General features: G+C 40.2%; 2 protein-coding genes across 3 annotated transcripts; one reads left to right on the top strand and one right to left on the bottom strand.

The window, feature by feature from the left end:
- Nucleotides 1-3876: 3876 nt before the first annotated feature.
- Nucleotides 3877-6408, top strand: LOC143639181 (sperm acrosome-associated protein 5-like). Its single transcript, XM_077107366.1, has 4 exons — nt 3877-4021; nt 4435-4593; nt 6130-6208; nt 6309-6408. Exons 1-4 carry the CDS (start codon nt 3877-3879, stop codon nt 6406-6408), a joined length of 483 nt encoding a protein of 160 aa, XP_076963481.1.
- Nucleotides 6409-7060: 652 nt separating this feature from the next.
- LOC143639178 (uncharacterized) lies at nt 7061-16947 on the bottom strand. Of its 2 annotated transcripts, none has more exons than XM_077107355.1 (5): nt 16859-16947; nt 16309-16367; nt 11187-11313; nt 10844-10936; nt 7061-10248 (listed from the first exon to the last, which is right to left on the bottom strand). In XM_077107355.1, exons 2-5 carry the CDS (start codon nt 16321-16323, stop codon nt 8543-8545), a joined length of 1941 nt encoding a protein of 646 aa, XP_076963470.1. In that variant the 5' UTR covers nt 16324-16367; nt 16859-16947; the 3' UTR covers nt 7061-8542. The 2 variants fall into 2 exon arrangements, with proteins under 2 accessions (XP_076963470.1, XP_076963471.1); XM_077107356.1 differs by having other exon boundaries at nt 7061-10245.
- Nucleotides 16948-61125: the final 44178 nt, after the last annotated feature.

Here is a 61125-nt window from a genome sequence, read left to right as displayed (position 1 = left end):
GAGGCTCCTAGCAATAGGCATAGCAAAGGACCTAACTCATTATCTCTTGTGTGGTGGGCACTGTGTGACGTACATGACATGAACTCAATTATCACAACAGTCCCATGGCCCCCACTTGTGAGATAAGGCAAAGGTCACATAAATTCTCAAAGTCAGATTTATAACCTCCACCTAGTAATATTATTCTTTTGTTTATTCAGTATTTCACAGAACTTATAGAAGGTATCTGAGGAGCTTCACTCTAAAATCAGTAAAACCAGCCTGGAAATGAAGCTTCCTAGCAAACAAGGCAAAGAGGAAGCAGAGGTAAAACTCAGATTTCTTGTTCTCTGAAGTATCAGCACCTCCAGTATAAACATTGTCCACTCTTTAACACATTCAGGGGTGGAAAATAGGAAGGGCTGAAACTTTAGGATCATCATAGTTTGGTCTTTTTCAGCCTTGCACTTTTATCCCTTACCACCTTGCACTCATGAGAGTGCACACACACACACACACACACACACACCTATGCTAGCAGGGAAATCCTTTGGGGTTGGTGGAAATTGAGATGTGCTGATTGTGGGCTCCAGAAATGTTTATGAGCCAGTGATACTGCCCCTCAGAAACTTTCCCAAGGTCCACAGTACACATCCATAAGCTATGTGAGGCCAGATTTCCTGCTGCAGAGCCAGAACTCCCACTCTCTATTCAGGGCATCCTCTACCATCAGTCCCTACAGGTGCAACCTCCTCACACAGTAGTCTAGGCAGCAGGTGGCCAAGTGAAAGGGTATGGGAGATTGACAGGTAAGTGGTCCTACTACAGGCTCTGTATGGTGTGGCACCCCCACCCAAAGACAAGGGGAAAGGCCCCCCACCTGGCTGTTGAGCTCTTAAGATATATCTTATCAAAACCATGAAAGTGTTGTCAATTTTTAAAAATTTTTTGTAGTTGTAGATGGACAGAATACCTTTATTTTATTTGTTTATGTGGTTCTAAGGCTCGAACCCACTACCTCACATATGCTAGGCATGCACTCTGCCTCTGAGCTACAGCTACAGCCTGCTATTGCCAATTTTTAATAGTTGCTTAGGACCAAAAGGAAGCAGGTGAAGTTGGCAGAAAAACAGCACAGAAGGAATCAGGTCTCTGGTGACATTGAAGTCAACACATTAGCATTGAACTGCCTTGCCTCCAAGAAAGTAATCCCCTTACCTCCTCTTAAAGTCAAGGACATTTTTAGTGGTGATGATTCATGCAGCCAAACCTAATCCTGAACAATATATCAGACTTTTCTGTTCAGCTAATGTGAGTCAGTAAACAGGATACATGGCACTGGTGAGCCAATATGAATAATGGTGAATGAAAATCAAATTGGGAGTGAATTGGGTCATCGAGAGAGGCAAAGTGTAATGGAATGAAGGTGAATGAGCAGCAGAGAAGAGTGCATGAGGAGAGATGTGCATGGGCAGAGTAAAGGAATGACCATGCACTAGATTTTGAATTATATTGATATTATGGATGAGACTGAATATGTGATGAAAAATTGAAACACAATCTAATTAAAGAAAGGTAATCATGGATGTAGACTGAGTGAATGGGGCAAAGAAAGTTGGTAAATGCGAATAGAATTGATAGAAATGCTAAGGATTAGAGTGTGACTAAATGGTTTATGAGACACAATATGATTGGAGAGGTGAATTTAGAGGGAAAGTAGGAGAGAATTGGTGTAATGTGGAACTCAGAGAGAAGAGTGGGGTGCACAAATGGAAAAAACAAGAGTGATTAGAGTCCAGTTTGAACAGAGATACTATAAGGGAGAAGGAAAGTGACTAGAGGTGAGTGGGGCAGGCTGAAATTGGATAGGGGTAATGCAGGGTAGTGACCTAGGCAATGTGTATACCTGGATCCCAGTGTGAATCAACAGATGTAAATATACATGAATGGTGGGCAGAATGAGAAGGATTGGAAGCAGAAGGTAAGTAAATGTGGATATTGTGAGGCAAAAAGAGAGGAGATAAGGGCTAGGGTTGTGGCTCAGTGGTAGAGTACTCGCCTGGCATGTATGAGGCACTGGGTTCAATCCTCAGCACAACATATAAATAAATAAATAAATAAATAAATAAATAAACAGATAAATAAATAATAAAGGTATTGCGTCCATCTGCAACTAAAAAAAAAATTTAAAAAAAAGAAGAGGAGATAAAATCACATGGTCCACCCAGGGTAAGTAATCAGTGTAACATCAGGCCCAATATGGGCAAAAAGTGGTGAATTCAAGGCAAAAGTATGACTGAATAGGGTTACTGGGGCAGAGAAGGAGCAACTAGACATGAATCAGGAGCAGAAGTGAGAAGAGGGTAATAGGGGTTACATTGGAAGTGAATTTAAATGAATGAGGCAATTAGGAAAAATTAGAATAAGGGGAGCTAATGAAGAGGAAATTGAAAAACAATGGAGATGACTGAGCATAGAGTGAGTTCATATGGGTAACATGAGCTAGTGTTTGAGAATGATACATCACAGAGTTCCAGGAAAGGGGGCCGATGGGGGCAGCATCTTGGAGTATACAGGTAAAGAAAGGGACTGATTGAGTGGAGGAGATAATAAGGCTGGGAGTCAATGAACAAAGCTGAAGGATGGGGCACCAAAGTGAACAGGAGTCAGTTGGTACAGTGCCAGGAAGTAGAGGTGAAAGTAGGAAATGAATCTGAGAGTGAATGGAGATGAAGAAAGAATGTGATTTGAGAACATTTGGACAATGATAAATAAATGCTCAGGGAATTGTAGTAAAAGGAAGCTCAGTGTGAGTGAACATAGTTAGATGAGAGTATAAGTGAACTGGGAAATAAAAGGTAGACCAAGAATGAAGGTGAAAAAATAGTTGAATGTGAGTGTAAGATATCATTTGTAATATGTGATGTGGGACAGAGTGTGATTATAATTGGAGAAGATTCTAGTAAATTAAGATGGAACCACACAGTAAATACAGAGAGGTATAGGAAGTGCCAAGGATGAGTGTTATGGTTTGAATGTGTCCCCTCCAAAATTCAGGTGTTAGAAACTTAATCCCCAATGCAACAGTGTTGGAAAGGAGATCATTTGAGGAGGTGTTTAGGTCATAAGGGCTTTGCCCTCAAGAATGAATTAATGCAGCTCTGAAAAGGGCTTTCAGAAACTCTTTCTGGAGACTACAGCAAGAAAACCGTCACAAAATATCATTGCCTTGATCTTAGAATTTCCCAGCTGACAGAATTGTGAATTTCAATTCTTTTTAAATTCTCCAGTCTCAGGTATTATGTTATAGCAGCACAAACAGACTAAGACAATGAGTAAATGGAGGTAATGGGGGCAGAGCATGATGGTCATATTCTGTAGAGGATGAGAAATCAGAGGTGGTAATAGGCACAGCGTGATGAATACCACTGGTCAGTCAGCAGACTGGGATATAGTGGTGAATGGGACTAGAGTGGATGGAAATGGAGGTAACCAAGTTCTAATACATAGGTGTTGAGAGTACAGTGGTATAGCATTAAGAAATTTAGGGGAATGTGGGTCCAGTGTGAGGCTTAGTATTCAAGTTAGACTGTCTGTATTTGGTGTGTTGCCAACCCTTCTCTCCCTGCATCTTTCTGACACCACTGGGTTTCTCTTTTTGTCTCCTTCCATCTCTGTCAGTATCTTTATTTTCCTTTGTGTGTCTCTTGGTCTCTAGGAGAATTGGCATTGGGGAAAGTAGTGAGGTGCCCAGACCTCTAACTTCTATGTTCCAGAATATATCACTTAGACCAGTCAGTGCTCATAGAGCTCAGAGTTCCAGAATGCCCCTAGTTCTGAACACCGCAGGGTGAATCTGGAGCAAGGCATCAGCTACAAGGGCTTGCAGGTGTCATAATGTTGGCTTGGGGCACTGTGTTAGTGATCTGGGCCACACTGATCATTGCCAGTGTGGATGCCAAGATTTATGAACGTTGCGAGCTGGCAAAGAAGCTGGAGAAGGCAGGCCTTGATGGCTACAGAGGCTACCAAATTGGAGACTGTGAGACTCTATTTGCCCCAAGTCCCTTCTACACCCCAAGCCATTAACCACACTCAGACCCAGGCTTCTCTTGTCATTTTTCACCTCTCTGGGTCAGGGCCTAACCTCTGGTTACTTTCTAACTGTGATGAGTGATTTAACTCAACTCTAATGTCATCAACTCGGTCTCTACCATCAACACCATTATTACCATATCATCACCACTGTTATCACCATGAATACCATCACTACCACCATCACTGATATCTCACCCAGAATCATCAGCATCAACACCCCACCACCAAACCAAGATCATCAGTCTCACAACTAAGATGACAATCATCCCCATTACCACACCCATCTTAGCCATTCTTATTCCTGGACCCTATGTCTGCCTCCTACTTCTTATCTCTCTCTTTCTCTCTCTGTCCCAGGGTTGTGCATGGCACACTACGAGAGCGGCTTTGACACCTCTTTCGTGGATCACAATCCCGATGGCAGTAGTGAATATGGCATTTTCCAGCTGAACTCCGCCTGGTGGTGTGACAATGGTGTTACACCCACCCAGAACCTCTGCCATATGGATTGTCGTGGTAAGGCAAAAGTATGAATACAAGATCCTTAGTGCCTGGCCCTACATGCCAAACACAAAAAGGCAAGATTATCTAAACTGTAATCTCCTACAAATGTAGAAAAATTATGGGGAAAGGAAGAAAGTTGCCTGTGTTGTTTGAGACACCATCCTAAATACTTAACCAGACTACAATGACATGTTGCCTAGGTCTAGAGAATGCAGAGCCCTTGAATCTGACCCAGAGTGGAGGCTATAGTTTTTTGAGACTCAGGAAACAGACAATTCAGTGTCACGTGAAATAGATGGGGAGACTGTTCTGATTTGGAGTTGAGGTTGTATAGGCCCCAAGGGAAGAAGCAGATGATTGGAAGTAGGAACAAAAACAAACTACCAGGGCTGGGGATGTAGCTCAGTTGGTAGAGTGGTTGCCTCACATGCACAAGGTCCTGAGTTCAATCCCCAGCACTGCAAAAAAAAAAAAAAACTACCTATGTGTAGAAATGAGAGAACTTTCCAGATGAGAGTGTTGTGATGATCGGGACAAAATAGAATAGCAATGAAGTTGTTTGAGGATTGTCCTGAATGATGGATGAGGTTGTCCAAGACAGGCCAAAATGGAGACTAACTTATTTGGAGCCAACCCAAATGGAGGTTTAGATTGTGTAAGTCCTGTCAACATAGCAGAAGAGGTCACCGATGATTGGCCAGATTGAAGGTTGAGATTGTCCAGGACTGGCCACCATAGAACTTGAGGTTGTCTAAGAGTAAATGAATAATGAAATTTTTCAAAGCTGAATAAAATTAAGGTTAAGGCTGCTCAGTATGACAACATGGAAATTGCAATAATCCAGGATAACTAAAAGGGAGGTTGAAGTTATAATAACTAGTCAAAATGGTAGTTGAGATTGTTTAGGATGGTCAACGTGGCAGTTGAGATCATTAACAACTAGCTAAATGACAGTTAAAAGTCATCCTGGTCCAGCCAACATGGAAGTTGAGATTATCTAGGACAAGGTATTATGGCGGCTGTGGTTGAACAGAACTAGCCAGTATGGAGGTTGGGGTCATTCATAACCAGTCAAAATAAGAATTGGATGTATCTAGGACCTGAAAACATACTGTTTGAAGTCACTAGGAATGACCAACATGACAGTTAATTATCTTCCCAATCAGCTGGTTCAGGTGATGCTAGACCAGCCAGTATTACAGTTGAGAACATTGTTAACTGAATATAATGACAGTTGAAGTCATCCAGACTTGGCCAACATGGAATTTGAGGGAGTCTGGGATGAGCCAATAATGGTGACTGAGGTTACTTATAACCTGCCAATGTGATACTTAAAACCAACCAGAGTTAAGGTTGTACAGAACCAGTCAACAGGGCACTTGAGGTAATTTATAACCAGCTAACAAAAGAGTGGAGGTCATCCACAATCAGCCAATGTAGTGGTTGATGTAATTTAGGCCCCTAGGAATCCAGAAACCCTGGGCCCTCCATATGCTGTCACCCTCTGCCAAGTGCACCAGATCATCATGTTCCTCTCTCACCCACTAGACCTGCTCAACCGTCATATTCTGGATGACATCTTGTGTGCCAAGCGGGTTGTGAATGCACCAGGAAGTATGAAGGCCTGGTAAGTTCATGGGATGGTCTGGACCCTGGACAGCCAGAGATAGGGGTATTGCCTCATCAAGTTATCCACTTCATCCTTCCTCCCTCCCTTCATCTCCCAGGGATTCTTGGACCCGGCATTGCTCTGGCCATGATTTATCTGAATGGCTCAAGGGGTGTGAAATATATGTAAAAGCGAACCCAAGGAAACCTGAATCATGACTGGAATTCACAGGGATAGAGATTATCCTTTCCTGTCTTTTTTTTCTTTTGTGGATTTAATAAAGATGATATCTACAAGCAGTGCAAAATCCTTTGCCTGATTCTTCATTTTTCCAATACCTGAAGGTACCACCTTTCAGTCACTTCCCCCATATCGTCACAACTGTAATCAAGAGACACCAGATGACTTGGGGTAGGAGAAAGGATAGTGTAGTGATTAAGAGCATAGGTGCTCCTTGAATCAAATACCATCTCTACCACTTACTGGATATATTGCCTTAAACAAGGCACTTAATTTCTCTGTGTCTCAGTCTTCTGATCTGGAAAATGAGGATGATAATGATATTAGTGACCCTATGAGGTTATTGGGAGGATTAAGTGAATTGACATATGTAAAGCATATAAAGTGCTTGGTGCAAAAGACAGTTACAGGGGCTGTGGTTGTGGCTCAGCAGTAGAGAGCTCGCCTAGCACATGCAAGGCCCTGGGTTCGATCCTCAGCACCACATAAAAAATAAATAAATAAAGGTATTGTGTCCAACTACAACTAAAAAAATAAATATTTTTTTAAAAAGACAATTACAGGTATAGAGATAGAGCCAGGATGGAAATATATGAAAGCTGGTTTCCCCCGAAGAAGTATCAGTCTCAGTTGAGGTCACTACAGGGTCTTTATTTTCGACAGATACAGTCTCATCAGGGGAGAATGGGATTAAACTCAGTTTACACAGGAAGCTCAGTGGGAACTGGGAGTTTAAAATATTCACATTCTCCCACATATCATCATTCTAATTCTCAGCCCCCCATCATCTCTTTCAAAATCAAAACCTAAATTGCAAATGACACACTGGGAATTTAAGAAGGAATTCAATGAGTGCACAGGTAATAATTTCTTTTTACACAATGCCCAGGGTTCAGTCTGTGTCTTCAGCAGAGCATTTAGGAATTTGAACTTACCATTCTTTTCTTTTCATTGGCCAGCCCCACTGGAAGCAGCCACTCCCACGAAGAAGCAGTTAATCATGTCCTTTGTATTCTTTGGTTGGGGATGGATTCTCAACTACTCAAAGCCTTGCTTTCAATATTCACTACATCCAAGAGCAGATGATCATTGAAACAGCTAGTGGCCACTGCATGCCAAAGAAAACTCAAGCTCCCTTCCTTTAAAGGATTTCCCCTGTGCTCAGCCCCAAACAACATAGATAACCAAAGTTCACATTTCCCTGGGTGTCCATAAAAGGTGCTTTTACTCTGGGTACTGACTTCTGAATGTGATAGTTATTCATCAAAAGCAGCAGAAATAAACGCCGGTGAATTTGAGTCAAAAACGGATCTTCTAAAAACCTGTCGTGCAGCTTATAGTCTTTTGGGGAAGGCTGTAGGATAAGTCTCAGAGAAGAGGAAGATCCACACAGAGAAACATAGCCAAAAATCTTACCCAACAGGCTGTGGTGAAAATGCAAGCATTATCAACTGTTGCTACTTCTGGAAACTGGATTTGATGCTGTAGTGTTGTTTTCTTTACATTGTTCTGCTTATATGTCCTTTCTAATATCTGAACATTTATAGAATATTCTTCATTGTTTTTCCTTTTGTGGTTATCTTTAATTATGTAATTTCATATCATTTGGTGAACTCTGTTTTTCTTGGAGATAGCATTTATTACCCATGATGAAAGATGACAAAATGAGTGTTCTTAATAATATCTTTTCTTAATTTTTTTGTGAGAGTTGGATATTAAATTTGGAAACAGGTTTCCCTTATTTCATTTCCAAGGGACTATGATTATTGAAATTAATTAAATTGGGCTTCCCTTGATATCTTTGCCCATATTTATGGTGAGGTTTGGCTTCCTAATGACATCTCTCATAGATTCAAAGCTTCAAAAGATTTTAATGTTGAACAACCTTTTTGGTGTAAGGTCATTCAATATACTTCCATGATATAAGCATGAAAGGCCGAGTTTTTTGCTTCAGGACCTTGGCCCTTGCTATTTCTTCTGCCTGGAATGCTCTTCCCCCAGTATGGCTGGTGCTTTGTTTTCAGATCTAAGATCAAATGTCATGTCCTCAGAAAAGCCATCCCTGATCACCCTAAAGCAGGATTCCCCCACCTCACTTTTTCTTTGACTTTCCTACAAAGGATTTTCCGTTTTCAGTTCTTTGGTCTCTCCTCTCTCAGAGTTCTCTAATCCTTGCTGATCTTTGACTTCTAGAAGGTTTCTCTCATATTCAGGACAGTCATAGGGCTTCTCTCCTATGTGAGTTCTCTGATGTACAGTGAGTTTAGACTTTTCTCTGAAGGCTCTATTACACTTATCACATTTATAGGGTTTCTCTCCTGTATGAGTTCGTTGATGTATAATGAGATATGATTTTTGGGAGAAAGCTTTCTCACATACATTACACTCATAGGGTTTCTCCCCTGTGTGAACTCTCTGGTGAATAATGAGATATGATTTCTGGAAGAATGCTTTATCACATTCATTGCATTCATAGGATTTCTCAAATTTTTCTCCTGTATGAGCTCTCTGATGTAGCATAAGATATGACTTCCGGGAGAAGACTTTTCCACATACAGTACATCCATCAGTTTTTTCTCCTGTATGAATTCTCTGATGAGCACTGAGGCTCAGCTTAAGGGTGAATGCTCTTCCACAGTCTGAACACACATAAGGTTTCTCTCCTGTATGGATTCTTTGATGTCTACGCAGTGTTGATTTCTCTCTGAAAGATTTGCCACATTCATTACATTCAAAAGGTTTCTCACCTGTGTGTGTCCTCTGATGTACACTGAGGTGTGCCTTTTGATTGAAGGCTCTCCCACATTCTAAACATTCATAGGGTTTCTCTCCTGTGTGAGTTCTCTGATGTATGATGAGCTTCGTCTTCTCTCGGAAGGCTTTGCCACATTCATTGCATAAATACGGCTTCTCTCCTGTATGAGTTCTTTGATGTATATTCAGTGTTGATTTCTCTCTGAAGTATTTGCCACAATCACTGCATTCAAAAGGTTTCTCTCCTGTGTGTGTTCTCTGATGAACACTGAGGTGTGCCTTCTGGTTGAAGGTTTTCTCACATTCTGAACATTTATAGGGTTTCTCTCCTTTGTGAGTTCGTCGATGTATGATGAGCTTTGTCTTTTCTTGGAAAGCTTTGCCACACTCAGTGCATACATACGGTTTTTCACCTGTATGAGTTCTTTGATGTATATGCAGGGTTGATTCCTCTCTGAAGGATTTGCCACATTCATTACACTCAAAAAGTTTGTCTCCTGTGTGCATGGTCTGATGTATACTGAGGTGTGCAGTCTTGTTGAATACCTCTCTGCATTCTGTATATTCATAAGGTTTCTCTCCTATGTGAGTGATCTGATGAACAATAAGGAGTGAATTCGTGCTGAGGGGTATTCTACACTCAGGACATTCATAGGTTGGTTCTGCAACTTGAGTCAGATTATGCTGAACAAAGTTAAGACTATGACCTTTCTCATATGTATTATAGTCAAGGGGTATCATTCCATTATTTTTTTCATGCCTGCCATGAATTAATAATTTCCCACATCGATTACATTCATAACATTTCTGAGCTGTCAAGCTCAGACTATTAGGACTGAGTAAGCCAAAATTATCTTTAAAACTTTTCCCATATGAGTCAGTTATATAGGGTGTGTGTCCTGAAGAAACTACCCATGTGCTCTGAGGAAGTGGGTTTACAAAGCCATCAAATTCATGAGCTCTTTCCTTAGACACATTTTTCTCATCAATGGATATAGCTTGCCTCAGGTGTCTGTTTTGGTTTTCCTGGTGGTTCTCCAGCTGGTCTTCAGCTTTCTCATCTTCTAGAAAGAATAATAAACCATACTCTGTGAATACACTTTTGAAAGATGCAGGCCTCTGATGGGGTTGAATTTTAATTTCTTTTAAGACTAGATATCAGTCAGAAAGAAATTCCAAGTATATGTCTGTGCTACACTCAGAGCTCAAGGAGTAAAAAAAAAAAAAGAAAAACAAGTTGATCCAATAGACATTGAGACAGAAGTAACAATAAGTGACAAGATTGTTTAAGAAAATAGCTTAAAACTGGGAAGAGAATGTAAAAATAGGCTAGGGAGTCATGAATACGAAAATGGATATTGGAAGGTAACAGATCCAGGATTTTGGGGGAAAAGACTCTAATTGCAAAGGGCTTTTCAGAAAGGCTAAAAACAATTGAGGTTATTGAGAGAAGCAGAAGGACTAAGCTAGAGTATAATCCAGCTCCTTGCCATTTTATTCCAAAATTATTTTGAGACAATATCTCACAAGACTAATAATATGGAATAAGCAACAATAGTGTATATTCTTTAGGAAGATATTTCAGAGCATTCAAAAATGGTCAGCATTCAGAGATCCTAAAGAGTATTATCTCACAATATCTTATCTCTCACTTCTTACCTGTACAACTGGAACTTGGGATTTCTCTCTTTATGATCTCAAGAACACCATTCTCCAAAGAGGCAATCACATCTGGTTTGGTAATAGGATACCCTGTAATGGGAAATGATACAAGATTTGGGAGCCTCTGTGTGGCTTTCAGAGCTTCAAAAAATTAGGAAGGTACATTTTAATGAGGGTAAACTTCACATGGGAGATGAAAATACAAACACCTTGATCAGTTTAAAGGGAATAAGAACCTTTAACCCCTACCACTTGAGTTCAAAGAATTGAAGTACTTCATTCAGAGATGGAAAGTTATTCTGCTAGGGACACTGTGATTACTAAGGGAAGCCATCCTCACCCAGAGAAACAAGATGGCTATAATTCTCTAGCATCACATCTCTGTATAGGGTCCTCTGAGTAGGGTCCAGTCGATTCCATTCTTCCTGGGTGAAGTCCACAGCCACATCCTCGAATGACACTGATCCCTGTAATTGCATACTTTTGTTCAATCAGTTTGATAAAAATTAAAGTGATGGTACTTTCCCAAAATATCATTAAATCTATTTTTAATATTTTTAATTGACACATATTAATTGTACATATTTATGGGGTACAGTATGATATATCAATATATGTATACAATATGTAGTGATCAGACCAGGGTGATTGGAGTGATGGTTTTTTAAGGTAAGGGGAATATTCTTCAGAGACAAGCTACTGTTTAAAATTTAATCATTTCAAAAAAGCCTTCTTGGGGTCTGACCATATAGATCAGTGGTAAAACATTTGCCTAGTATCTGAAAAGACCTGAATTCAATCCCTAGCACTGCAAAAAAAAAAATCTTATGCAAGATATCTGCAATACCTAAGGACTTTTATACTATACGAACTATAAACAACTCCTATTAATCAATAAGACAACAGAAAAACTAGAGAAAAAAATATTTGAATAGATACTTCATAAAAGAGGCTCTCCCAAATGATCAAAACACAAATGAAAAGGTGGTCAATATCATTAATCATCAGAGAAATGCAAACTTAAACCACAAGGAGATACAAATGTATACAAACAGAATGGATAAAGTAAAGACTAACAACCCAAATGGTGGCAGGGATGTAGAGCAACTGAAACTCTCATACATTGTTGGTGGGAGTAAAGTGGTATAGCCACTTTGGAAAACAACTTGATAGAATATGGTAAAGCTACTAATTAGAACAAATAAAAAAGTTTAAAAAAGAAGAAAAAGATGTAGTAAAGCTAAAAATAACCCTAGCCTAGGACCTAGCAACCCCACTCTCAAATATATATATCCAGTGGAAATGCACATATATTCACCAAGACATGTATAAAAATATTCATACAAGTATTATTTGTAAGTATCTAAAATATTATTTATAGAATCCAAAATGGTCATATCCATTAGCAGTAGAATAGATGAACAATTGTGATCTATTTATACAATGGAATAGTACACAGTAACAGAAAGAGAACACACTTCTGATAAAATAACAAGGGTTAATCTTAAAAATATTATAATGGGATTGGGGTATACCTCAGTGTCAGAAACACTTGCCTAACATGTGTAAGGCCCTGGGTTTGATCCTTTGAACTACAAAAATAAAACAATAAATTAAAAAAAACAAAAACATTACGATGAATGAAAGAAGTTGGGCCCAAAAGAGTAATAATGTATGATTCCATTTATATGACATCCAAGAACAGGCCAAAATAATCTAGAGTGATACAAATCAGCAAGTGATTACCAGTAAGTCAAGAGACCATGACTGGAAGTAGAATGGAGGCTAATGGGAGGCCTGTCATTCCCTCCTTTTTGTTACAGGTACTGGTTCCACAGGGGTTTTCAATTTGCAGACATTTTTTTTAAAAAAAGTGTATGATATATATCTCCTCTAAATATTGTGCTTTAATAAATCTACCCCAAAAGATTTTTTCTGGGTCATATTTCCATAAAATGTTTTAAAAATAGTAAGACAGGGCCAGGGATATGTAGCTCTGTGATAGAGGTTTTGCCTAGCATGCATGAGGCCCTGTAAAAAATAAAAATAAAAAATATAAGACAAAAGTACTAGGGTTGTAGCTCAGTGGTAGAGTGCATGCCTAGCACATTTGAAGCACTGGGTTTGATCCTCAGTACCACATAAAAATAAATTAAAATAAAGGTATAATTTTTTTAAAAAAATGTAAGACAAAGATTCAAAAACTCCAAAGGAAAAAGAGCAGTGTATATAAAGGAACAATTCACAGAAGAAATGTAAAAAAGAGAAAAAATTATTAAAATATGCTCAAAAACATTGATAATTAATTAAACAAATGAAAAAATAGAGACTTTCAACTGTCAAATGGCAAGGCTTAAAATTATGACAAGAGAATTCAAAAGGGTATTTTCATTCATTGTTAGTAGAGGTATCAACTTGTACTAACATTTCAAAAGGCAACTTGGCAATGTCTATGCAAGTTCAAAACGTGCCCACCTTTTGAACCAGACATTCTAGAAATGGTCATCACTGAATACAAAGATAGATGACAAGAGAGATCACTGCCACACTGAAACAGAAATTACACAGAAGTCCTTCAATATGGAGCTGATTAATAAATCATGGTACATGCATTCAAGAGAAAAATGCAGCTGTTAAAAATATCTCTGTGACCTGGGGTGATAGCTCAGTGGTAGAGCACTTGCCTAGCATGCACAAAGCCCTGGGTTCTATCCCCAGCACTGCAAAAAACACAAAACAACAACACCAAAAACATCCTCTACCAACAAGGCACTATCCCAGCTGTAGCAGTAATCAGCTGTGCCAGTGATCAACTGTGCAATCCCATGCCACTTGTTTATCCACTCTGGTACTCAGTTCCCCATCTGTAGGATGTGAATAATAATGGTACCTACTTCATACAGTTATTGTGAATTAAAGATGGCCATGCCATTTATACACAATGGAGTATTACTCTGCATTAAAAAATGACAAAATCATAGAATTTTCAGGGAAATGGATGGCATTAGAGCAGATTATGCTAAGTGAAGCTAGCCAATCCCTTAAAAACAAATGCCAAATGTCTTCTTTGATATAAGGAGAGTAACTAAGAACAGAGTAGGGAGGAAGAGCATGAGAAGAAGATTAACATTAAACAGGGATGAGAAGTGGGAGGGAAAGGGAGAAAGAAAGGAAATTGCATGGAAATGGAAGGAGACCCTCAGGGGTATATAAAATTACATACAAGAGGAAGTGAGGGGAAAGGGAAAAAAATACAAGGGGGAGAAATGCATTACAGTAGAGGGGATAGAGAGAGAAGAGGGGAGGGGAGGGGGAGGGGGGATAGTAGAGGATAGGAAAGGCAGCAGAATACAACAGGCACTAGTATGGCAATATGTAAATCAATGGATGTGTAACCGATGTGATTCTGCAATCTCTGTATACGGGGTAAAAATGGAAGTTCATAACCCACTTGAATCAAAGTGTGAAATATGATATATCAAGAACTATGTAATGTTTTGAACAACCAACAATAAAAATTTTAAAAAAGAGTTAATTGGTAAGAAGAATACCCAATTATAATTTACAGAAATGTTTTAATAATTAAAATGGTTCTTGTTATTATGTATGTAAAAAGAAATTTCTAAGTAAAAAAAAAAGATGGCCATGCATATAAAGTGCTTAGTACAGTATCATGCATAGTGTAAGCTCACTACAAATTGGCTCTTGTTTTAAGATATTTTAGAGATGAGATCCAAGTCTAAACACAAAATCCATTTATGTTTCATATAATACCCTATAATCATACCCTGGATGCAATTTTATGCAATATTTTTACTGTGCCTGCATTTTGACTGTGACCCATCACACAAGATCAGGTGTGGAATTTTTCACTTGTGACATTATACCTCTAACACAAAAAGTTTCATATTTTAGAGCTTTGTGGATCTCAAGATTTTCAGAGTAGGGATGTTCAACTTGCATTATATCATTCTGTAAAGGGAAAGCAGAAAGTTGCAAAACAGTATTACCTAATGAGCAAATTGCAGCAAAAGAATATATGTGCCAGGTGCAGTGGCACAAGCCTATAATCTCATCAACTCAGGAGACTAAGGCAGGAGGATTGAAAGTTTGAGGCCAACCTCAGCAATTTAATGAGACCCTGTATCAAAATAAAAATTAAAAAGGGCTGGGGATGTAGTTCAGTGGTAAAGTGCCACTGGGTTCAATCCCCACTACCAAAAATAAATAAATAAAAAGAAGACATACCTTAACTATATGTTTTAAATGTATGTAAATATAGAGAACAAGAACAAGGAAGAGAGGGGGGTATATAGGCACAAATTAACCAAATTCATCATAGAATTGTTATCTGAAATGAATGGTGATATGAGATCATGAGATAGTTCCCCTTTTGGGATTGTACCTTCCTCAAGAGTTTGAATTTGGGGTGCCATTCCTATCTCACTTCTGTAGGAAGAGGAAAAAAATGACAAAATTATTTCAGATTTTCAGACTTTTAAAGAAGGGCAGAAAGGAAAGAACTGAAAATGGTCAGGGACATTATGATTTCTGAGCCTAAAAAGGGAAAGGACAAGGATTCTCAGGCTGTACTGAAATCACAGATGAGAGAAAATGTATTCGAAAAGAATTTGAAGGGCATGAGGTTTATTGATTGTTCTTAACCATCAAAGTTTTAATCCAGTGTTGATCCAGAACATAAGAGAGTTCATTGTGCAGAGATGGCTTTGGTTTCCTGAAGAATTGCATTCCTTACTTCTGTTCTGGCAGGACACATTTGGCTAACATGAGGATATATTCTAAGTCACAGCAGAGCAATCCCAACCCTGTATTTATCAAAAGATTGCTGATGGGGACTTGGATGATTGATCAGAGAACTATCTGATCAACATCAGGAAAACTTTACTTCTCAGGAAGTAGCTCACTTTCTCTGATGGGTGAGATAAATAAAGCAAGTGCGTTTTCTTCCCTCTGTGTTGTGGCTTCTAGGAAGCTAGAAAGGTAACTGTAGCTTAACATAAATGTGTAGAATCCTATGATCTATGCATACACATTTCAACCTTGCCTTGGACTTGCTCTACTTCTCTAACCCTAACTGTATATTTTTATACATATCCATTTTATGGTATAAATATTAATACAATAATTAACATCAAGCTCATATATAATGCATACTATGTATATACCAGGAATTGTTCTAAACACATGTTAATTCAATTGATCTTCACAACAACCATACAAGGTAAGTATTATTATTGTTATTGTTAGCATCATCATCACCCCCATTTTATACTTAGGAAAATTAAGGCACAGAGAGGTTAAATGGCTTGCCTAAGCTCATAAAGCTGTTAAGAGGAGTTTAATCTCAAAGTCTTTAGTCTTAACCACTGTACAATAGTGCTTCCTTGCTTCTAAGTATCCTAACAAGGGGAGGGGGAGGGGAGAAGCAAGTAAGAACTTACCCGGAACTTAGTCATGTCTGACTGTTGTGGAGAGAAGGCAAAGGCCTAAAAAGGCAGAGCTGTTGAGAGGGAGGAGAAGAAAAGAAAAGAGTTGCGGATGGCAAGGAACACCCAGATTGAAAGTTCACCAAATCACCAGATCAGAAATACACAATTGCCAGCTGGTAAAATGGCCACGAAATGGCTAAGAAAAAAAAAAGGGAAAGGACATTTGTTTTCCCCACGGATCCCCATCACTGAACAACACATCCCTATCATGGATCTCATAGGTCATCCAACACTCACTACCACAAATTCCCCAGCGCTGACCCGAGACCCTCATCACACATTTCACAGTACCCCCCCCCCAACATTTACACTACAATTCTCATCACTCGTTATACAGATCCCCTCATCTCACACCCCAAATACACCCATCATTCACCCCACAGTCCCTCCGTCACCGACTCCACAGACTCCATCACTCATTCCACAGACTCCCATCACTCCGTTTACAGCTCCCTCCCCAGACACTCATCTCTCATCTCAGAGCCCCTCCCCAAGTACTCACCGAGTAAATCGCGGCTTTAGAGAGTCCACACTCGCTGGTGTCACTCCGCCTGCAGACTATCAGCCTTTTCACTTCCGCTCTGAGTGAACTCTGCCCTCCTTCATCCCCTGCTCTGATCTTAAAATTCGAATTCTTATTCTGATAAAGTCCCCTTGATGTTTCTAAAATCAGTCATAACTTCCTCCGACAGCCACTTTTTAGTCCTTTACCCCGCCTTGGTTACTGTCAGTCACTCTACTTGCTCATGCGCAGTAGCCTTTCCTGAAGCCATCGGCGCTAGTAGCCAAAATTATTTTGGTTACCACAATGATCATTATTTGGCTGGCAAAAAAAAAATGGCCGCGCCAATGAGCCGGTTTGCCAAGGGAGCAGACATCTTTACAACGTTTATGGTTCCGTACAGCGGGGAAAATGATCCTCTTAAAGTTTGGAAGAGATGGAATTTCGGGAGGAATATGGAAACTTGGCGATAAGAGTGGGGCCCTTTGTGCAAAAGCAGGCTAATGATGAGTGAATCATATGCATGTTTTTTACAAATTTAGAGCTGAGAACCACAGCCCCCGCCGCTACCGCGCCTCCGCGGGGAGATACCACTGCTAAAAAGGGGTAGGGCCTGGAATAGTACAGTTCTCCCTGGGAACTATTGCCGGTCAGAAGAGAATCGAAGCAGAGAACGATACATTCCTCTACAGTGTGGAAATACGGAATAAGTTTGGAGGAGACTTCTAGAGGAAATAACACTAGGGGAATAGGTACTGTTGGACTAGCTATGAAGAAGACACGAGTTGGTATAGTCCTCTGTGGAAGATACCAAAGTGCAAATGCGGGGAAGACTAGGGGTGGTACAATTCTGGTCCCAGAAAAAAAGACTTTTGAAAAAAGTGACACCGATAAACACGGGTACAGGGAGAGATGGAGACAGAAGCGTAGGGAGAGGTGAGACTGGGCAAGAAGGGATATTAGTTGGAGACTAGAGGAGAATTCACACAGCCCTGACGGTAACCCCGCCCTGCCCACATTCCTGGGAACCTGCCACAGAGATTTGAGGAGGCCGAGATGCCAAGGTCCCACTCCTATCAGGCCCTGCTCAGAATCTCTTTGAGGTGTGGAGGAACCAACAGGAGACGGAAAGTGCTCAGGTTCTGGACTTCCAAACACCCTACGCCATTAGTCACACTCTATCACTTGATGATGTGAAAGACAAAATGCACAGGACAACTAAGGAGATGCTTCTTTTCAGGCTATTGCAATTGGGAAAACTTTCATTAATAAGAAACATCCCTAAGACAAGGAAGGGGACCAGGATATTATAGAGGCAATTCAACAAGTAATCATTCCCCATTCCCTTCTGTTCTGAAGTGCTGGCCACCACTTAATATGCTGTCACTGTGGATTTGGGGTTGGGGGAGACTTCTTTTTTATTGTAGTAAAACACATGTAGTATGAAAGTTACTATTTTAACCATTTTAAAGTTACAATTCAGTGTCATCTACTACATTCACAATGTTGTGCAACTATTACCACTATGTAGTTCCAGACCATTTTCATCACCTTAAAAAGGAAACTACATAGCCATTAAGTAATCATTCCACATTCCCTTCTGTTCTGAAGTGCTGGCCACCACTTAATATGCTGTCACTGTGGATTTGCCTATTGGGGATATTTCACATAAATAGAATCAAACACTGTGTGGCTTTGGGGCTAGGGATGTAGTTCAATGGTACTATGCTTTCCCAGTATTCACAAAGCCCTGTGTTCTATCCCCAATATCACCAAAAAAAAAAAAAAAAAAAAAACACCTGAAAAATATTATGTGACGTTTTAGGTCTAGCTTCATTTACTTATCACCTTGTTTTAATCCTTGTTGTGCTGCTATAACAGAATACCACACACTGGATAATTTTTTTATTTTTTTTTTATGAAGAGTGACACTTTTTTGAGAGAGAGAGAGAGAATTTTTTTAATATTTATTTTTTAGTTTTCGGTGGACACAACATCAAACCCAGGCGAGTGCGCTACCGCTTGAGCCACATCCCCAACCCGTGGATAATTTTTAAACAATAGAATTTTATTTGGCTTACAGTTGTGGAGACTGGAAACCCCCAGAATCTTTCCAGGGCCTTCATGCTGCATTATAACATGGCAAGAAGACAAGCAAGCATGCTCAATTCAGAGCTAGAGAAATTAGAAAAATGCATCCTTTTTGTAAAATCAGGAACTCATTCCCAAGAATAATCCATTTCCTCAATAATGGCACTAATCCATTGACAGAGCCCTTCTGACCTAATCACCCCTTAAAAGATCCACAAACACCACACCTCTCTATCTCTATCGCTATCTATATATCTCTATCTCTATCTCTATCTCTCTCCACCAGTGCTAAGGATGGAATCCAAAGCCCTCAGCATGCCAGGCAGATGCTCCACCACCAACCTACACACCCAACTCCTGAAAGTCCCATCTCTTAATATGGTCATGATAGCAATTAAATTTCAGAGAGGACATTCAAACCACAGCAGTCTTTAAGGATCATTCATGTGGTATTAATATTTCCTTCCTTTCATGACTGAATAAAACTCCATTATATGAATATACCACATTTGGCTTATGCATTCTTCAGTTACTAGATTAGATGTGGATTGGGTTGTTTCTACCCATTTTTTTTTTTTTTTTTGGAACAAGGAATTTAACTCAGGGGCACTCAGCCACTGAGCCACATCCTTGGCCGTACTTTGCATTTTATTTAGAGACAGGGTCTCACCAAGTGGCTTAGTGCCTCGCCATTGCTGAGGCTGACTTTGAACTTGCAATCCTCCTGCCTCAGCCTCCCGAGCCGTTGGGATTACAGGCATGTGCCACCGCGCCAGGCTGTTTCTACCTTTTTTGTCCACTGTAAATAGTGCTGCTAATACTCAATTTTTTGTTTGAACCCTTGTTTTCAATTTTATTGGGTCTAAACCTAGGAGTGGAATTGCCAGCTCATATGGTATTTCTGTGTTTGACTTTTTGAGGAACCACCAAACTGTTTTCTATGGGGACTGCACCATTCTACTTCCCCAGAGTAATGTGTGAGTGTTTTCACTGCTGCACATATTCAACATTTGTTATTTTCTGTTTGTTTTTATGGTGGCCATCAAGTAGATATGAAGTGAGATCTCATTGTGTTTTTTGTTTTGGTTTTGGTACCAGGGATTGAAACCAGTGGAGTTTAACCACTGAACCACATCCCCAGCCCTTTTATTTATTCATTCATTTATTTTGAGGCAGGGTCTTGCTAAGTTACTGTGGCTGGTTTTGAACTTGCTATCTCCTGTCTCAGCCTCCCAAGCTGCTAGGATTAAAGGTGTGTGCCACAGCACCCAACACTCATTGTGATTTTGAATGCATTTCTCTGATGACTAATAACGTGAGACTCTCTTCACATGCTTATTAGCATGTATCTATCTTCTTTGAAGAAATGTCTATTCAAGTCCTTTGCCCATTATTACATGGGATTTTGTCTTTTTTGTTGTTAGGTTGTAAGAGTTCTTTATATATTTTGGATACAAAACCCTTATTAGATATGTAATTACTAAACCTTAATCAGATTATGATTTTCCCATTCTCCAGGTGGTCTTTTCATTCTCCTAATAATGTCTTTTAATGAACAAAAGTTTTCAGTTTTGATGAAGTCCAATTTTGATGAAGTCTAATCAATTTTTTCTTTTGGTCTTTATGCTTTTGGCATCATATCTAAGATACCATTGCCAAATGAAGTCCTAACAGGGATTTCAGTTTGATCTGGAAGATAGAAGGATGCAATAGTTAATACAGTAGTCCTGGGACCAGGATACAACAGCAGGTGCCAGAAGTAGAGATGATCCATACAGAATGACAGTGACCATACCTTCAATCCTTTATGCATAATTCCTAAGAAAAAGATAGAATGAATTCTCCCTTCATTTGTTATAAATGTCAGCCAAAAATAGCCTCCACTTGTTTATTTCTTCACTACAGGATAAACCCCCTTAACTTAAAAGCCTAACACCAAGTAAATTCTTATACATCCAATTATTTTATAAATAGCAAAGATAATCAGATTCATAGCCTCTTTTAGAGTCTGCCTGATTTGCATACCCTATAAAACTTGAGCCTACATCTTTTTGGTGATAGATGAAGTCCTCCCCAAGCCATAAACTGCTACCTATGGAAACTCTCTGATCCAGAAACTCCATACTTTGCTGATGAGTGACATCACCTAGACAAAAGAGCCTCCTCTCTGTTCCCCCTGCAGTTCCCTTGTGCTTCACCTCTTCTGAATAGCTGGTACTTGGCGTTGTTCAGACTCCACTGTGAGGGACATCCCCTCTGCCTGAAAACCTGTCAAAACATCACCAATAAGGCCTCTTGTGCTGCCACCTTGTGGTCAAGTTTTTTTTTTCCCATGGGCTTGCAAATCATTCAAGTGGCAACAACAAAAAAGTGGAGGATATCTGGAAATGTTCCTGAAATAGAAAGAGGACCAACAAATCAGTAGGACAATAAATTACCAAAACAATCTTGGCAAGCCTTGAGTGGTGAGATTCAGAATCTAGAATCCCACTGTGACAGTTTGACATGGTATTGCTTTCTTCTGTGTTGCATTCTAATTTTGTGGTCTCCAGCTAAGCATCACCAACCTGGACAAGCAGTAACTCTAGAATTTGAGTGACTCCACTTCATTAGGACTGACTTTTGGGGGTTCAGAGGTTACCAACTTCCTGAAGAAAGAAGCCAACATTTACCTGTGTACAAAGGTGGGCTACCCTGACCCCTGAAAAGACTATAGTTGGAAGAGCTCCATGCATAGGCCACTAATTTGGGAGACCCTAAGACAATATGGCAGATAAAATTATAAGGAAGAGACAATTGGAAGAGGTGCTTTTGTAAATAGCTAGCATGGCTCTGTTGTAAATCTGCTGTGACAGATGGCATCTTTCTAAAAGTCCCTTCTCAGAGACATATCCAGATCTCAGATTTGGGCTGGAATGGATAAATCATTACTTAAAGTGACTAAATAAAAACAAGGAAGCTGGGCTTAGGGCATAGCTCAGTGGTAGAGCACTTGTCCAGCATGTGTGAGGCTCGGGGTTCCATTCCTAGTCCCACACCAAAAAATAGGAAGTTTATGTTCCTGCTTCTCCCAGGACCCTAAAGGAGATGGCTTCCCTATTGGGAGACCAATCCAAGAGACCCAAATTTGGGACTAGCTCACCCTTGCCTCTTAACCATGAGGCCATCCAGAAACCAGATGGAGGAAGAGGATTCTGGGGAAGATGGTGCCCTCTAGAGGAAGAGTGAAAGCAGCACAGTAGGACCCTGAAACTGGCCAAGGTAATTTACCTACTCCTTTGCTGGTAACCACGAGCAAAGTCAAAAAGACAAAAGTAGAGGGTCACAAAGAAGGGGCAATTTCTGATCTGGAGGAGGAGATGCCCTCTCTCTTGCACTGAAGTCCAGTGTCTCCTTAAGAACCTAGTCCAGGAGCCAAATGAAAAATGGAGCTTGCTAGCTAGGGAGCCCATATCTAAAAATATATGACAAGCTCTACCTGACAGATACTGAAACTATACCTTTGGCTATCACAGTATGGAACAGTGACATCCCCACTGAAACATTCAGTATGGAAAGTGGGCACAGCACTCCACCCCAGGAGGCTTTGGACTGAAGTCTGCCTGCATTTCCCTCACTGGTGCAGATCCCTATGGCTTTCAGAGCACCCACAATCCATGAGGCCTCATTACCTCCTGGGCAGACTGTCCACAGGAAATGCTACCTGACAACAAAGATTTCCTCCATCACCAGGGATATCCAGGTGGCCCTATCAGGTGACAGATGGCAGGTGGCATAATGACTTGGAGAGTCTAAGTGGGCCAAGTGAATCCAGAGTCAGCACATTTGATTTTCAGCATCCGTCCTGGTTACTGTCCATGGTGGCTAATGCTGAAACATTTTCAGAGGCAAGAGCTGCCTGGAAATTCACAGAAACACAGGAAAGATAAATGCACAGCCAAGTGTTGCCTGGAAATCTGTGAACCATGCCCCATGGGGCCTGAATCAAAATCACTAGCAAGAGCTGGTCCACCTGCCTGCTCGTCCAGACAAATTGGCCACAGTCAGCCCCTGCTTCAGCATGAGCCCTTAGAGGAAAAACAGGTGAATTATTAGGCACCAGTCTCCGGGGCAACAACCAACAGGGTGGAGACATAGGGCTTAAAGATCTACATGATTTCCTGTAAGGAATTGGTGCAAGCTGTGACAGAGGTGGACAAGTCCCAAAACCTGCAGGTGGAGACCCTTGTCATCTTGGGTTCATGCTTCAGAAGGGCCTGGCTGGAGATGGTTGATGTGTTGATGGCTCACTTCCAGTCAGAAGGCCAGCAGCCTGGGGACCCAGGCACTGGTCTTGCTTTAGTTTGAGTTCTGAGGCCATAAAAAGCAACATGCTGGCTCAAGCAGAGAGGCAGGAGGAGTCCCTTTGCTCAAGGCAGGGTCAGCCTTCTGTCCTAGTCAGCCTGAGACTGACTTAGTGACCCCCACATGAGAGAGCCAGATTCTTTCTTCCATTTCAAATGCCATCCACACACCCTCACAGACACACACACCCAGAATAGGGTTTGACCAAATGTGTGGGCACCTCATGGCCCAGGCACGTGGTATGTAAAATTAACCATCCCGGGTTATATTGAATCCTAAGGAGCAGGAGGGTCCAAAACTGGATGTTCTCTGGTAAATCACTGGTACAGCACAATACTTTGTAGCATTGGGTCACAGCCCTGGCAGGCTCCCTCTTCAGAGGCAGCCTCACCTTCAACACCTGACCCTGACCACTGCCAGTGACAAGGACCAGCCCCCATGGAGGGACCCTGTAGCCACAGAGGCAGGCACCCTCCCTCTCCCCATAGTAAGTGTGGTTTGAGTTCCAGAAAATAAATCACACTGGCTGTTCTGTTGGTCACAGGTGTTGAGATCTCATCCCAGCAAGTGTTCATGAATTAAAGGGACCTCTCTGGGGGTGACCAGATTAGGAGGAGGTTTGGGGGGGTAGTTACCCACTTAAGTATTAAACTTGACTCCATTTTGCTAAAAGATATTTTCTGTCCTAGTTGTTGTCTCCAATGATCCTTTTCTCATCAATGGAACAGACCTACTCAGTCAGCAGGTCACTTCTGGAACAAACCTGAGGCTTCAACACTATTGGGGACACTTATCAGCATGGGGGTAAATGCAGGCAGCACCAGCTAGGCACAGCCTGTCACAGATGATTTATTCAAAGAAGGAGGACATTTCCTAGCATGTCACCTTGCAGTTCTCTAGTGTGGTCTGTGCCTAAAGCCCCTGAGGAGAGGGGGCAAAATACAGGTGATGGCAGGTGAAACACGAATTCCCTTCACTGCCAGACCTTGTCATCGTACGTGTGAAATGCAAGATGACCTGAGGAGATGGAGATCAGATACGGCTGACCTGTTCTGTTCAGTGACAGATTTACAGGAGGGCCACCACAACCTCGTTCCCCTTGGAGGGTCAACAGCTCACTCTTTTCAGTCACCTGTGTGGTAGGGACCTCCACAGCACGTGGGCTCTGCTATAGGCTGGCTGCTGGCCCCCCCCCCACCAGGAACTTGACTGTCTCCTAAGGTACACAGCCCCACCAGCTCTGTTAACTCAGGGGCTTCATGTGGAACTCAGTGGGCAACCTGTTCAGATCCTGCCAAAGACAGGCTCTCTGGGCTCCAACTCCCACGTGGCTAAGGAGGCCACCAGGTGGCAATGATGTTGAATTTGGGCCAAAACTTCCTCTGACCACTTCCCACCCGCAAACCTGTTAACCCCATCCACTGAGTCACCATTAGTCTTGCACTTTACAGTGGGGACATGAACAACAGGCACTACACACACTAAAGGAGGTTATCACTCCTTGCTCCTGCTAGCTCCCCAAGAGCACGACTTTAATCCGAACCTTCCACCCCCCCAAAGTTTGCTTCCTGGAACCTCTAGAGGAAAGGACAGAGCCTATCCATGGACTTCACCTTATGCAGCTCTCAGGCTCCACCCACAGGTACTCACCCCTAGACAGGTGCCCCCTGGTGGTATGCTGGGCACTAATAGAAACTGAAGGCACTCCTTGGAGGAGCTAGTTGCCCCTACATGCCAAGATTCCTCTTACACCTTGTGCTACGGAAGAGTGCACCCCCCACACATGCCCCAGTATCAGCTCATCCACAGAGGGCCCCTCATTAAAAGAAATGTTACCCCAGGATCCAGCTATGGGTAACATTTGGCTCTACGGGAGTATCACAAACCCCAGAGGAGAAGCCGCATACTCTGCCAGTGGAGCTAATTCCCCAAGAACTACAGAAATGCCTCTACCCGGTGCAATGGGCCAAAGGGAGGGTGGTCAGCACCCCAAAATAAGAGAAGCGATGGCCTTTCTTTAGGCACTCAGTAAATTCCAGGCACATGGGGGCCAGTGAATGGACAACGCGGCCTGTCACTCTGAATCAGACAGTGCAATTTCGATATGGGGGACCGAACAAAGTGACCAATGGGCTGAACCATTCTCCTCCTAGAAATAGAATATGCCCCTGACAGACATTTTCTCACAGTCTTGTACTGACTCCTGGTCAGTGACTAATAGGTAACTACTCGGCTGGGGCTTGGTGAAAACAGGCCTGGAAAATACAAGGCTCAGGTATATGGGGAAAAAATCACCAAATCCCATGAGAAAAAAAATCAGCAAACTGGACCCTGCTCTGCCCATCCTGGAGCACCACATATCTGCTGACATGAAGGTGGGAGTATACAACACTAAAAATGAACTAACCAAACTCCCAAGGTAAGGAAACTTTGAAGGAGAGGGAGTCACCAGACCAGGGGAGAGTACTTTACCCCTCCTATCACTTGAGAAGTGAGGGCATTTGGGCATCATGGGGCTTTCACAGTGGATCTCTATTAGAGGAGTTGACCCAGCAGAGAGACACTTACACAAAGCCATTAGAGGCTGTACCGGGTGCTAGACATCTCAACACTAGGGCCACCACATGGGAGGGAAACTTGAGAGGGGGGGGGCTCAGAACTGGCAACTCAATCTCACTGGGCTTCTTCCTGCAGCAGCAGGAGCCATTAAGCAGCCTTAACAGAGGCCTCTCAGCTTGTCCTCTTCTAATATCAGCAAGGGGTTCCCACAGATGGTCTTTGCATGTGCCCCAAGGTCTCATCACATCCAAGCTCCTGATGAACCTCAATGCAAATGCAGCAATGGGCATCACAAAATCCCTTGGCTTGGGTTTCACACCTAGGCTGCTGTAATATAGCAGCAAGTATCATAGAAAGTAAGTTACCCTCTTTCAAAACAAGGGTTATTTGAGAATCTTGCAGAACGGCCATTGTAGTGGTCAAAAATTCCTTTATAATATTGATTACAGTAATTCAAATCCCTATGGAATGAATGCACCATACTGAGATTCACAACAAACGAGGAGACAACAGACATGCAGTGACACCCCACAGCAGACACACACCACTGCCATTCTTCATAGACAGGGGAACCCTGACTTTGGCATCCAAGGCAAAGGAACTTCCACCTGTGACTTTCACCTTTCCCTCCTCCCTCACAGACACTCCAGAGCCTAGCCACTTCTCCTTGATCCTGAAGGAGACTTGACATGGACCACCCATTCTGCGACCATCCCCAGCCTGGGCGCAATGATTTTTCAGCACAGGCCAAGAAACCACCCAACCATTTCTGCAGAGAGGCGTCCTGACTGCCACCCACATGCTGTGCACCACCAAAGGCTCTGAGCAACCAAGGTGGACCTGCTCCTGACACCCAGGACTTGGAGCTGTTACCCCTGCACCAGGTGACACCATCTGTCCCTGATTATCAGGACATTGCTCTGTTTTAGTGGGGATCATAAGCTCCATTGCAGAATGGCCACTCTAATGGTCTAAAGTGGGGTCTGTAGTTTGATAACAGTAATTCAAATCCCTATGGAATGAATGCACCATATTGAGATTCACAACAAGTGAGGAGACGAACAGACATGCTGTGACGTACCCACAGCAGACACACACCACTGCCATTTTTCATAGCATGGGAACTATCATCCCTTGCTCTTGAGCACAGATGATCTGCAACTTTAAGCCTCCTCTGTGGCTGTGCCCGACCTCACCTGAGAGACTCCTTTCCTCATCAGTGAGGACTACATGTGCATTGGTGAGTCACCCTACCCTGGTGGTCCACATCCTAATGCTGACTGGGAGTTTCTTGGAACACTGTGCCACATCTACACCCACAGAGAGACACAGGACGTGGGCCAGAGCAGGACAGCAGGAACCATACTGCAGACCCTGGTTGGTCATTCCTACTTACACGATCAGACACCAACACTGAGGCCTGCTCTCCTCCTCTATCTCTGCTACCACAGCCAGCTCGCATCCGGGCTCAGCCCCAGCCCTACTCTAGGATACAGCCTGTGACACGCAGGGCCTTTGAGGTCCTGTGGGCCAACTCTGACCACACGTCAGAGAAAACTGATTACTGTAAATCAACCAGTGCCATCAAACAGAGAAATAGGCCACACCCATGGAGTCCCATTTAAGGCATGCCCAGAGTGCCCACAGGCAGGATATGCCCAGCATTGCAATCAGGATGCTCTTGATTGGTACAATTAAAATAAGAACCCTGCAATCCAGAGTCAATCCCAGCAAATCTGTGGGATTACAGAGATAACATTATAGCTCTTAGGAGTCCCTGTGGTGATGGTAAGTGTGAACCCTAACAATATACACCCTTAGGATGACTGGCCTCACTTCCTGTTTATTAGAATGCTGTCTCCCCCTCCAGTTCAACCCCAGTTATTGAGGCAGAAAGAAACCACAGTAGCCAAGTGGCCAGAGGCTGCTTTCCATCAACCTCCTGACCTCCTCAATATATCCAGGGAAAGCAATGGCACGTCATATCATGTGGACCAAGGCATATGCGAAACATCAGGGGTTACAACCAGCTCGGGAATTCTTCCTTAACCCACCCCTGCCACAGCAAGGGTGGCTCTTACATCATGCTCCCTGGAAGTGAGATCTATATTCTCAGTTATGGTTGCCCACAGGAAGCCAAGCTCTTAGGTGCTTATCATAAGCTTCCTATCATTCAAAACTGGAAATATTTCCTACATTGAGTTGACTCAAAATTATTTTCTTTCTTTCCCTCTCTTTTTCTTTTTGTACTGGGGATTGAACCCAAGGGCACTTTAACACTGAGCTACATCCTTAGCCTTTTTATTTAATTTGTTTATTTTTGAGATAGGGTCTCAATAAGTTGCTTAGGGCCTCACTAAATTTCTGAGTTTGGCCTCAAATTTGCAATCCTCCTGCCTCAGCCTCCCAAGTCTCTGGGATAATAAGTGTGCATTCTGTGCCCTGCTAGGACCTTTTTATTATCCCTACTCACATGGCTGGCTCAACATTCTAGTAGATTTTCACTTAGTAGCAGAATCCCCCAAGGACTTTCCCTTTAAACCAAACTAGCCATAACTCTAATGACACAAACAAACTTTCCAGACATCTCCCTGGTACTAATCACATTAGAATCACAAATTGAGATAAGAGAGCAAGCAGTGGGAACAGCATATATTCAGGACACCACACAGCAATTTATAAAGAATTGCAGGAGCTGGGGGTATAGCTCAGCGGTAGAGCTCTTGCTTAGCATGAGCAAATGTTAAGACCTGGGTTCCATTCCCAGCAACACAAAATAATAATAATAATAATAATGGAAAAGAAAAGAAATGCAGATAACCATGTTGAAACAGTTATCTACACAAATTAAACAAAAAGCCCAATACTGGAAATGTTGGCCAAATCTCAACAAACTTTAGGGCCATGATGTTAGGTACCAGTATAGCCCTAATTTACATACTGGCTGCCAGGGTAGAGGCGTCTGTGCATTTGTGAACATATCCTGCTGCATGAGAGTTATTCAAGACCAACAAATCATGACTTAGAAGAAACTTTATTTTTTTGGTACTGGGGACTGAACCCAGGGGCAATTTATGACTGAATTATATCGCCAGTCCTTTTTTTTCTTTTTTTTTTTTTTAGATAGAGTCTCACTAAGTTGCTGAGGCTAGCCTTGGACTTGAAATCTTCCCCCCACCTCACCTTTCCAAGTCTCTGAGATTACAGGCATGCACCACCACATCCAGCATGGTGAAACTTTCATGTAAAAGATCATTGTAAGCCTGGTGCCATGACACACACCTGTAATCCCAGCAACTCAGGAGGTTGAGGCAGGAGAATCACAAATTTGAGACTAGCCTCAGCAACTTAGAGGGGCCCAGAGCAATTTAGTGAAACCTTGTCTCAAAATTTAAAAAAAAAATAAAACAAAAAGAGTTGGGGATATAGTTCAATGGTAAAGGGCCCCTGGGTTAAATCCCCAGTGCCAAAAGGAAAAAGAAAACCAAAAAATATCACTGTAAGACAAGGGTGATTGCAATGAGAATGCTCTGATTATAAGGTCTTCAAGGGTCTCAAAATCTAATAGAAAAAAAGGCATTTCTTTTATATAGTAAATAAGAGGAAAGCAGAGATCAACAAAATCTTCAGAAAGGAAGCTGGACAAGTAAGGAGAAATAACCAGTGGCATCTGACAGGACGGCATCCCATTGTGGTCAACTGATTCGCAGGAGAATCTGGGAGCAGGACATGTTTCACTTGTTGGTGTGTTTTCTCAGGCTTCAGAGGCAAGCAGGCCCAGAGGCCTATAAGAAAGAAAGAAACCTGGCTCATGTTTGGCTAAAACCAAGCAGAGGGTGTGTAATGAGCAACTGTGAGTATTTGGTCTGTTTTCCCTGTTTTTACTTTTGTTTGGGGCAGTTAATTTTTTTTTCACTTAAAATTTTAATTAGCATATCTAGCATATACCTTAAAATTTGGAGGGTTCTTTTGTGATGCTGGGATGGAACCCAAGGCCTGGCACATGCTATGCAAGTGCTCTGCCACAGCCCCATCCTCTATTGTTTAAGACACATGATGTCTGCCCTGACACACTGTTAGGTGTGGAATCGAAGTAACTACAAGGTTGAACTTGCTTTAAATCATTTTCATGGGCATGTTAGGCTTCATGTTCTAGTATCTAAAAGAGCACTGTGCCAGCCGTTGAGCATGCTGCCAGACTGATAGCAGTCAGTGACCCTCAGAGATTACATGTTTTTCCAGATATATATATATATATATATATATATATATATATATATATATATATATATATGAATCAAATAAAAATAATAGTTATTAAAGATTGAATAAGGGGGTAAAACCAAGATTTGAGGTTTGGAAAGAGCCAGCCAAGATGATATTGGCCTGATGCATATACAGATAGTGGAATAAGGTAACAGTGGCAATCTGAAGGATTTCCTAGTTTACAGTCTGAATTTTAGTGATGACATTGACATCAGGGAGGTTTCTAGGAACTTATGCATAGCAGTCACTTCTAACTGTTCCACAAGTACCCCCATCAAGAATGTAGGATCAGGCCAGGTGCAGTGGTGCATGCCTCTAATCCCAGCAGTTTGGGAGGCTGAGGCAAGAGGATCACAAGTTCAAAGCTAGCCTCAGCAACAATGAGGCAGTAAGCAACTTGATAAGACCCTGTCTCTTAATAAAATACAAAATAGGGCTGGAGATGTGGCTCAATGGTCAAGTGCCCCTGAATTCAATCCCCGTTACCCCTCCCCACCAAAAAAGAAGTTAGGATCAAGGTTTGGGATGATGTAGCTCAGTGGTAGAGCACTTGCCTAGCATGATCCCTGCATTCAATCCCCGGTATTCCTCACCTCCAACCCCCCAAAAAGAAGCTCAGAAGCTAGGATTATGTCCTATAGTAGATGATATTGAAGGACTGCTAGCAGGAGTTCCTGTAGTCCTCTGGCAATGATGTTGGTGGTTTTGATGAAATTTGTCCAAAGTCATGGTTATTTCCTGTACCGGAACGAGGAAAATGTAGGAGTTGCAGTGACCTTCTGAATGGCCCACACAGCAGCAGCTCAGTCAAGAAGATTGCTATGGGCTGGGGCTGCAGATCAGTGGTAGAGTGCTTGCCTCGCATGTGTGAAGCACTGGGTTCGATCCTCAGTAGCACATTAAAAATCAACAAATAAATAAAGGAAAAAAAGATTGTTACATGTGATCTGCTGCAGCAGTCAAGTTGTTTAGGTTTATTCCCAATCTGTTAGCCTTTTGTCCTAAGGATTCTTGAAAGCCTGATGAGAAGGGAATGTCAGTCTTCCTCTAGGGCTGGAATTTGTCCTAAACTTGTAGTTGTACCATGTTTTTGTTGACCTTTTGGGTCATTTAGAGTCTGTAAATTTTAAATCAGAGTTATTGAAAGTAAATAAGATTTTATAAAAGAAAGCAGTGTATGTAAGCATATATTGTCATTTTTGAAAGGTTTTGAACTTGAAGGAGATTCCTTTTGAAGTCTAGGGAGAAAAGCTAGAGTCCCTGTGCAATAACAAAAGGATGCCTTTACATCTCAAACAGGTACAGAAATTTTGCCAAAACCAGAGGCCTCCAAATGAAATGGAGGATATAACCAGCATTGAAAGTAGGACTGTGGGCTGGGGGTGTAGCTCAGGAGTATGGCACTTGACCGGCATGTACAAGTTCCTGGGTTCAACCCCCAGCTCCCAGAACCACAGACAAACACAGAAAACTAGCTTTGAGAGACTGAGATTGTATGTGAGTTGAATTCAATGAAGAAATGCTATAAATTGGACTGAGCTATAAATATAGCTCAGTTGCTAGAGTGCTTGCCTCACATGCATAAAGCCCTGGGTTCAATCCCCAGCACCACAAAAGAAATGCCATAAATTCTGGGGTCCTTGCAAAGATGGTAGAATTGTTAAGAGAAAGAACAATTTGAATCAAAGAAAGAAGAGATGATACAAAGCAATGCTTATTATGGAAAACTTTGGTTATGTGAACAGCATTGATGATGCTGAATGGGAGACAGAAAAGGAGGACCCAGTAAAGGACAGCAAAATTTGTGAGAATTAGGGCCAGGCATGGTGGCACACACCTGTAATCCCAGTGGATCAGGAGGCATGAGTTCAAAACCAGCCTCACAACTTAGTGAGGCCCTAAGCAACTCAGTGAGACTCTGTCTCTAAATAAAATACAAAAAAAGGGCTGGGGATGTGGCTCAGTGGTTAATTGCCCCTGGCTTCCATCCTCAGTGCGGGGGAAAAAAAAATTATGTGAGAATAGGAAGCATGCAAGGGAATCCTATAAGTAATGTTTCAGCATCACCTCATGATGTCATCTTCTTGGTCTGAAGTTCCTGGGAAAGCTGTCTACCTAGTGCACTGTTTGTTTCCAAGGACTCTTGAGATACCAACAGTTGGAAGTCTCCAGTTGGGACAGACTTCTGCTTAGAGTAGCTCTTAATATTTTTTCAGTTGAGAAACATCAATCTAGGGTTGGATCCTCTGGAGTTTGACCGCAATGGTAGTGAGATAAAGAGGAACATGCAGAGGCCTTTTAACAGGATTCAACATTAGTTTTCTTGTGATGTTGCCTTTAGAGAATTAATTCTCCAGTGTTCAGGTTGTACTGTGGTTTGGATGACAGAACTAGAGGAATGTCAATCTTGACCCGTAAAAGGTAATTAGGGTATAATTAATAATTCCCTTGCAGTATTTTAGAATGTTTGCATTGACAGAGTTAGAAGTTTTGAGAGCCCAGTCAGAATAGAGAATTTTCTTGGGCTGGCCAGGTATTATTTATATAGGCACATTTCGTGTGACCTAGCACGAGAGAATCAGAAAATATTCAGGACTGTGAGTAAAATCTTAGGCTCTGGGACACTGAGTCCTGATATCAGTTTATCAAGCTTTGACTTTAATAACCATTAGCTCTATCATTTTAAATGAGTAAAGGGATGTTAAGGACAATGTATCATTTTCAAGATAAATTCAAAAGGTATATTATTAAAAATGCTGTAGGGAAATGGCTGAGAATAATACATAAACAAATTTTAAGAAAAAAAATCCAGTACATTGATATCTATTCGACCGATGAAAATAAAATCCTATTCATTTCTCTTAATGGAGCTTCAGCAATAACAAATCCCAGAATTTTCTTCTTTTTTAGAAATCACTGAAATTTAAGCATAAGGCAGTCTCCCTTCCAAGACATATGGCTCACAAAAAAAATTTTTTTTTTTTGGTGTTGTTGGTGATGGAACCCAGGGCCTCACACGTGTTAAGCATGCATTCTACCACTGAACTACACCCCCAGCTCTTGTGCAACAAATTTTGACATTTAAATGTTAACATTCAGAGGGAGCTGTTTGATTTAGACAAAAATTATATTAAAATATCCTCTCCTCCAAGGCACAATAAGAAACAAATGGTTCACATTAACTAAGAGAGACAAAAGATGGCTTCATTTTAATGGTGAAAGTATGCATGAACAAAACACTCCCAAAAGTACACATCAGTAGAAAATTCCAGACATTTCAGAGTTGGGAATCACTTTGTATTCATTATGTACAACCAACTCTAGTGAAGAACTTGCAAAGCTACATACAATTTTTTTTATAAAATACAAGACCCTAATTTTAAGAGCCCAAATGACAGCTTAGTATCATTTAGCAAGTGGGGAATGTTCTCACTCCAAAAAAGTTAATTTTTAAAATATAAGTATCAAAAGTTGCAATGTGTAAACAGCAATTTCATGGGATGTGAAAAGATTATAGTTACTTTCCTTAAAAATAGTACATTTCAGGGCTGGGGATGTGGCTCAAGCGGTAGCGCGCTCGCCTGGCATGCGTGTGGCCCGGGTTCGATCCTCAGCACCACATACAAACAAAGATGTTGTGTCTGCCGATAACTAAAGAAAATAAATATTGAAATTCTTTCTCTCTCTCTCCCTCTCTCACTCTCTCTTTAAAAAAAAAATAGTACATTTCAGAAAAAAATGGATTGAAGCCTGTACAAAAATTCAATTTAACCCTAAATACAATAAAAACAAAATCCTATGAGTTTATTCACAAATATCAAAGCAACACTTAAAGATTTCCTAAGTACAATGTATTGTTTTGTGATAAAGGTAGAATTAGTTAGATTTCTAGGATGGCTTTGCTGGTGAAATGGATCCCTCAGTCACTTAAAATTGCCAATACAATTCTCCACGTGCCAAACACTTGTCCTGAAAAAGTGAAACAACAATAGTGGCAGCAGCCCTCTTACAGAAGGAAGTTTTAAGCTGGAGAGCGAATATGTATGTGATAGTAAGAAAAATATTTATGCCAGGTGAGGTGGTGCACATCTGTACTCCCAGAGGCTAAATAAGCTGAGATAGGAGGATCACAAGTTCAAGGCCAGCCTTGGCAACTTAGCGAGACCCTGTCTCAAAATAAAAAGTATTGGACATGTGGCTCAGTGATTAAGCACCCCTGGGTTCAATCCCCAGTACCTCCCACTGAAAAAGTACATATTTATGACCATGAGAATTCAGACCTGAAGAAAAAGTTCATTTATATATTAATAAAACTCTATAGGTAAGTAATGTGAATTTCCATCTAGAAACCAGTGATGCAGAATATGCTAGATTTTTAAAAATGTGACCTAATTAACATTTTTTAAATAATTTAAATTACAACTGAAAACATTTTATATTATTTTTGTTTAATGTAATAAAAGGTAACATGAGAACTCAAATAAAAACACATCATAGACAGTGAGGGCAATGACAAATCTGTATGAATGCTAGATAATTTTTAAACGTTTATATTAAAAACATTTTACCCAAACAACTTTTTATTTTTTGGTACTGGGGATTGAAACCAGGCATGCCTTACCACTAAGCTACATCCCAGCCCTTTTTTTAAAATTTCATTTTGAGAAAAGGTCTCACTAAATTGCTGAGGCTGACCTTGAACTTGCTATCCTCCTGCCTCAGCCTCAAAAGTCACTGGGATTAGATGTGTGCCCCTGCTATCAGTTTACCTGAACAACCCTTATCTAGGGAAGTCTAAGGAGTTTTTAAGAACACTTCCCATATAATTTATATGTTATTTAATAAACCTAATTATTTTAGTACCTCTTTTTACAAGGTGAAAGAACAAATCCTCTAATGATTTTTCTGAAGACCCTCCCAGGAATTTAAAGTTAGTTTTAGGTACAGAAGGTATCATTTAGGAGCCTGAGGATATAGCTCAGTGGTAGAGCTCTAACATAGCTTGCTTAAGGCCCTGGATTCGTCCCTAATACTGAAAAAAAAAAAAGAGGTCATTTAGGATTAGATTGGGGGAGAGCTAAATGTCATGAGTTATCAGGACGTTTGAACAATAGGTTTAATAGGATCATAGGTTACTGGGAAATAATACTTGGCTATCCAGAGGTAGAGTGCTCACCTAGCATGTGTGGAACACTCAGTTCGATCCTCAGCACCATACCAAAAAAAGAGATAAAATAAAAGATATTGTGTCGACCTATAACTAAAAAAGTAAATATGTTTAAAAAGTAAATACGAACAGCAATATGATATTTTTTAAAAATCTAGCTACTTAAAAAGTAGAAAAATTTGGTTCTCTGAAATAATTCAGGATATTTTAAAGTTAACATAAAGCTCAGGTATAAAGAAATAGAAAGATCCTGTTGCAATGGGCACATGTGTAGTCCCAACAGCTCAGGAGGCTGAGGCAGGAGGATCACAAGTTCAAAGCCAGCCTCAGAAACTTAGTGAGACCTTGACTCAAAATAAAATAAAAATAGCTGGGGATATGGCTCAGCAGTGGAGCACCCTTGAGTTCAATCACCAGTACCAAAACAAACAAACAAACAAACAAACAAAAGGAAAATGTTTTTTTCTCTTCTCTCACACACTCAACATTCAATATTTCACCTCTGGTCACCAAAATGTGTGTGCACATTTTCCCCACCAGTAACCAATGCTCCATCAGATTTTCCAGCCGACACCATGGGTGACCTCCAATTCCATTCAGTTCTGACTCTATCAATCTGGAGATAGTATCAGACCCCACAGGTTGAGGGTCAATTCCATAAAACTGCCCCCCTCCCCACTTCAGATGCCAGTGGCCAGTATCAGTCATCACCTTTGCTTCTGACCTACAAGCAATTAATAAATTGGAGTTCCCACCACTTTCTCCTTAGGTTCCCATAATTTGCTAGAGCACCTCACAAAACTCAAGGAAACACTTCACTTGCTTTACTGGTTTATTAATATAGACCAAAAACCAGATGGAAGAGACATACAGGGCAAGCAGGTGGGGAGGGGCGCAGAGCTTCCAAGCCCTGGCCACCCTCCAGGAACCTCTATGGGTCAGCTATCCAGAAACTCTCTGAACTCTGTCCTTTTGTGTCTTTGTGGAAGCTTCATTAGTAGGCATGATTGATTACATCTTTGGTCGCTGTTGATCAATTTAACCTTTAGCCCTCTCCCCTCTCTTGGAGGTTGGGGAGAGGGTGGAACTGAAAGCCCCAAACCTCTAATCACAGGCTTGACTCCCCTGGCAACCAGCCCTCACCCTGAGGCTATCCAGGAATCTGACAAGGATCACTTGATTAGAACAAAAGATGTCCCTGTCACCCAGGAGATTCCAAGGGATTTTAGAACTCTGTGTTAGACACTCCTATCATTCAGGAAATTACAGAGTTCTTAAGAACTCTGTCAGGAACTGGGGGCAGAGACCAAATAAAAGAAAAGATTCTCCTAGCACCTCTATCTACAAAGGTTTTAGGAGCTCTGTGCTAGGAACCCAGGAGCAGAGACCAAACATGTGTTTCTTATTATATCACAATATCACAACTGGAAACTCAGATATGACACAAATCTTGAATTTTAAGCAAATTACTCAGAAGGTAAATTTAAACCTTTGAGACCTGTTTTTTTTTTAATCTTATAAATGAACTTATCTAATTTTACCCAGAATTGACCACAAATAACAAAATTCTTTCCTATAAATCTATAACTTCCCATATTCATTCAGGTTTTGTTCTAAACTTTCCTCTTTCTCATTTTGGAATAAATTGTCATTTTCCTTTAAGAAAAAAATTACTCTTTTTCCTTAACTACCATAGTGTGGATGAGTGTCCCCCAAGATTCATGTCTAAAAGACTTGGTTCCCAGCTCATGGCACTATTGGGAAGTTGTAGAAACTTTAACAGGTAGGACCTGTTAAAGGAGGTCTTCCAGTCATTGCTGGCATGCCCTTCAAGGGGATATTAGGGCCCAAGCCCTTTCCTCTTTTCATTTATGACCATGATATGAAGGATCCCTCTACCATTCTCTCACCGTGATGTTCTACCTCACCACTGGAAGAAAAGCAACAGACCAATTAACCATAGACAGAAACCTCCAAAACTGTGAGCCAAAATAAACCTTTTGTCTTTTTAAGTTGATTACATCAGGTATTCTGTTACAGTAATGAAAAGTTGACTAATACATTAACAAAAACATTTGGCTACAGGAAGGGGAAGAGTCCACCACTGCTAGGTAGGCTTGAGGTTGTGCTATCAGAAGTCAGATGACCTATGGAGGAGACAAAACTCAGGGAGACTGAGGTGGAGGGCAGAAAGGATGCTGGCAGCCACAGAATGAGGGCTGATATCAGAAAATGAGATAGAAGTCAGGCCTCACAAAGAAAGGTAGAGTTGCAGGTGGCCCTAAAGGCCAAAGGTCAGCTCGCCCACGTTTCCTAAGACCTTGTACCTGCAAGTAAAAGCATTATGCTCCAGGGGAGTGCTTGGTACAGTGATCAGAGACAGGCCTTACAGCTGCATGAATGGCTCAGATCCTGAATTAGTAAGTAGCCTGACCTCTCCAAGTTACTACTTCACCATCAGTAAAACTGGCCCAGTAAAATTGGGCCAGTGCTTCCTTCTCCTGAGATTCAGGATTCTTATGAGGACCAAGTGGGACTGTGCTAGAAGCCATCAGAACAAAGCATTTCTATCTGCAGAAAAATGTGGATCAGCCTTGAGGTCCAAAGCCCTGGGTTGCTGTTGCTCATGTACTGGCACACACGCAACAACTGGCTCCTGCAAACTGAGACCAGCCTGCTCAGAATGACTGTATTTATGTGAAGTTTCTACAGCTAGTTAAAATAATGGCAGCAACAAGGAAGGGACATAAGGAAACTATCTGGAGTCATTGTAATATTTGATGTCTTTTAAAAAAAATCTTTTTGTACCAGGGATTGAACCCAGGGGCATTTCACTACTAAGCCACATCCCCAGCCCTTTTTATTTTTTATTTCAAGGCAGACTTGCTAAGTTGCTTAGGGCCTTGTTAAGTTGCTGAGCCTGGTTTCAAACTTGTGATCCTCCTGAGTCACTGGGATTACAGGCGTGCACCAGCACACCCAACTTGTTTGGTGTCTTGATTGGGGTTTGCACTTGACAAAATTCTCTGAATGAAGGTCTGGGGATGTAGCTCAGTGGTAGAGTGCTTGCCTAGCTTGTAAGAGTCCCTGGGTTCAACCCCCAATCCTACAAAAAATATTTGAAAGACATACTTGAGACTTACACATCTCACTATGTGCAAACTTAAGACTATAAACAAATATTGAACTCTAATAATATACATGCAGAATTATTTAGGGATTAAGTGTACTGAAGTGAGTTTTATATTTATTACTTTGAATTCCACCAAAAACTAAGATGGATTGATGGACAGAGGGATGAATAGATGAACAGATATAGGATAAATTAAAGTTTGCAACATGTAAGAGTCTGGAGGAGGATATATAAGTGCTTACTGAACGATTCTTTCTTTTATTCTGTATGCTTGAAAAATTCACAATACGATATTGAAAACAAATATTTGACATACCTTACATACAAAGTTGTTTTCCTTTGCCATTATTTCTTCTAGTGTTTTCATTTACTTATAATGATTCTAATTTTTAGTCACTATTTTCATTTTGCAGAGAAAACTAGGAAGTAGATTGTGAACTCTGTAATATATAACAGCATTTTGTAGCAGGTTATCAAATCTTACGAATATACACCTTATAATTTTTATTTACTTTTAATTTTTTGTGTGATATCACTAAGCTACATCCCCAGCTCTTTTTATTTTTTTTTTTAATTTCAACACTGGTCTTGCTAAGTGGCCCAGGCTGGCCTCAAGCTTGGCTCCTCTTGCTTCAGCCTCCCAAATCAGGTGGGATTACAGGTGGCACCAGTGCACCCAGCATGTATCACATTTTGGGGGGTTCTAAGACCCCCCCTTAAGATGCTCAAATTTCGCAGAAATAAGCATTTGACAAAATACAGCACCCCTTTATGTTCAAAACACTAGGAAAAACTAGGGATAACAGGAACGTATCTCAACATTATAAAGGCTATCTATGCTAAGCCTCAGGCCAACATCATTCTAAACAGAGAAAAACTGAAGGCATTCCCTCTAAAATCTAAAGACAGGGATGCCCTCTCTCACCACTTCTATTCAACATAGTTCTTGAAACACTGGCCAGAGCAATTAGACAGATGAAAGAAATTAAAGGGATAAATATAGGAAAGGAAGAACTTAAACTAGCACTATTTGCTGATGATATGATTCTACATCTAGGAGACCCCCCCAAAAAAAAAACTCCACCAGGAAACTTCTAGATCTAGTAAATGAATTCAGCAAAGTAGCAGGATATAAAATCAACACCCATAAATCAAAGGCATTTCTGTATATCAGTGACAAATCCTCTGAGAAGGAAATGAGGAAAACTACCCCATTCACAATATCCTCAAAAAAATAAGATACTTGGGAATCAACTTAACAAAAGAGGTGAAAGATCTATGCAATGAAAACTACAGAACTCTAAAGAGAGAAATCAAAGAAGACCTTAGAAGATGGAAAGATCTACCTTGCTCATGGATAGGCAGAATTAATATTATCAAAATGACCATACTACCAAAAGCACTATACAGATTTAATGTAATTCCAATCAAAATCCCAATGGCATTCTTCATAGAAATAGAAAAAGCAATCATGAAATTCATCTGGAAAAATAAGAGACCCAGAATAGCTAAAGCAATCCTTAGCAGGAAGATTGAAGCAGGTGGCATTACTATACCAGACCTTAAACTATACTACAGAGCAATAAGGAAGGGACATAAGGAAACTATCTGGAGTCATTGTAATATTTGTAACAAAAACAGCATGATATTGGCACCAAAACAGGCCAGTAGACCAATGGTACGGAATAGAGGACACAGAGACTAACCCACAAAACTATAACTATCTTATATTAGACAAAGGTGCCAAAAACATATATTGGAGAAAAGATAGCCTCTTCAACAAATGGTGCTGGGGAAACTGGAAATCCATATGCAACAAAATGAAATTAAACCCCTATCTCTCCCTACGCACAAAACTTAACTCAAAATGGATCAAAGACCTAGGAATTAAACCAGAGACTCTGGGTCTAATAGAAGAAAAAGTAGGCCCTAAACTTCATCATGTGGGATTAGGCCCCAATTTCCTTAATAAGACTCCTATAGCACAAGAATTAAAACCAAGAATCAGTAAATGGGATGGATTCAACTAAAAAGTTTTTCTCAGCAAAAGAAACAATCTGTGGGGTGAACAGAGAGCCTACATCCTAGGAGCAAACTTTTACCCCTCACACATCAGATAGAGCACTAATCTCTAGGGTATATAAAGAACTCAAGAAGCTAAGTACCAAAAAAAACAAATAACCCAAACAATAATTGGGCCAAGGACCTGAACAGACAATTCTCAGAAGAGGATATAAAATCAATCAACAAATATATGAAAAAATGCTCATCATCTCTAGCAATCAGAGAAATGCAAATCAAAACTACTCTAAGATATCATCTCACTCCACTCAGAATGGCAGCTATTATGAAGACAAACAACAACAAGTGTTGGCCAGGATGTGGGGGGGAAAGGTACACTCATACATTGCTGGTGGGATTGCAAATTGGGTCAACCAATATGGAAATCAGTAAGGAGATTCCTTGGAAATCTGGGAATGAAACCACCATTTGATCCAGCTATTCCTCTTCTTGGACTATACCCAAAGGACTTAAAAACATCATACTACAGGCACACAGCCACATCAATGTTTATAGCAGCACAATTCACAATAGGTAAACTGTGGAGCCAACTTAGATGAATAGATTTTAAAAATGTGGCATTTATACACTATGGAATTTTATTCAGCAATTAAAGAGAATAAAATCATGGCATTTGCAGGTAAATGGATGGTGATGGAGAAGATAATGCTAAGTGAAGTTAGCCAATCCCCCCCAAAAACATGTCGAATGTTTTCTCTGATATAAGGGGGGTGACTCATAGTGGGGTAGAGAGGGAGAGCATGGGAGGATTAGATTAATTCTAGATAGGGCAGAGGAATGGGAGGGAAAGGGAGGGGGAAAGGGATTAGCAAGGATGGTAGAATGTGATGGTCATCATTATACAAAGTACATGTATGAAGACTTGAATTGGGTGTCAACATACCTTATATACAAACAGAGGTATGAAAAATTGAGATATATATGTGTATTAGGAATTGCAATGCAAAAAAGTACATGTATATGGCATAAATTGACGTGAAAATACTTTATATACAGAGATATGAAAAATGGTTCTCTATATGTGTAATAAGGATTGTAATGCATTCCACTGTTGTCGTGTATTTAAAAATGATAATAAAATCAATTAAAAAAGGATGCTCAAATTTGTGGATGCTCAAGTCTCTTATATGAAATGTTGTAGACTGTGCACATTCTCCAGGATAATTTAAACCATCTGTATATTACTTCTGATACCTCATATCATGTAAATGCTATGTAATTGTTGTATAGTTTAGGGAATAATGACAAGAAAAAACAAAAACAGATGCAATTGTCTCCTTATATTTTCAATCCTCAGATGAATCCTCAGATGCAGAGCCCCAGATCATACATTTCAATATGAAAAGATCACCTTTTCAATATGACAAACAAAACAAACATGGTTATTAACAAACTCAAATGTATTTAGCTTCTCTGAGACATATAAAAATAAGAAACAAAAAATATGTAAATTTAAACTTCTGCATAGGAATTAATGTTTCAGTATTTTATGTTAATTAGAAATGATCTAGATATATAATGACTATCTATTACTTACTTTATCATAAATCCAAGGCTTTAAGTTACCAAAACAACTTTTTTATATTTTTTTAGTTGTAGGTGGACACAATACCTTCATCTCACTTTTATGTGGTGCTGAGAATCGAACCCAGTGCCCCACGCATGCTAGGCAAGCATTCTACCACTGAGCTACAACCCCAGCCCAACCAAAACAATTTTTAAAACAATTTTTAAAGACATTAAAAATATATAATATGTATACTTTTTGATACTAGAATTTGAACACAGGGACAACTCTATCATTGAGCTACATCCCCAGTCCTTATTATTTTTTATTTTGAAACAGGGTTTCACTAAGTTGCTTAGGCCCTCACTAAGTTGCCCAGGTTAGTTAGCTCTGTATTTGTGATTCTCCTTCCTCAGCCTCCAAGTTGCTAGAATTACAATCATGGTCCTCCATAACCAACTAAAATATAATTTTAAAAATAAATAAATTTTGTCAGAATAATGATTCAATTTGACCAAACTCAAATTTGTTTTTCATAATATTAAACATCTAGTAGATATAAATATTAACTTATTTGACTAGTAAACCTGTAATATGCTTAGGAAGAATATACCAAAGTAGAATAAAAATGCATGCTTGTATTATACTCAATGCTGATAACTCAGAAGACATAGCTGTTTATAATAAACCAATAATATTGAGCTAGCTTTACTTGCCAAAGATTTAACTAAACTATGTAACTTGAATTTTTTAAACATTTGTGTTAGGTTTTGGAGAATACATTTTTTTCTCTCACATTGAAAGGTTTTCATTTTCATTTCTAAGGGTTTTAGGAATATTTAATTTGTACAAGTGCTTACTTGTCTCTAAGCCAATTAGAATAGAGTTCTTTTAAGGAATTTTAAAAATTAATTTGGTAATACCATTCAGAAGCAGAAAATATCACACATATATAACAAAATATACATAAACAAATAGATGCAAATAAAGATCTTCTAGTTCTAATTTCAAGATTTTAGCAGAAAGACAGACATAAACACATAAATAAAAGACTCAATTCCTTTTTTATTGTTTATTTTTACTTATTATTATCATTATTATTGTTACCGGAGATTGAACTCAGAGGCATTTCACTACTGAGCCACATCCCCAGCCCTATTTTGTATTTTATTTAAAGACAGGGTCTCACTGAGTTGCTTACAGCCTTGTTTTTGCTGAGGCTGGGTTTGAACTCGCGATCCTCCTGCCTCAGCCTCCAAGCCCCTGGGATTACAGGCGTGTGCCACCATGCCCCGCATAAGACTCAATTCTTGACATATCAGAAATGGCTGTTGTCTCTGCCCCATTTTTAATTTTTTCAGGGTTGTTTTTGGCAGCCGGGACAAGTTGAGGTCACCAATATAAGGATTAAATATCTGTGGAGGAGACTTAAGATTTTTCTTATGTCTTGATGCGTAATTTCATGGAGGCTATGAACTACATTTTTGGTGATGAACTGAAGACACACAAGCAACCATTTGAATATCTCCAAAGTCCACTTGGGTGGATAAATATCTAGTCTGTTTCCAGTTAGCTTTTTCAGCCTTAAGTAGTTGCTTTTGTGTTCCCTGAACCCCTTGAAAGTCCCCATTGGGTCAGATGAAGTGGTGCATGCCTGTAATCCCAGCAATTTAGGAAGCTGAGGCAAAATGATCACAAGTTTAGGATAGCCTTGGCAACTTGGTGAGACCTCATCTCAAAATAAAATTTTTTAAAAAGGCCTGGGGATATAGTTAAATGGTAGAGCACCCCTGGGTTCAATCCCCAGTACTGCAAAAAGAAGGGGGGAAAAAAGCAAAGAAAGTCCCCTATCATTGGCAAGGGGACTACGGCTGTAATGACTATAGGTGGTGGAGTGGTTGGAATGAGAAACAAAGAGCCTGGTGGACTGGACAGAGGGATGAGTCAGTAGGGGCTCAAAGGGACATATCAAAGGATTCAAGAGAGTTGAAGGAAAGATGAAAGATGGTAAGAGAAGGAAGAAGGAGCAAAGTGAATGGGAAGAAAAAAGCCTTAGAGGAATAGTTTACATAAATCTCAAGTTTGGGGGCTGGGACTGTAGCTCAGTGGTAGAGTGCTTGCCTAGCATGCATGAGGCACTGGGTTCAATCCTCAGCACCACATAAATGTAAAATAAAGATATTGTGTTCACCTAAAACTAAAAAATAAATATCAAAAATTAAAAAAAAATCTCAAGTTTGTCAAAAAGGCCACTGAAGTTCCAAATTGCCTTTGGAATTTTTTTTTCCTTTTTTTGAACATTTTAAACTGCATCAGTGCCATAATGGCAAAGAACGTAGGAAGCAGGGAAAAAGAAAAGGGAAGGTGCCTGATAGAATGAGTTCCCCATAGAAATCACAGATGCTTAAGCCAAGACCAGAAAGCAGAAGGAAAGCTTCTTACAATCTCTAGGGCAGAGAGCTTGTGAGCCTGCATTCTTAGTGAGCACTTCAGATGAGTTTTCTAGTTTACTAATTCTCATTTCAGCAAGGCCCATCTGCTATTAAACTTATCTATGAAGATTTTATTTCCAGTTACTACATTTTTTCATTTTTATAAGTTCTGTTAGAGATTTTTTTACAATCTCCTTGATCATTTTGTATTCTCTTGCTCTTTGCTTATATGTTCTATTACTTATGATATAGGTCAAATTGTTTCCCCAAACATTCATATGTTAAAATCCTAACCTTAAGAATTGTAATTTAAATTTAATTTAAAAAATTTAATTTAATTTAATTGTAATTTAATTTAAAAAAAAATCCTAACCTTCCCAGTACCTGAGAATGTGATATTATTTGAAGAAAAAATCTTTACAGAGGTAATCAAATTCTTTTTTACAGAGGTTGTCAAGTTAAAATGAGGTATTAGTTTGGAAACTAATCCAACACGACTGGTGCTCTTATAAAAGGAGGAAAAGTTTTACATAGAGATATGCATGAAGGGAAGACTATATTAGGAGACATTGGGAGAAGATGGCCATCCACAAGCAAAGGATAGAGAGGCCTGTAACAGATATTTCCCCAACAGTCTCCTAACAGACCCAACCCTGCCAATATCTTGATTTAGGACTCCTCATTTCTAGAACTGTGAGACAATGCACTTCTGTTATTTAAACCACCCAGCCTGAAGCACTTTATTAAAGCAGTCTGAATTACTATATCTTCTTGTTACTCTAAATGTATACTTACTTTACAGTTTAGATCTGATAATTTCAATATCTAAAGTATTTTTGGGGGTGGGGGTACTGGGGATTGAACTCAGGAGTACTCAACCACTGAGCCACATCCCTAGCCCTATTTTTTGTATTTTATTTAGAGACAGGGTCTCACTGAGTTGCTTAGGGCCTCACCATTGCTGAGGCTGACTTTGAACTGAAACCCTCCTCTCTTAGCCTCCTGAGCCTCTGGGATTACAGGTGTGGGCCACTGGGTCAATATATAAAGTTTTATATATTTGTTGCTTCTTATAAATCATGTTTTGTGTTTTCTTTTCTTTGTGTGCTTTCCATTTTTTTCCACTGTGGACTCTTATATCTTTGAATATCATCTGAATGGTGGAAAATACAATTAGATTTATGTTCACTTCTCTCAAGCATCTGGGGACACTATAAACTGGGACCAATTAAGGTAAATCCTTGAGGTGTTTTTGGACTACATTGGAGATGTGACCTGAAACTGCAAGGAAGCATGATGGCAGATATTCCTCTCCCTTGAGGCCTTTATACTTGATGCTCCCTCTGCCTGCCTTGTCTTTCCTTCAAACAATCCCTGACTTCCTTTATTTTTTTTTAATATTTATTTTTTAGTTTTATTTTTTGGCAGACACAACATCTTTGTTTGTATGTGGTGCTGAGGATCGAACCCGGGCCGCACGCACACCAGGCGAGCGCGCTACGGCTTGAGCCACATCCCCAGCCCCCTGACTTCCTTTAGATCTCTGCTAAAATGGCACCCTATCATTGAGGTCTTCCCTGCCTACCGCACATTCACATATCCCTTGTTCCCCTATCTTGCTTTTTTATCCATAGCACCTAAGTGTTTATCATCAAAGGACTAGAATGTATATATGTTGGGAGAGGGAAAAATTATGACATATGCAGTCGAGGGGGAGAAATAAAGAATGTCCATGTGCATCTGCCCTTTTCAATGCTTTATTCACTCAATACAATTTCACTCTATAGGTTCTTAATCAAGAAAATGACAATCCTTAATGCTAGACACTGCAATAGATATAATCAATGCACAGCAAAGCATTCTAGATTAATTAATTCACAGCAAACAATTCTAGATTAATTCTAAACACTGCAAAACACACTTAATCATGACAAGTAATGACAGACATTCCTTCTGTGTGCTAAATTCAAAAGTCTTAAGCCTTAGGCTTTATGTCCAGCAGATGCACACTCACTCAGACCACGGTGATCAAGTCCAGAGCCAAGGCAGGGTTTTCCTGGCATGGAGTAGACGACCAGTTGATGAGGGAGTGGTAGGTATAAGTTGCGGCTCTCACCAAGGTCCAGACCAGGCGGTAGAGTTTGAGAGCGGTGAGAATCATGCAGAGGATCAGGAACAATGACTAGAGTTTGAGAGCGGTGAGAATCATGCAGAGGATCAGGAACAATGACAAGTGATGGCATGTCAGGTCCTCATCAGGCTCTCCAGCTCGAGTGCATCCTTGTTTTGGCTGGCTGAATCCCTGTTCATTGGCTCTATTCTTTATACTACATTTTGAGGCTTTTGATTCCCCTTTCAATCCTTATCAACCACCATTGGATTTCTCCATGACATCATTTGCCCTGGGGTAAGAAACACCTGGTCTGGTGGTCTCCACCCTGATCTTCTCCCCCTTCCCTCTTATCAGGCCAGGACAGCCTGCCAGAGGCTTCACTCTGTTTATCAGGGTGAGGGGAAGCAATTTGTCTGAGGCCATAATGGAGGGCTCTGTTAGATATGCTTAATGAGACTAAAGTTTTCAAACTGGAGTTTTTAAAATGGAGTTGCCTAAGGCCATCCTCACAATGTATCTATTTATCACCTTTTTACCATCTCCACTAGGCAGTGATGTTTTTGTCTGTTTTGTTCATTGCAGAATCCTCAAAATTGTGTGTGCCATGAAGTACGTGCTCAATAAAAAATTCTAAACATGAAGAAACAATGTTAATCCACACTCTAGCACATTTTTTAGGAAATTTCTCAATGTTGCTGTGGCCTGCTACAAGGTACTGAATTCGCAGGAAACCAGACCTCAGACCCTGGCCATAGCAACCTCAGCAATTACAGAAACTCCACACTCTTAGTCCTCTCAGGATGCTATAACAAAAAATACCATAAACTTGGGAACATATAAGCAACGAAAAATTTATTTCTCATAGTTCCAATGACTATCCAAGACCAAGGTTCAGACAGATTCAGTGTCTGGTGAGGAAATGTTCCCATAGTCGGCACTTTATTTCTGCTTCCTCACATGGTTGAAGACACAAACATGATTCCTTGAGCTTATTTGGGGAGGGGAGAGTGCTATAATTGAACTCAGGGGCACTCAACCACTGAGCCATATCCCCAGCCATATTCTGTATTTTATTTAGAGACAGGGTCTCACTGAGTTGCTTAGCACTTTGCTGTTGCTGAGGCTGGCTTTGAACTCATGATCCTCCTGCCTCAGCCTCCCCAGCTGCTGGGATTGCAGGCATGTGCCACTGCATCTGACCTTTGGCTTCTTTTATAAGGGTACTAATACTGTTCATAAGGGAAGAACCTTCATGATTAGATTTTAGCATATGAATTATAGGGTTTTACACATATGCTGACCAGCTGGACAAGATGGCCCACCCATGTAATCCAGCTACTCAGGAGATTGAGGCAGGAGGATTCCAAGTTTGAGGTCAGCCTAGACAACTTAGTGAGACCTGATTCAAAATAAACACTAAAAGGACTGAGGACTCAGTGGTGTAGCACCCCTGGGTTCCATCCTGAGTAGCACAAAAATAAATAAAATAAAATAAAAACATACAGACCATAGCATCTAGTATGGACTCCTCTATACTTTGAGAGCATCTGCCAAATCAAGGTTGCTTAAGCTGTAGTTTTCAAGAACATGATCTCTTCAAGGTAGACAAAGACCCCCAAGAAAAATCTGCAAATACAAAAATCTTCATTTTCTGTGAAATAAGCTAAAAACAAAACCATTTCTGTCCAAGGGACTGTGCTATGGTTTAAATGTGTCTCCTCCAAAATTCAGGTGTTGCCAAAGTGATAGTATTAAGAGAAGGGTCCTTAAGAGGTGATTAGACCAGGCACAGTGGCACACACCTGTAATCCCAGTGGCTCAGGAAGCTGAGACAGGAGGATTGTGAGTTCAAAGCCAGCCTCAGCAACTTAGCAAGGTGCTAAGCTAAGGTCTTTAGTAAGACCCTGTCTCTAAGCAAAATATTTTAAAAGGTGATGATGTGGCTTAATGTGAAAGTGCCCCTAGGTTCAATCCCTGGTACCAAAAATAAAGGAGATGATTAGGCTGGATAACAGGTACACAAATATGGCCAGATAGTATACATAGTTCCAGTGTCCTATAGAGCACAGTGGGGGTACAATCATTCACAAAAACCTATTATGTATCTTATGAACAAGTAGAAGAGAGGAGTTCAAAGGCTTCAAACAAAGTAATGATAAGGAGATAGAAATGTTGATTACCCTGATTTTATCAGTGTGTACTATATACATGTACCTACATAAATCACTATACCCCATTAATACATAAATTATTGTGTGAGTCAAATTTTTTTAATTGTTTAAGGAAATGGAAATGTTAGCTCCCCTGATTTGATTGTTACACATTTTAATGAATGATCACATTATACCCTGCAAATTTGTACTATTCAAATAACATAAAATAATTTTTAAAGGTGGGGCTAGGGGTATAGCTCAGTGGTACAGCAATTGCCTAGCATGTGCAAGGCCCTGTATCCCATTCTTAGGACTGCAAAAATAGAGGTGATTAGGTCTTAAGGGCTGCTTCCTCACCAATGGATTAAAGCCCATTTACAAGAGATTTTTACACTGAGTTGGCTAACTTCCTAGCTTGTTAGCGAGTCCATCTAACTTCTATAATGGAAATACTCCAAAAAAAAAAGAACTTCCCAGGGGTTGAGGCTGTGGCTCAGTGGTAAAGCACTTGCCCAGCTTGTGTGAGGTACTGGGTTCGATTCTCAGCACCACATATAAACAAATAGATAGATAGATAGATAGATAGATAGATAGATAGATAGATAGTCTATCAACAACGACAACAAAAATAAAATAAAATAATACAGACCTTCCCAGGCCTGAGGGTGTGGCTCAGTAGTAGAGCCCTTGTCTAGCATGTGCATAAATCTCTGCATTCAATCTCCAATAAAGGGGGAGGGTGGTCTTCACCAGACCAAGTGCTGGCCCTTTGATCTAAGACTTCCTATAGACTTCCTAGTCGCTAGAACTGTGTGAAGTAAATGTTTCTTCTTCATAAATTACCCAGTCTCAGGCATTCTGTTGTCAGAGCTAATATAGACTAAGACAATAAGGGAAATTGTTTATCTAAAATCTTGGCATAGGGTAAAGAGATAAGATAAGCCTCTAAATATTTAGAGCCACAACCTTGCCATCACACTTCTTTGCAGCCTCAAATCCCATGTCCTAGGTTTGTCATCCATGAATGGATGAGCAAGGAAAGGACAATCAAGTTGGGTATGGTGGCACATGCCTGTAACCCCAGCAACTTAGGAGGCTGAGGCAGGAGGATCATAAGTTCAAAGCCAGCCTCAGCAAATTAATGAAGCCCTAAGCAACTAGGCAAGACCAAACAAAAGGGGCTATGGATATGGCTCAGTGGTTAAGTGCCCCTGGGTTCAATCCCTGGTACAAAAGAAAACTGGGCTCAGGAGTAGAATTTATAAACTAAAAAATAGAATCTTCTCAGATCGAATCAGAAAATGGCTAAAGCCGTCCTCAGATTAACTAACATAGGTACCATGAAACATACCTGTAATAAACCAGAAAAGGTGAATTTAATCAAATTACACATTCAATGAAAGAAGCGTAAAGAAAAGGAAAAGAAAGAAAAGCAGGTTTCATTGAAAAAAAGTACAAGTGAGTGAATTTGAAAAATAACTAAAAATTTTTTAAAAACCCAAAATAAATGCACATATAAACAGAAAAATATAATGCAAAAAATATGATAAAGTGATACACTTCAAATAATGTACCATGTTCAGATAACATCACAGAGTTCTATAAAACAGACGAGTCTTACAAGCTTGCCACAAAATCCAGATACCACAAAGAAAAATACTGGTAGATGTGACTCCTTTATTTATTTCATGGCAAAATATACTATAAATAATAGGTAAAATAAGATTGAGCATCAGCTGATAATCTTTATAGCTATGTAAGTACAAAAGGCTTCACTAAAATCTCTACTTTTTTGTATGCTCAAAATTGAAATTTCCACCAGTTGTGATGCCTACCAGCAACCTGGTAGGCTGAGGCAGGAGGACCAAGCATCAAGCAACTTAGCAAGGCCCTAAGCATTTTAGCAAGATCTTGTCTCAAAATAATAAAAAATTAAAAGGACTAGGGATGTGGCTCAGAAGTAAAGTGCCCCTGCTTCATTAGTATGCTTGAGGCCCTGGATTGGATCTCCAGCCTCAAAACAAAACAAAATAAAACAAACAAGAAAAAAAAAAAAAAAAAAAAACGGGCTGGGATTGTGGCTCAGCGGTAGAGCGCTCGCCTAGCATGTGGGAGGCTCTGGGTTAGATCCTCAGCACCACATTAAAAAAAAAAAAAAAAAAAAAAAAAAAGATATTGTGTCCAACTACAACTAAAAAAATAAATATTAAAAAAAAAGAAAGAAAAAACCCACACATTGCTGAAAATGTGATTCAGTGGAAAAGCACTTGCCTCTAATAATTTAAAAAGTGACTCAGGAAAGGCTGGGCATGATGGCACATGTCTGTAGTTCCAGCTACTAGAAGGCTAAAGTAGAAGGACAGCATGAGCCCAGGAATTCAAGGACAGCCTGGGTAACAGAGCAGGACCCTGTTTCTAAAATTAAAAAAAAAAAAAAAGAAAGAAAGAAAAGAAAGCAAGCTCAAAACATAGCAACCAAATATAAAGTATGGATCTTCTTAGGGTCTTAATTTGAATGGACAAAAATATCTGAAATAATCATGATAATTTGAACCCTGAGTAGATATTTGATAACGTTATAGAATTTTATCACTAATGATGTAAAGATATTATTGTTAATTATTTTACTTTGGGCAGCAGTAATGACCTTTAAAAAGTTCTCATCTCCCCTCCCATAGCAGTGCTAAGGATTAAACCCAGGAACCCACACATGCTAGGCAAGCACCTTACCACTGAGCAACATCCTCAGCCCCAAATGTTCTTATCTCCTACAGATTCTTAATATAGTATTTATGAATGAAATGATGTTGACTAATAAGGACTACATATGTAAAAATTCATTGAGCTATACACTTAATATTTGCACATTTTTAAATCGATAAAAAAGAAAAAGAAAAAACACTGGGAGGAAATGAGTAGGTGGTCTAGACAAGGCATTGGCAAATTTTGACTGTAATGGTCCAGAGAGTAACTGTTTTAGACTTTGTGATGTCTGTGAGTTTTGTTGCATCTAGATTGAATACCCCTATCCAAAATGTATGGGAACAGAGTGTTTCAGATTTCACTCTTTTTGGATTTTGGAATATTTGCATAGACTTCACCAGTTAAGCATCCCTAATTCAAATATCCCAAATCCAAAGTGCTTTAAAATCCAAAACTCTGTGAGCATCATGACAGTGTTCAGTTTCAGATTTTGGAACATTTCAGATTTTGGATTTTCATATTAGGAACATTCAACTTGCGTTTAGTTCTGTCACTACAGGTTGAAAGTAGCCATAGAGGGGAATAAAAGAAAGAAAGCACCTCTAGCCAATACATAAACTAATGGTGCTCCTTGGCTATATTTCAAGAAAACATTATTTACGAATACTGAAATTTGAATTTTATGTCACTTTCATGTGTCACAAAATATTATTATTTTTATTTTTCCTAACCAATAATGAATATGAAAATGATTCTTATCTCATGGCTGTATTTCAAAAGCAGCAAACCACATTTGGCTCACCGCTCATAGTTTCCCAACCTCTGGTCTAGATGAAACAAAATTGGACATGATTGATGATTGATGAGAGTGATGGGCCTCTTAGGGATCCATTCATCCATACCCTCTATTTTTGTGGATGTTTGAAAATTTCCAGAAGAGACAGGTTTGTAGTTAAATAGTATCATAGAAATAAATTAAGTAGCACTATAGAAATAAACTTAATGTCATAGAAATGTAGCTGCAAAATGAAAAAGAGGCAGATCACAAGAACATGATCCCAACTGTTTAATAACAGACAAACATAGTACAGATCATGCATTCTTTTTTAAACTTTCAAGAAATTTTTTTAACCTTTTTAATTGTCAATAGACCTTTATTTCATTTATTTATATGTGGTGCTGAGACTCGAACCCAGTGCCTCACACATGCTAGGTAAGTGCTCAACCATTGAGCTACAACTCCTGCCCCTATCATTAATTCTTAATGGGGGTAATATTGCCCCCAAGGGGACAAAAGTTAGTTCTTGGAAAAAAATAAATCATACATTACAATGGTTTGAGGCCCTGTGAAGCTCAGCCCTACCTTTACAAAACCTTATTCATTGCTATGGAATTTCTTTCTCTGGATTTTCTTGGATGTCACAGAAGCAGCAGTAAGGTTGAGTTCATGGAAAATCTATGTACTATATACAAGATCAATGCTACGAAACCACAGTAAATAGATAATAATCAGATATTAATTAATTTAATTCTCATCCCAAGTCTCACAGGGTTGGTCCTGTTATCATCTTCATTTCAGAGTGAAGAAACTGAAACCTAGAAAAATTGTGGCATATCCAAAATCACAAAGCCAATGATGATAAAAGGGTGATGTGGCTGATGAATAAAAAGCAGAGAACTCCTCTCTAGCTCTACTGGCATCCAAAACAAAATTTTTAAAAATTTTGGTACTGGGAATTGAACCCAGGGGCACTTTACCACTGAGCCACATCCCCAGCCCTTTTTTTATTTTGAGACAGGGTCTCACTAAGTTGCTAAGGCCTCGATAAATTGGTGAGTCTAGCCTTGAACTTGTGATCCTCCTGCCTCATCCTCCCTAGCTGCTGGGATTACAGAAATGTGCCACCACCCCCAGCCTGCATCCAGCATTTCTAGAGATGCAATTTGGCTTGATTCTGGATGTCCTACAAAATTAATTCTCCAACACAGGGTATCATCCGTTTTTAAACAATTTATATTGTGTTTTACAGTTTTAAATTAACCTAAAACTTTTTTTTCCTTGCTGTGCCAAGGATCAAATCAAGGATCTCTCCCATGCTATGCAAGCACTCTACCACTGAGGTACACTCCCACCCCCTAACTTAAAATCTTCAAGTTCAAAGCCACGGCTGGGGGTGGTGCTCAGAGATAGAACACTTGCCTAGCATGCCTGAAGTCCTGAGTTCAATTCCCAGACACACACACACACACACACACACACACACACACACACGCAAACTGTGGATTCTTTTCCTCCTCATCATCCTCCCCCTTCCTCTTCCCCTCCCTCAGTGGTAGAGCTTTTGCCCAGCAAGGCCCTAGGTTCAATCTCCAGTACTACACTCACACAAAAAAGACATGATTGGTGGCCAATCCAGAATGGAATTACAGAAGTTTAACAAAGGTTAAGATTCTGTATCTACAAAATGGAGGAGCTCCAATGGTGCAATAGTTTAAATATATATATATATATATCTTAGGATTCAAGATTTCTACCAGAGTACATGGAAGAAGAAAAAATTAACAAAAAAAAAAACCTTTTTGAAGGTAAAATGGGGGTTCACTGTTATGCAATAGTGGTCAAGTGCCAAAGTCATTCCAGAGAGGTTTGTTTTTTTTATTTATTTTTGTTTGTTTGTTTGTTTGATTTTAGCTCGAATTGAGCCCAGGAACACTTAACGACTGAGGACTGAGCCACATCCCCAGTCCTTTTTTTTTTTTTTTTTTTTTTTTTTGAGACAGGGTCTCACTAAGTGCTGAGGGCCTCGCTAAATTGCTGAAGCTGGCTTTGAACTTGCTTCAGTCTCCTAAGCTTCCAGGATTACAGGAGTGTGCCACCCAGCCCAGAGAGGCTTTGAATGTAATGAAATTATACTCAAACCTGAGTTACAGACTAGAAAAAGCATTAAAGATGGTGTAATTAACAAAGGCCCACAATTCACAATATATATATCAAAGAGACAATGATGGTAGAAGAGTTAAATATCCGAGTTGACTTCAAGATCAAACCAAACGGGCATTCATGGGAAAAGCCTTAACTGAAGACTGGGGTTGGTACATGCAGGGGAAGGGACACAGATGGTGGAAGCATTAACACAGGTTTGATTTTTCTGCACACAGAAAAGAACATAGATAGGGAGAATTTAACTAAGGCCTGCAGTCAATATATAGACCTGAGGGGCAATGATGGGGAAAGAGTTAACAAATGTGGCACAATATTCACACCTAAATTGTCCTGATGGTTGAAAAGTGAACAGATGTTCAAGTTTAATATACAGACTCAGAGCCACTAGATCAGAATCCACTAACACCAGAACAGATAACAGAAATTCAGTTCAAGATAAAATCAGAGGGCTGGGTTGTGGCTCAGTGGTAGAGCGCTTGCCTAGGATGTATGAGGCACTGGATTCGATTCTCAGCACCATATAAAAGTAAATGAATAAAATAAAGGTCCATCAACATCTAAAAAATTTTTTTAAAAGATAAAAATCAAAAAGCTGGGCCCAGTGGTAGCAGATACCTGTAGTTTCAACTACCCAGGAAGCTGAAGCAGGAGGATTACTTGAACTGAATAGTTTGTGGCTAATCTGGGCAACAAAACAAAAGTATATCTCAAAAAAAGATAAAATTAGGGCTGGGTTTGTGGCTCAGTGGTAGAGTGCTTGCCTAGCACACATGAGGCATTGGGTTTGATCCTTAGCAACACATAAATAAATAAATAAATAAAAGGTATTTTAAAAAGATAAAATTAGAAGTTGATATGAGTTGTTAAAGTTATTAGAAGCCCAGGTTTGAAAGTACAGATAAGGGATTTTCATAGGGGAATTGTTAACAATGTTTGGAGTCTGCAGTCAGATCCAAGGACATGGATAATGGAAGAGTTAACAAGGCCATGGTTTAAGTATAAACTAGATGGGCATTGATGGTGGAATATTTTAAAGATGTCTGTATTTGTTTGCTATTGCTGCTCTCTAACAAATCACCACAAACTTACTAGTTGAAAATAACAAATAAAATATTATTTTAATAGTCTGGAAATCAGAAATCCAGCAGGGCTGCATGTCCTCTGGAAGCAGTACGGGGGGATTCCATTTCCTTGGTGTTTTTTTTTTTTCCCCAGCTTCTAGAGGTCACCTGTATTCTTAGCTTATGGTCCCTTCCTCCATCTTCAAAGCCAGGGGTACAGCATTTTCAAATCTCTCTCTGTGACCTTCGATTTCCATCATCACATGTCCTCTCTCACTCTGACCTTTCTTCTCTCCTTCTTATAAGGATCCTTGATTGTATTGGGCCCATCTGAATAATCTGGAAAAAATATTCCCATCTCAAGACTCTTAATCAATCTGAAAAGATCCTTTTTTCCATGTAAGGTAACATAGTCACAGATTCCAAAGATTGGGATGTGTACATTTGGGGGACCATAATTCTACCTGCCACAATACCCAAATTTGAAGAAAATCAGTGGTGGTGAAAGATTCAATTGAGGCTCAGTGTATTAACAAGACTATTAGGTCTGAATTGAAACCAGATGGGCACCAACCAAAGGACTGGGCTGCTACATCAGAATTTTTTCAAAGGTCTAGGTTCAAGGTCAGAACAAAGAAAATTGATGGAATCTCAGCAGATATCCCGGACCCTGTATTGAAGTTACAGGAGCATTAATAGTGGAAAAGTTAATGGAGGCCAAGGTTTAAGATCTAGATTAGCCTGGTATGGTGGTGCGTACCTGCAATCTCAGCAACTTGGAGGCTGAGACACAGGAGGATCGCAGGTTCAAAGCTAACCTTAGCAAAAGTGAGGCCCTAAGCAACTCAGTGAGACTCTGTCTCTAAATAAAATACAAAACAGGGCTGGGAATGTGATTCAGTGGTTGAGTGTTCCTGAGATCAATCCCTGGTACCCTCTCTCTGCCAAAAAAATAAAAGATCTAGAATAGATCCATTCATGGTACAATCTTAACATTGCCCTGGATTTATTTTCAAAGCTGAGAGTCACTGATTAAAGACTTAACTGATAGCCAGATTCAAGATCAAAAATGAACATGAATGCCTTGCAATCTGGGTTTAATATATAGATAAGAGGGAGAAACTAATAGTGTTAAGATATCTGGATTTGATTCACAGGTCAGAAGAGGCATTGATGTAGCAAGAAATAAAAGAGATCAGGTTTAGCCAGGCGCTACAGCACATGCCTGTAATCCCAGCGGCTCTGGAGGCTGAGGCAGGAGGATCACTGAAAGGCGAATGACTCACCCGAGACAGAGATTCAACCAAGAGATTTTATTGGGGGGCTGTCCAAAGGGGAAGAAAGGGAGAGGCAAGGAGAAAGAGAAAGAGAGCAGAGAGAAAGAGAAAGGTAGAGAGAGAGGAAAGAAAGAAGAGGAAGAGGGCAGAGGACAGAGAGAAGAGAGAAGAGAGTGTGTGCTTACAAGTTTTGGCTTAAGAAGGGTTGTGTAGGTGCTGATTGGCAGGGTGACTCAGGAACAGCAAGCAGACACTGTGTCCTATGGGGATTGGTCGAGGAAACCTTTGAATTTGGCATTCTTTGGAGAGGAGGGGGAGGGGTAAGGGATTCCATGATGATCTCTGAAAAGGGGGAGTCTCCCACACTCCCAACAATCACAAGTTTAAAAACCTGACTCAGCAATGTAGGGAGGCTCTAAGCAACTTATTGAGACTCTATCTCTAAATAAAATACAAAAAGGGCTGGGGATGTGGATCAGTGCTTAAGTGCCCCTGGGTTCAATCCCCAGTACCCCCCCAAAAAAATCACGTTTAGTTTTCATGCCAAAAATGAATTGATAATGAAATAATTATTTAACAGAACCCTAAGGTAGATGCCCCGACAAGTGAGACATTGGTGGCTGAAGCATTCATAGAAGCTAGGTTCAAGGTCAGACTTGAGTGTCAATGAAGGTAGAAGATTACACAGAAAGATTTAAGAAAGATTTAATAGGATTAAGTTTCAACCCTCGTGAAAAAGGAAGATATACACCTGCAACTTCTGTCTATCCACCGTGTAAGAACACAGTAAGAACGAGGCTATCAGCAAGCCAGAAAGAGAGCCCTTACTACAAAACAACCCTGGTGACATCTTGATCTTGGACTTTCCAGCTTCCAGAACTGTGAGAAAATAAATGTCTGCCTATGGTATTTTGTAATGGCAGTGTGAGCTGGCTAACACAATAGCTATGTACATCTTTATGAATTCTCTTAAGCCAGGTGCAGTGGTGCATGCCTGTAACCCCAGCAACTCAGAAGGTTGACTCAAGAAGATCACAAGTTAGAGACCAGCCTGAGCAACATGATGAGACTCTCAGTAACTTAGCAAGACCCTATCTTAAAATAAAAATGGCTGGAAATGTAGCTCATGTAGATTTTAAATATTTAAAATCAACAAAATAAAATAATTACTTTAAAAAGAGACCTATGCAAGAAGGCCTAAGATATTGAACCATAAAAAATGGCAAATATATTTTTCTGATCTCATATTTATAATAATGGTATACTATCTATCTAAAATAATAGCATCTCACATCCTGGGTCCCTCAATTTTCTCAAGTGCTATAGTTGTATATTGTGTGAAATTCAATCTTTATGCATGCTATGGTTTGGATCTGAAATGTTCCCTAAAGGCCATGTGCTAATGACTTGGTTGCCAGCTGGTGGCTCTTAGATGGTACTGTAACTTTAGGGAATGAAATCTAGTTGGAGGAAATAGGTCACTGGGAGTGGGACTTTGAAGGATATATTTTGGCCTTGAACCCTTTTCATCTCCATCTTCTTCTCTTTCCCTTTCTTTTTTTCTCTCTCTCCCATTCTCTCCTTCCTTCCCAGCCACCATGAGGTGAGCAGCTCTGCTCTGCCACATGCCCCTACCATGATGTTGTGCCTCACCAAACGCCCATACTAATGGGGCCATGGTCTCTAAAACCATGAGCCAAAATAAACTTTTTCTCCCTTTAAATTTATTTTCTCAGGTGTTTTGTCACAGTGATAGAAAGTTGATTAACACAATGTAATGCTTCAATATAAAATTTACTTTTTTTCTTTTCTTTTTGCATTGGGCATTGAACCCAGGGCACCTTACCATTAAGCCACATCCTCAGTCTTTTTTATTTTTTATTTTCAGATAATTTCTCACTAAGTTGCTGAAGGCCTTGTTAAATTGTTGATGCTGTCTTTGAACTTGTGATCCTCCTGTCTCAGCCTCCAGAGTCACTGGGATTACAGGTGCCTGCAACATTGCCCAACTTAAAATTTACTTATTTTAAAAAGAGGGACTGGGAGGCTGGGGTTGTGACTCAGTGGTAGAGTGCTTGCCTAGCATGTATGAGGCACTAGGTTCAATCCTCAGCACCACATAAAAATAAAGGCATTGTGCCCATCTACAATTAAAAATATAAAATAAAATAAAAAGAGGGACTGGAGATATAGTTCAGTTGGTAGCGTGCTTGCCTCCCATGCACAAGGCCCTGGGTTCAATCCCCAGCACCACAAAAAAAAAAAAGGAAATACACCACAGAACAAAATAACAAACTCGATGAATGGGTTCAATGAACAATATTATTGGGGAATTATGGGAAACTCCCAGAACCATCTAATGCTAGTATTTCCATGTCTCCTGGGATCAGAGGTCCACAGAGTCCTGGGTCCTAGTGTGGGGCCTGCCCTGTTGTCCCTGCCAGTGCAGAGGGTGTCTCTCATTGTCTATGTGGAAAATTGTTGCACATGGCAACCTCCACAATTCTGGTTTCCCACATCAGAGTCTGCAACCCTGACAGCAAGTCCGTCTTCTCAACTGGCCACAGACGTTCCTACTTGAAGTTGTGTCTCTGTCATGTACACAAACTCTCTTTAAGCAGTGGGGTTTAGAATCTCCTCCTGTGGTGGAGACTAGCATTGTGGTGAGAGATCAGCCAGATATGATCTTCAGTCTTTCCCTGGGATTTGTTGACTATTGATTTTGGACAAATCCTGATCTCTGTGGCATGAAGCAATAAAGCTGTCTGTATCACATATTCCTGGGAAATATATGTTAGGATTCCATGGAAAGATCTTGGGGTGTAGCTCAGTGGTATAACACTCATCTAACATTCACCAGGCTTCTTGCTCAACCCCCAGCACTGTAGGGGAAAAGAGATTCCTTGGAAACTAGAACACAGTAGAGGAGGCATAGAATAAATGCATACTATTTTTGTTGACATATTCATGGTTTAATCATAACAACAGCTAACATTTTTTATTACACAACATGCCTAACCCTGTGCTAAGTGCTAAGTCCTTTATAAGCACAAAAGCCTTGGGGAAAAAATAGTTATTACTTCCAATTCACAAAGGAGTAAACGGAAGGCCCAGAGATTGAGGGACTTGCTCAGATTTATGGAGTCCTTGTGTGTTGGGCCTGGGAAGTATAGTCTGACTACAGAGCCCATGTCCCTCCTATCAGGTTTCACTGCTTTCCACCCTATGTGACCTCAAAGAGCTCCAGACACTCTTCCCAAACTTAGTGACCCCAGAATTTCAGAACAAGGCTTTCACTTACTCCTCAGAATAGACAGAATAATGTTCCCCCAGGATGTGATGCCATAATCCCTGAAACCTGTAAATGCTCTTATTTGGAAAATTATTATTTGCAAATGTTAGTAAGGATGTTATCCTGGATTTTACAAGTGGGTCCTAAATGCAATCACAAATGTCATCAGAGGAAGGCAGAAGGAGATTTGACACAAACAGAAAACCAGAAGGGCCATATGACTACAGAGTCAGAGATTGGAGTAACGAGCCACAAGCCAAGGAATGCTGGCAGCCAAAAGGAGAAGGAAGAGGCAAGGAACAGACTCTCCCCTAGAGCATTCCAAAGGAGTGCAGTCCTGCCAACACCTTGATTCCAGTCTATTGAAATTGATTTCAGACTTCTGGTCTACATAAATTGTGCACTTCTGTTGTTTCATGCTACAAAGTTTATGGCAATTTGTTAACAGAAGAAATTTGGAGCGATTATATGGGATTATGTAAATTATGCTGTGCTTTCAGTTTAAAGATTTATTCATTCAGTCAGTCAACACAGAAATAATTGAAGCAATATAGTAGAATAACTAAAAATGAACTCTGAGTTCACCCTGGATTTATGCCTCCCCTTGCCTGCCGTCACCTGCTGGCACTGTGGGGCATACCTGTAATCCCAGGGACTCTGGAGATTGATGCAGGAGGATTGCAGATACCAGACCAGCCTCTGCGACTTAGCAAGATCCTGTCTTAAAAAATAAAAAGTTCTGGGAATGTAGCCTCATGGTAGTGTGCTCTTGGATTTAATCGTCAGTACTAAGGGGGAAAAAAAAGTAAAAGCAGATTTCGGATTCAATTCAACTTGGGGGCAAATTCACTTCCCCCTGCCTGCTGTCACCTACTGACTGTGTGACCTTAAGCAGATTGTTTAATTCTCTAAGCCTCAGTCCCAATATCCTCACAATGGGAACAGTAACAGTACTTGAACTCAAAAGAAGTTTGTGAAAATTACATGAGAGCTGGGGATGTAGCTCAGTGATAGAATGCTTGACTAGAGTGTGCAAGGACCTGGGTTCCATCTCCAGCATGAAAGAAAGAAAAGCAAAGAAAATCACTGAGAATTTGCAAGTAAAGAGATTTGTAAATTTGTGATAGATCCAGGGTTTCTACT

This window comes from Callospermophilus lateralis, chromosome X (genome assembly GCF_048772815.1).
Source record: "Callospermophilus lateralis isolate mCalLat2 chromosome X, mCalLat2.hap1, whole genome shotgun sequence".
NCBI classification, from domain to species: domain Eukaryota; kingdom Metazoa; phylum Chordata; class Mammalia; order Rodentia; family Sciuridae; genus Callospermophilus; species Callospermophilus lateralis.
Note: the sequence above shows the minus strand (reverse complement) of the source record. Positions and strands in the feature narration are given on the sequence as shown.

Excerpts from the sequence above, each read along its gene's own strand:
- LOC143639181 (XM_077107366.1), top strand. The coding sequence starts at position 3,877 with ATGTTGGCTTGGGGCACTGTGTTAGTGATCTGGGCCACACTGATCATT. Across the intron at positions 4,594-6,129 it reads CTGCCATATGGATTGTCGTG|ACCTGCTCAACCGTCATATT; the intron begins GTAAGGCAAAAG and ends CTCACCCACTAG. Across the intron at positions 6,209-6,308 it reads CCAGGAAGTATGAAGGCCTG|GGATTCTTGGACCCGGCATT; the intron begins GTAAGTTCATGG and ends TTCATCTCCCAG.
- LOC143639178 (XM_077107355.1), bottom strand. Across the intron at positions 10,937-11,186 it reads TAGCCATCTTGTTTCTCTGG|GGTATCCTATTACCAAACCA; the intron begins GTGAGGATGGCT and ends TTCCCATTACAG. Across the intron at positions 10,249-10,843 it reads CCCAAGTTCCAGTTGTACAG|AAGATGAGAAAGCTGAAGAC; the intron begins GTAAGAAGTGAG and ends TATTCTTTCTAG.